This window comes from Uloborus diversus, chromosome 7 (genome assembly GCF_026930045.1).
Source record: "Uloborus diversus isolate 005 chromosome 7, Udiv.v.3.1, whole genome shotgun sequence".
Lineage (NCBI taxonomy): Eukaryota > Metazoa > Arthropoda > Arachnida > Araneae > Uloboridae > Uloborus > Uloborus diversus.
In genome coordinates, this window is record NC_072737.1 from 30129277 (window position 1) to 30201365 (window position 72089).

The window sequence follows — 72089 nt, forward strand, 5'->3', positions numbered from 1 at the left end:
AAACGCCATTTGTCATTAACTGCTGGCAGTAAGGTCATCACATTTTATTTTCCATGATACAAGGGATCCCCCTTGTTTATTTTCTGCCATAAAAAAGTTGTGAGATTTTTGTTGAAAAACAAGAAGATTGATTTTGTTTTAAAAACAAAGTGTGGATATTGTGAATTCTCACTTCGGTGAACTTGTATTTCAGGGATGGAAATTAATGTAAAAAAGGAAGTGAACATGTCTTCATATGCTTAACATGTGCAGATTGTAGTAACGAAGAAAAAATATTTCCCTGAAAAATGTATCCATTAGGCCTATATTAATGCAAAATTCATCACCTACGTGAATCTCACCTCCGTGACAGACCTTATCAATGTCATTAATTCTGAGGTGAAAATAAATGATGGAGAGGAAATACATTAATTTTAGGCATTCTACAAAAACTATAAATTGCCAGTATATTCTTTCATTTACCAATTATGAAATATATTAATGTTATATGATTTTTAACGCACATTTGAACTAAAGAGATAACTAAAAATTAAGCCGTACTTTAAGAGAGCTTAATATTAGATTCACACTGATCATTAAAATAGTTCATTAATTGCTTAATTAACAAAATTAATATTTTGATATTAAATGGGCCTCAATTTTCAAACAAAAAAAGTTTTTATTTATTTATTTTTTATTTTCGTGAACAAGGCATATTCAAATTTTTTTCCTTTATGAGTAAAATAGTTGGAATTTAGTTGAGCCCTTATTTATGATTACTTCTAGTAAATAACACTTTCATGCAAGATTGAAAAAAAAAAAAAAAAGTTTCGAAATTGAAAAAAAAAAAAAAAAATCTTTCGAAAGTTACACTTTCTGGAGAATGGCTTAAATAAGCTACTGACTAACCTTCACTAACAGTACAAGCACTAATGATTTCTTCCAGAAACAAGTATGTTGAGTAGGTTGAGAAAATCTTTCATACTAAAATTGGCGAGCTCGTGCCAATTTTAACACTATCTTACAAGCACTATCTTACTCTATCACTCTCTTACAAGCAAGGGAACGGTATGAACTCGTTTTTCCAAATAAGTAAGTACTTAAATAAATAAAAATAAATGAATAAAATAAAAAAAGAATCATTCTTAGTTCTCGTAATTTTTGTTGAAGGAAATAGAGAAAATTTTTAGAGTTAAGAACAGAAAACTACTAGCCTGAAAATTATTATTTATTAAACCAGCGTTTTTATTACATTACTAGCGGTACCTGCACGGCTTTGCCCGTATTAGAAAATTAAAAGGTTATTTTGTTTGCCCGTATATTTACAAATAATGGATGATGAATTTCTCGCCAATTTGCTACGTTAATTTGCTCGCCCATGTTACAGTTACACGTTATGACAATTTGGTAATTTACTCGTCCACGTTACGATAATTTTCTCGGTAAAATGTTCTTAAAATTGGAATAGAAAAAGAATAAAATCAAATTTTTGAAAAATCGCTTCGTGGTGCACACTCTCATGCTACAAATAAACTATGTGCCAGATTTCGTGAAAATCGGCCGAACTGTTTAGGTGCTATGCGCGTCACAGAGATCCAGACAGAGAGAGATCCAGACTTCCCAGACACAGACAGATCCAGATATCCAGACAGACTTTCAGCTTTATTATTATTAAAGATAAACACCAAATAGCATTTGGTAGATTTATGTAATTCAGTCAGAACTTAACGACATGATATCACTTAAAGTTATTTATTAAAACAGCGTTATTATTAGATAAAGAGGTTTATTATAAACACCAAATAACATTGGGTAGATTTATGTAATTCAGTCAGAAATTAACGACATGATATCACCTAAAGTTATTTACTAAACCAGCGTTTTTATTAGATAAAGAAGTTTATTATAAACACCAAATAACATTGGGTAGATTTATGTAATTCAGTCAGAACGTAATGACATGATACTACCAGAACTATACAATTTGTGATTTCATAAATTTGTAATTTATTTCAAAGTAAAAGTGATAAAAAAATTGATAACCAGCTGAAAAAGAAAAGATTAGGATTTGCACTTTGCTTCCTTTCTTTTGGACACACTTGGGTGACTATTACGTTGTTTATTTTTTTCTTTTACGATAAATCTACTTATAACGCAGCATTCAAGAATGGCCGCGCGTTTGCACTTTGAACCTTATAATGCTTAAAATTATAGAACACTAATTGTTTTCTGATTGGTCGAAACTTCATGTCCGTTTCATTTAAAGTTAAGTCATCGCTCCATTTACTTTTTAGACGAATAAAGTAGGTTAATTACTGGATTTTTATTAGTGCACCATCATTCGTTGTTCCGTTTATTCGGCAAAATTAATACCTTGCATTTTTCTTTAACAGCAATTCTTTGGGCACTTATTTTCGCGTGGCTTTAATTTTCGTGATTTTTGCAAGTCCGCGAAAATTAAAGCCTCGTGGATTTTTTCTCAACTTTCTGTTCTTTTCATATAAAATTTGTGAAATTTTCGGAGTGTGAAATCGCACCGATATCTTCTTTTGAGCGAAAATTAAGGCTCGCGAAAATAAGGGCTGTTATAGTAAGCAACTCTTATCGTCTCCTCAGAGCAATGGTAGGATATCTTAGTCTTATTTCTGAGATTAGATGTCTACGTGTTACTCTGAGGCGACGATATGCACTAATAGTTCTGAAAAATCGTTATTAACTGTTTCGATTGATCTTCAGCCAGTGTAATGATGAAGAAATTGCAATAAAATATTAAGTACAGCAAAAACATAATAAATAAAAGGTTGTGATGGTCGACTTGATTTTTTTTAAACAATTATTATCAGAAGAATTCTATCATCAGCTGGAATGAAGATCTTTTTTAAGTTGTAGTTTAATGCAATGTGCTAAATACAATTTCTTGGTAATTTAGCTTACTTTTTGGAATAAATTGAAAAGAAGAAAATAAGCGTTTAAGCTTGATTTAAAAAATTAAATTAAATAAAACATGGGGAAAAAGTTTATGCAAATACTCCTAAAAACAAAAGTAGTTTAAACGGGTTGTGGGGGGGGGGAGGTAGAGTAGTTCAATAAATGTCCAATACAATTTTTTGTAAATGAATCTATTTGGATCGGAGTCGATTAAAAGCCCGGATAAAGAGAGCAATACATTGTAGTTTTTAAATAGTTGAACCAGTGGTGTAAAAGATCTTTTCAAGATTCCAGTATAAAATTTTACAACCCAAGAAAGTTTACTTTAAACATTCAACAGTTCGAAACCTAATGCTTCTCTTTACTAAAAGCATTGAATATTTTAGAGCTCGTAATCAACTAGTGTATTTGTATTAGACAAACGTTTAAAGAATACGTCTAGTTTGGGAACACAGATTCGTGTAATCATTTTAAACAGCGATTTTGTATGAACACTTTTTAGCAGTTTACAATTATCCAATATAAGCCACAATGAGAAGCATTTTACACTTCTTACGCCGAAAACTTGCAACTCAAGGAGCGCATTTTTTTTTACAATGATAGACAGAAATTTGATATTCTAAATGTTTTACTTTTTATTCCGCGAAATTTTAGGAAGAAGCGAACACAAGAAATACGCAATCGATTAAAATTATTTTAGTTTATTTTTGTTCTCCTGGATTCAATTTTATGTATTCTTCAGTGATACTATTTGTTTTAGTTTCGTTTATCTTCGTATAAAGGAAAACATCTGTAATTGCAATGTATTTTACCCAATGCAAAAATAAAAAAGTGAATTTTCTCCACTTTTATTTTGAAGGTAAAGATTTGCTGCCAAAAATAAAAAATAATACAACAATGCAAGTTGTATGAAAAACTGGTAGACCCCGCCCCCTGGTCGCTACGCTCGCTAACCCCCGTTTGCCACTTAGGGTGGCTCAGTGCCGCCTGCGTCAGTTGACAATATAATTTTCATGCTTTTCAATATATCAGGACCAGGGTTAAAGGCACATGCCTGGATGTCTTTAAGGCATCCACAGAACTTAAAGGTATTGACCTGGTAGATATTGCCAGTCCAAAGGAGATTGGGTTACAGACACACAGCACACAGGTTTTACTAGTATAGATACTTTGTTGTTTGTTTATGCGCTTTAATTTTCAAAATAGATTTCCAATTTGGTCAACTTGAAAAAAGTAAACTATCCTAACTACACTTTGTCCCTCTTTCTCCCACAAACAAAAATTTCAAAGTTAAACTTAAATAGTTACTACTACATTTTATAAATTAAAACAGTATTTACTTGGGAGTTTTCAACTTGTCGACTTTATTTTTATTTGGCAGAATAAAGCTTATCACCTGTGTATATACAAAAAATATTATTACACATTTATAACTGTCTTCAAAAGAATTTTCAACTTTTAAATGCATCGTGTTGCCATCATTTGTTAACATACCAAATTTAGTCTTCTAAAATAATATAACAACAAATTGAAACTCTGTAATGGAAAAACACCAAAAAAATAACCACTGAAGATGCTATTAAATCAATGGAGCCGTTTCGAAAATTTTAAAAGTATTTTTTTTTTTGGAAGAGCATGTTTAAAAACATAAAATCTGAGCATTTTAAAAATAATTTGTTTAAGTTTAATATTAAAAAATAATTACTTTAATCGATGCGCTTTCATTGTCACGCTTCTGCCGATGACATCACAAATGATGAAATGCCATTCAGTGTTGCCATTCACAGAGCAAAATATTTAATTCGCATCTTTACTCTCGTGTATTGACAACGATACGGTTGATAGCAAGCGTAGAGTACAATTATTTAATTCGCTACTTACTTATCATAACGTGGAAACGTGGTAGAAAGATGGGCCACAAAGAGCATCAGTTATAACGTCATAAAGACCTCGCCTTGTTTGAAAATTCAACGATTAAAAAATAATTAAAAAATAACTGTTGGGAAAATGGAAAGTATTTCCTGGGTCCATTTTATTATTTTTGCTTATTCTGTCAATTTCAGTGACTAAAAGTAGTACTTTTAACTGAAGGAAACAACCCTATTGAAAACTTGCAAATGCACCAATCTGATGGAAAAGCGAAAATAGATCTCTTTTTCGGAATTCGCAAATGTAGAACTTTTTTTTTCAGTTTAGTGTACTTGAAAATGCTTACTTCTTTTAATTCTGCGACGAATTAAGTTTTACTACTATTTAAATAGTAAGGCATTTAAAAAAATTTTATCAATATTTTGGGACATCATTCTCTGTTTTTTCGGTAAAGCCCCAATGTTACAAAGTGGTTGTTTAGCAATAAACCAGCCCTAAATTTAACTATGCTTTTTTAAGCTATTTTTTCACGATTTAGAAGTTTCAATCTAAGGAAAATATTTTAAAGTATTTTTAAAAATCATGCATTTAAGGGCACTTGTGCTGTAAGGTTCGAAATCTTAAAACAAATTTTTATTATTATTATTTTCTACATTTTAGAGAACATTCTCAATATTGGTTAAAATATTTGAACTAAATTTAAATGTTTGGAATTAAGTAACAGCATTCGCATGCAAATGTTGTGGCCATCAGTTGTTGACTAGAAGTGTTCGAGGTCAATAAGATTAGATTGACAGTTAAGTGAGAAATATGTATTCAGCTCGAGCTTGTAATTTTTCATGCTAGTTAGCGCTGCTGTGTAATCGTGCAACACAAGTAAAACGGTACTTTTCTTATATATGCACGCAACGGCGCATTTTTAATCATGGCGATTGTTTTTATTTTATTTTTTTGTCAGCATGTTTGGTCAAAGCCACATAACACTACTCATTTGGCTACACTACACAATATTTTGGTTCTGGAAAGTATAGAACTACAAAAAGAGGAAGAAACACCGGGAGGGACATAGAAAATATAATTTTTGAATTTTCTGCAAGGTGTAAAGTAAGAAGTCTCTAAGTCAAGTGACATACCCAACGGAAAAGTACCTTAAACTGTATGAAGTAAGTATATCCAAGTTAAGGTCAAAAACAGACTTGTTTAGTACGTAGTACTTTATTTTCAGCTTAAAGCTGGCTTTCTTTACAAAGAGACACGGGTGCCCCTTATGTGAACCTAAGGGGGCTCTTATGTTTTTCTTTTTTTGTAAAGCAAAATAATAATAATAATAATAATAATTATCATAATAATAAAAAATAATATATATAAATTAAAAATATGTTGCAGATCTTGTTAATTGAGCTATGACCTTGATAATGTTAATTTCTTTTAAGGAAGTTCGGTAAAAGGGGAAAAAAGTCTTATGGGAGCGAACTTGAGTTAGAATAAGTAAGCGATACTACGATTAATGCAAAATTTCAAACTTAACTTTGCATTAATTACCCCTTCTTATTACCCTTCCTTATATTATTGGATAAACATTGTCAAGGTAAACCAGAGCCGTGACATTCTTCGGAAAATGGCCATTTTTTCCCGCATGAAACACCTCATATGTTTTATTAAAAATAATACGTTAAAATGTTAATGAACATTTTTTTTTGGGCTAACAATTTGAAAACTTATGCGTGATTTCTTAAGCAAATCATTTCTTCAGTACCCTTTAAAAGTTTGAAATTTTAACGGTAGAACTAAATATATGAACCGTCATTGGCTACTTGTAGAACGGCCCTATACATAATTTTTTATGTGGTTTAAATTAATACTTTTTAACAAATGAAATATGTTTCCTCTACTTTGGAAACTTTGCTTTCAAAACTTATAATTTGCCTCATCATTACTATCTAAATAGAGCAAAAATAATAACTATCTTTTATAGCATATTACGAGAGATTGACTTCAGATTTTCCGCACGTGACGCATGCAAATAAGTTAAAATTTAGCTAACAAAATTATTTGATTAAAATAAAACTGTGTCAGGAGTATTTTAGCATCAAACGTAAAGATTAAAAAATATGCTTACTCTTATTGAATTAAAAGTAAAATTTATAACAAAATGTTATTGAAATCAAAGAGTCTGATTGCCCCACACGTGACGGTGGAATGGCCTAGCCATACAACATGAAAAGTGCATTTAAACATTCTGCACTCATACTTCGCTGAAGATAACTCTGTTAACTAGAAAATCGCCCGTCAAGATATCACGGGTGCAAATTGCTTATGCATTGAACGAAGCTATTGTCTGTTTGGTGATATTTTGATAGTTTAAATTGTAACCCTAACTCCAGTGGATTAACCTTGAACTCCAGTTGATTGTTCATTTTTGATCACTTTTTCGCTTCTTCATTCTCTTAAAATGACAGTCTTACCAGTAAAACTGTTAAGATTCCGGATCCAGTTCAGCCTTATCAAAATAAAGCATTTCCCTACATGTCAAACAGTACCAAAAAATATTATCAAATTATCGTGCCGTATCACGAGTTTCATTGTTGCTGACGTCAGGAGCGTGATTTGATCAGTGAATTTGCTAATACAGTGGACCTCTCTTAATATGATCACGTTTAATACGAAATCACGGCTAAAACGAGTATTTTTTTCTGTTAAATATTGGTTTACTATCTAATTACCACTGAAAATTTCACGTATAATACGTACAGTAAATTGAAAGTCTCGGCTAAGACACTGAGCTCTTTACTTAAAATGTTCGTGGTCTAATACTGTAATTTCCTGTTTTTAGAAATTATTTATCATTTTATAGGGCATTAGAAGTCCCATTGTGTATCAAGAAGAAAATATTAAATATTTTGCTTAGAAAATAAAACCCGCACATTTGTTTAAATGTGGACATTTCAATTTGCCCAAAGATAAAACTGTTCACTTTCCATTGAAGATTACAACCTCTTCCGCGATTATCGATTATCATCTTCCTTTTTCAATATTTTCCAAAAAAATTTACTTATAAGACATAAGTGATTTTTTTTTTTTTTTTTGAATGTACTAATAGATTACAATGTGTGTATTAATCGTAATATTTTAACATATAGAGATAAGCATTTCTTCGTTTTTTTACAATACTCATTCATGGTTGTTACGAATAACGACTTATACGAATAAATTCGTGGAATTTTGACATTTCGTATTAACCGAGTTCAACTATATGTATATGAGGACTTGAACTTGCTGAAAAGAGCACTTGTCATAGTATCTGGTTAATTTCCACTAACCGGATTACCATCGCCAAGTGGCTCTAAATGTTTCAAGCAACACTAATCTACACACAGATCTACACTAACGGTAGCAAAAATGAGATCTCATGTAGTAGTGGGGTGTACAGTACAGTACACATCCGCCTCTGGCCAAATTAAAGGTAAGAATACCTCTCTACAGTTCCGGTTAAAAAACTTATTCCAATTGAGGAAGGCTTAAAAACTATTGACTTAAATTTATCATTCAATGATGTATGCTTCTTGACTAACAGCCAGCATTTTTGCAAGTTGTATGACACGGGCGACAGGATTATAGGGCACTTAAAGCACCATAAAATTGCTCTGAATTTTTCTATTGGAAATTTAGTTTTCCTTTAATATCAAACATAAGTCCGCTGAAGTGGTTAAAGGCGTGCTGGTTTTGGTAATTTAGTATTTAAGGAATGGCTTAAGTTCTTTTTTCTTCTTTTTGTTTAGAGAAATGCGGGTTAAAATAATTTAAATAAAGCAATTTAAGTCTTCCCTCATTTGTATAACCTAACATAAATTATTTCTTTTCTTATTAATCAGGACATTTTTAAAATGATTAGAAAGCCTGATGCTGTTTGTTACATTTCATAGTGTTACAAATCCTGTAAATAGTAATTATTGTAGTAACATAACCTGTAAATAGTTTAACGTAATGAATATACAACCCCTTTTCATATGGCTAAAGTAGACGACCCCCCTATTTCCTTTTTGTTCATTGATGAAATTTGATAACGGTCTACTTTTTTCCAGAAGCGTGTGGAATATTTGAGAGATTTCTTTTCGGTATGTATATAAGCCGTTAGCGATGGATAAAAGGAGTTTCGATTGAGAATTTGTACGGAGAGTGTGTATTAGCTCTGTTTATAGCGAGGCATTTCACTGTGTTGTTTTCGTATTTGGAAGTAAATACGAGTGTAACCGTTGAGTTTACGGTGTTGAGTGATATTTGCTTAATTGCTGGTGATTATTTTAGCAGTTGTTAACGATTTCTCCTGTACATAGTGTAAATAAAGCTCCTGTGTTATTATCAAGAACTGTGTCTTCATTTCAAGAAAGTGGAAGTCGCACCGAATCCGTTACAATTTGGCGCCCAACGTGGGGCTTCTTCTGGACTTTCTTGGAGTAAGTGTGACTTTGGACATTTTTTCATAAAGACTGTTTGAATTTATAGACTTTGTTTTTATGGTGATTACTCGCGCAACGGATGACCAATTAAAACAACTTCTGGAAGCAATTAATGCTGTGAAAAGCGACTTGACTGAAAGTTTGGCGGCTAATCAAGAACAATTAAAAAATGATATGGCGGCTAATCAAGAACAATTAAAAAACGATATGGCGGCTAATCAAGAACAATTAAAAAATAATATGGCGGCTAATCAAGAACAATTGAAAAATGAATTGGCGGCTAATCAAGAACAATGGAAAAGTGATTTAATGGTGCTGAAAAATGATTTTGCTTCTAACCAAGAGGAAATTAAAAACGACCTTACTTCGGTAAAGACTGTGATGGAAAATAAATTTAATGAGATAGAGCATCGAGTTGATGCTTTTGATGAAAAACTTGAAACAGTAGAAAACCGTATCGCAACAGTTGAAAATCATGTGGATGAGAAAATTAAAAACATGGAAAGGAGATTGGCGACCGCGGAAAGCAGTTCTGTACAGTTTGGCCCTCCCACATCGGTTGCTCGACCGCCCATTAAACTTGCCACATTTGATGGGAAAACTTCGTGGCAGGTTTACGAAACTCAATTCATGATAGTGGCGGAAGCGAACGGATGGGACTCTGCTACCAAGGCCTGTCATCTTGCAGCATCCCTGAGAGGTGACGCAGCGGACATTCTCCAGACCCTTTCGGACAGCCAGCGCCTGGATTTCGCCGCCCTCACATCTGCGTTGGAGCTTCGCTTCGGTGAGAAGTGCCCGAAAGATTTCAGCCGACTCCAGTTGAAGTCCCGTTTCCAGAAAACCGGGGAAACCCTGCAAGAGCTAGCGGCGGACGTCGAGAGACTGTCTCATCTTGCTTTTTGCGACTGTCCTGCGGATGTTCGAGACAACCTGGCACTCAACTACTACATCGACGGGGTTCGAGATCTGGAAATCCAGAAAGCTCTACGGATGGCGGATGTCAAAGACCTGAATTCTGCTGTTGTGTATGCGATGAGATACGAGGCCGCCCAGGAAGCAACCCGTGTGGATCGCCATCTAATCCGGAATCAGGAAGCTGATGAGTCTGATTCCAGGTCGTCCCACCTCTCTGAACTTGAGAGACAACTCGGTGACTTGGCAAGACATCTGAGCACCATAACAGCCCAAAAGAAACAAGAGCAGAAGTGCTGGAAATGCGGTAGTGAGGGACACCTGCGAAGGAGTTGTCCGGCTCGCCAAGCTACCCGAGGGAAGGAAATCACCAATACCAGAGCTCTGCAGATTTCCTCTTCTAGTAGTGGCAGTGATGGACTTTTCATTTACGCACATGTAAATGGGAACCCCTGCAGACTGATTGTCGACACTGGAGCCAATGTGACAATCATTAGGACAGATGTGGCTCGTGAATTTGGATTGAAACTGTTGTGGACATCGCCACGCGTAAGTCTCCAGACTGTGACAGGTGACAAAATTGAGATTGAGGGTAAAGTGGACTTGGAAATAGTGTTTGGGAATGCCACCTACCATCATACGGCATTCGTTGCTGATATCACGGACCCCTTCATTCTCGGATTGGACTTTTTAAAGAAATACGACTTCACCCTTGACTTCAAGACTAATGAACTGCACTCGATGAGAGAAGACATAGCCATCTTCAACGTTGAAAATGATGTAAAATCCGCTCATCAAATAATAGCCCAAACAGATTTATCGATTCCCTCAAGGTCAGAATCATTGATACCTGGCTCCATTGAAGAAAACAACAGCTTTAGATTCGGCCTCATTGAATACCCTAACCTAAACAATAACCTAAAAGGAGTGCTGGTAGCATCTACGCTTGTGGACCTTTCGAAGGATGTAATTCCTGTGAGAGTCGCCAACGTGAGTGAAAGGCCAAGGAATATCCGGAAAGGTGAAGTGTTGGCAACTTGTACTCCAGTAAACTGCATCATTAGAAGAATCAATTTCCCCCCGAGACTGTGTCTTCTGCGTCCTTGACATCGAAGTTAATTGGGAGTGCGCCATTATCGAAAGATCAAAGAACTGCTGCGGAACAATTGGTGGAGGACTTCAAGCATCTGTTTTCCTCTACATCGGAGGATGTGGGCAGGACAGATTTAACGCAGCATAGGATCTGCACTGGAGAACACCTCCCTATTAAACAGCATCCAAGACGACTACCGTTCGCCAAGAAGGAAGAGGTTGAAACCCTCCTGAAAGAGATGAAGGAGAACGATGTAATCGAACCTTCATCCAGTCCTTGGGCGTCTCCCATCGTCTTGGTCCGAAAGAAAGATGGCTCCACCAGATTTTGTGTCGATTACCGACGGCTGAATGAAATCACCAAGAAAGACAGTTACCCTCTTCCACGGATAGACGACACCTTGGACACTCTTTCCGGACACAAGTGGTTTTCGACCCTGGACTTGAAGAGCGGCTACTGGCAGGTTGAGATACACCCTGATGACCGAGAGAAGACAGCGTTTACAACTGGACAAGGCTTATGGCAGTTCAAAGTGATGCCCTTCGGCCTCTGCAATGCACCAGCTACGTTCGAGCGTCTTATGGAGACAGTGTTAAGAGGACTTTCCTACGAATCCTGTCTGGTCTACTTAGACGATATCATCATCTTAGACGCAGTTTCGAAGAACATCTGGCAAATCTTAGGAAGGTGCTGCAGAAGCTTAAGGAAGCGAATCTGAAGTTAAGCCCGTCCAAATGTAATTTGTTCCGCCGGGAAGTGAACTACCTTGGTCACATCATCTCTTCTGAAGGTGTACAAACCGATCCAGAAAAGGTATCTGCAGTCAAGAGTTGGAGTCGTTCCGAAAACATCCATCAGCTGCGAAGTTTCCTGTTGCTCTGCACGTACTACAGGAAGTTTGTAAAGGGTTTTTCCAACATTGCACGACCTTTGCATAAGCTGACGGAGAGCAAGCAAAAGTTTGAATGGTCCAAATAATGCGAAGATGCATTTCTACGACTGAAGGAGGCTTTAACATCAACGCCTATCCTCGCCTATCCTCAGCCTGAAAGATCCTTTATCCTGGACACTGATGCGAGCAACGAGGGCATCGGAGCTGTTTTATCCCATGAAATTGACGGAAATGAACATGTCATCGCTTACTGGAGCAAATACTTATCAAAGTCGGAGCGAAATTACTGCGTCACCAGAAAGGAGTTACTGGCCATAGTGAAAGCTGTGGAACACTTCCATCATTACCTCTACGGCTGAAAATTTCTGCTTCGGACAGATCATGCCTCATTAACTTGGCTTTTGAACTTCAAAAATACGGAAGGCCAGATAGCCAGATGGATACAGCGGCTCCAGGAATATGACATGGAGATCAAGCATCGAAAAGGGTTATCTCACGGTAATGCTGACGCTTTATCAAGAAGACCCTGTCCTGAGAACTGTCACTATTGTTCCCGAATCGAGAAACAGTATGGAACGACTAGCCCTACCGCCTATCAGGTGACAGTGACTCCAATATCATCAGAACCTGATCCATGGAGTGACGACCAAGTTCGAAAAGATCAACTTGAAGACCCCGACATAAAACCAATTTTGGAGTTCATGGAAAGTGACAGTCGGCGACCTAGCTGGCAGGACGTTTCCAGCTTCAGTCCTGCAACAAAAAGATACTGGGCTTTATGGAACTCGCTCCATTTACGGAACGGCGTGCTACACCGAAAATGGGAATCTGACGACGGCAAAACATCTAGGTGGCAGTTACTACTTCCCCGTTCAAGGATTTCAGATGTTCTGAAAGAAATACATAGTAGTGCGACTGGAGGACATTTTGGTGTCTTGAAAACCCTCAATAAAGTTCGGGAGCGCTTCTTCTGGAGCAAGGCGAAGGATGACGTGGAGAAGTGGTGCCATTCTTGTGACGCCTGTGCTGCTCGTAAAGGACCGAAGAAGAGAAGCAGAGGGAAGCTACATCTGTACAGCGTTGGAGCTCCTTTCGAACGAATTGGGATCGACATCCTGGGTCCTCTACCAAGAACTGCTGATGGGAACAAATACATTCTTGTTTCCATCGACTACTTCACAAAATGGCCGGAAGCATATCCCATTCCAGATCAAGAAGCTACCACCGTAGCAGAGACTCTAGTCCAACATTGGATCTCGAGATACGGAACACCTTTGCAGATTCATTCCGATCAAGGGAGGAATTTCATTTCTGCTGTGTTTAAGGGCCTATGTCAAATTCTCGGAATTGAGAAAACTAGGACAACACCACTACACCCACAATCGGACGGCATGGTGGAGAGATTTAACCGCACAATCCTGAATAATCTCTCGCTTATGGTATCCAGAAATCAACAGGATTGGGACAAGAAGCTACCTTTGTTCCTGCTGGCCTACCGCAGTGCTGTCCACGAGACTACCGGATATGCCCCATCTCAGATGCTCTTCGGACGAGAGCTTCGTCTACCTTGTGATCTCGTCTTCGGTCGTCCTCCGGATGCGCCTGCATCGCCTGAGGAGTACATCCAGGATCTCCAGGCCCGGTTGGAAGACGTTCATAACTTCGCACGAGAGCGAATCAACATCGCGGCGGAGAAGACGAAGACCCGATACGACACAAGGTCTACTAGACATGAATTCAAGGAAGGCGACAAGGTTTGGTTATGGAATCCCATCCGACGGAAAGGTCTGTCACCCAAATTGCAGTCGCATTGGGATGAACCCTACAAAGTCCTTCACCGACTAAATGACGTCGTAGTGAGGATCCAAAAATCACCTAATGCAAAACCTAGGGTTGTACATTATGATCGGTTAGCCCCATACTATGGCCATAGTTCATGAGTATTACGTAAACAGCAATGGTTGATAATATAAAAGTTGTAGATAATTTTTGCTTTTAATGTTTAGTAATATTTCTTGTTATTATTGTGTTTCCTTTGCACTATTGGTTATTATGTAATGTGTGTAATTGTGAACTTGTGATAGAAGTTTGGCACCCTTTCTGAGGATTGTTCTGCCCGGGACGTGCAGTCCTTAGGAAGGGGGCAATGTTACAAATCCTGTAAATAGTAATTATTGTAGTAACGTAACCTGTAAATAGTTTCCCGTAATGAATATACAACCCCTTTTCATATGGCTAAAGTATACGACCCCCCTATTTCCTTTTTGTTCATTGATGAAATATGATAACGGTCTACTTTTTTCCAGAAGCGTGTGGAATATTTGAGAGATTTCTTTTCGGTATGTATATAAGCCGCTAGCTATGGATAAAAGGAGTTTCGATTGAGAATTTGTACGGAGAGTGTGTATTAGCTCTGTTTATAGCGAGGCATTTCGCTGTGTTGTTTTCGTATTTGGAAGTAAATACGAGTGTAACCGTTGAGTTTACGGTGTTGAGTGATATTTGTTTAATTGCTGGTGATTATTTTAGCAGTTGTTAACGATTTCTCCTGTACATAGTGTAAATAAAGCTCCTGTGTTTTTATCAAGAACTGTGTCTTCATTTCAAGAAAGTGGAAGTCGCACCGAATCCGTTACAATAGAAACAAAAATTGCAGTGCGGTTTTAACTAAGGATCACTCTATAAATTATGATCTCACGCTTTGAGAGGGGTTCGTGAAGTGAAAATACCTATCTTCTGTTTTTCGGCAAGAGATAGTATTTGTAGTCCTCGTAGGTGCTACCATGCAGTATGATTTCGAAAAAAAAAATCAATGAAAGCCTACCCAGATCCTCATTTTCAGCGCATTTTACTCAAAACTTGAAAATGTTCACTTACATCCCTTTGCTTCGCACTGCCTCAATTGTGGCAGTTTGACAGGGGAAAGAGTGGGTGAAAAGAAATCTGACATCACGCATTTTTCACAAGAATAAGTTTATGAAAAGTAGAGGGACATGTGACAAACGGGGGATGGGGTGGGGTTAAAAGAAAACAGTGACAATTTAAGAACCACCAAAGAAAAGAAGTGTTATAGGGTATTTTAGTTGCATGTCATTAAAGCAGATGGCAGCACCACACTTTTTCGGATAGGAAAAGCATTTTCAAATGAGTTAAAATGTGAAGCTACAAGCTATCCACGAAACGTTTCTACTGATAGCAGTTCGGGATCTTTGCCCAAAAATTTTTTTTTTTAAATCTAGAAACCTGCATGAAAATTCAAATAAAGGAATTAAATTAATGGGTTCAATCAGTTAGAAATAAGGAAACAAATCGATCAAATTAATCCGTATGATTATTTATAACTTCAGAAACGTCGCATAGATGGCAGCATCATATACTTTGAAAAAATTACGAAGTTAACTTCTGCAAGGATGGGGTGGAGGAGAATTAATTAATTTGAATTTTGAAATTTTGAATTCAAATTATATTTTTCGCAATCACGAACTGCGACAGGACCCTACTCATTGTAGTTATTGTTTCTAGAAACGGCTCATGTCCCCCCAAGCCTGCCCCTCCTCCAAGGAGGTTACATGTGCATAGTTGTGTGTGTGTACGTAGACATGTGTGTATGCACGTCGGCGTTTGTAAGTGTATGAGTGTGTGTGTTTAGGATATGGACGCCTCCGACCAGGAGAAGCGTATGCTTCTGCAGAGGACGGTGAGCGGTGGTGCTGCTGGTCCAAGCTGAAAATGAACCGAACATCAAAGACGGTCAAGTGAGGACAATAAACAATCGTGATTGCTCAAAAAAAAAAAAAAAAAAAAAAAAAAAAAAAAAAAAAAAAACCTGTGACCCTCTTCCTCCAATCAACTCTAATTTGAATTTTGAAACTTTGAATTCAAACTATGTTTTTCGCAATCACGAGTTGCGAGAAGACCCTACTCATTAGAGTTATTGTTTCTAGAAATGGCTCCCCCCCAAGCATGTCCCTCCTCCTGGGTGTTTATGTGTGTATAGTTGTGTGGGTGCAGGCTTAAATGTGTGCACGTAGGCCTGTGTATGTGTGTAAAGGCGAGCGCGTGTGTAGGCGAGGTTGTATGAGCATGCGTGTGTAGGACATGGACGCCACCACCCAGCAGAAGTGGATTCCGGGGGGCAGTGCTCAGGACCAGAGCAGCCGTGCCGCCGCCGGTGAGCGGTGGTGCTGCTGGTCCAAGCTGAAAAAGGAACCACAACGTCAAGGACTGTCAAATGAGAACAATAAGCAATCGTGATTGCTCAAAAAAACGTGAGAAATTTGTAGGTTTTCTTCCTTTATCTTCATGTATGTCCAACAACACTTCTCAACCTTTTTTGACCCACTAACAAGCAAGAGCTTACAAAAAAAAAAAAAAAGATTTGAATTCTGAAATTTTGATTTTAAATCATGTTTTTCGCAATCACGCGTTTCGGAGGACCCTACTCATTGAAGTTATTGTTTCTAGAAGCGACTCCTGTTCCCTCAAGCAAGCCCCTCCTCCTGAGCGGTTACGTGTGTATAGATGCGTGTGTGTGTAGACGTGTGTGCGTGCAGGTGTAGGCTAGGCTTGCTTGTGTGCGTAGACCTGCGTGTATGCACAAAGGCGTGAGTGTACGCGTGTAAAGGCGGGTGTGTGTATCAGTGTGTATGTGTGTAAAGGCGCGCGCGCGTGTGTGTGTGAGTGCGTATGAGCGCGCGTGTGTGTTGGACATGCACGCCACCGGATTCCGGGGGACAGTGGTCAGGACCAGAGAAGGCGCACCTGCAGAGGCCGATGGCCGGTGGTGCTGCAGAGGCCGCTGGTCCAAGCTGAAAAAGGAACCACAACATCAAGGACGGTCAAATGAAAACAATTAGCAATCGTGATTGCTCAAACAAATTAATAAAATTTATAAGGATAAAAATTACATTAAAAATAAAAAAATAATTTGAATTCTGAAATTTTGAATTCAAATTATGTTTTTCGCAATCACGAGTTGCAACAGGACCCTACACATTGGTTACTACCCCACTCACTTGTTTCTAGAAATGGTTCCTGTCTCTCCTTTTGGGCGGTTACGTGGTGCATAGTTGTGTATGTGTAGGCTTGTGTGTGTGGGTAGACTTGTGTGTATGCACGTTGGCATGTGTGTGAGTGTGTATGAGCGTGCGTGTATGTAGGATATGGACACAGCCGACTAGGAGCAGCGGCTATCAGGAGGAGTCGCGCCTGCGGAGGAAGGTGGGGTTGAAAAAGGAACCAAACATCAAGGACGGTCAAATGAAAACAATTAGCAATCGTGATTGCTCAAAAAAAAAAAAAAAAAAAAAGGAAAAAAGGTGGGTGCTATGAAACTTTTCTAGCCAGGAAAAAACATGCTTTAAACCGCGTTCCGGTTATTTCCTGCGTAAATGTGGATCTTTCTTCCTCCTGCTTTGGACTGGAGAAAATGCAGAGTTTTTACCTGAATGCACTACGCGAAACGAGATTGTTTACTTGCTGGGTATAGCCGGTAAGGAAGCAGGGTAAAACCGCTTTTTCGGGTACAACCGTACAACCGCTTTTCACTTGCGAATGATACATTTTCCAACCGGTTTTTTTGGAACCGGAGCGGGCAATTGCGAGGTTTAAAGTCTCATGTAAACGCCTGCATTTGCCTGCGCATTTTGCCTGCATGCTTACATATCTTGAGCTGTGACTGCTTTGCCGCAATTGTAGATACCTCAGAAGTTCATAATTTTAGGCAAATATTTCAAATAGAGCAAGGATAGTCCGAAAAATTTAAGCGAAGATTTGTTGATATTTTTGACGAAGCAAAGGTTCTCTTCTAATTATAAAGCTGAAAGTCTATATCTCTGTGACGCGCCTAGCGCCTAGACCGAATGGCCGACATTCATGAAATTTGACACAAAATTAGTTTGTACTATAAAAGTGTGCACCCCGAAGCGATTTTTAGAAAATTCGATTTTGTTCTTTTCTTTTATTCTAAGCTCATTTTTCAACTAGATTTGATAATATGGAGTGAAATATTTCATTCGCACTTTAAAGTTTTAAATCATTCGAAAGCTTTGGAGTTTTTGCATAAGACGAAGCTTGTTCGAAGTTTCTGCAACAATTAGAAGAGCTTAAGAACACTAAGGCTTACCTTAAGCAAGCCAAACGATTCTAAAGGTTTATCCTCAATTTCGCCGATCCTTTCCTTTAATATATTAACGGTATGATTGAAACTGAAAAACAGGGGGGAGGGGGAATTTCGTCTCGACGAAACTGGGGAGACAACATTCTAAATGAGCCACCTTATAAAAATGCATTAAAATGAAAAATTCTGACTGTTCGCCTGCTTTTATTTTCTTAGTTTTTACGGAATTATTCCGAGTAAGTTTTAAAATATCGTATAATAAGTGATGTTGCAACGTTATTTCTAAAATGATCGTTTTCAAATGTTTAATCATTGCGTAATCGGTTTATTACAACTGATTCTGATTTTCAATGTGTTAACATTTGTTTTCAGATAATAAAACCACTTTTATTTTAAGCCGATACCAAGAAGAAATGTTTCTTCTGCTCTTGTTTAGAGATTATACAGTTTCGGTTGGATGTTTGATTTTTTATTAATTGAAGTCGAAAATGATGCGCCAAATTCAGTGACTAGCGATTAACGTACATCAACACATGCAACTGTGTTTTCGATTTTTTGGACATTAAAAAAAATGAAATGCAGTTTTTGCTGAAAAAGTGACAAATAAACTGGTAGTCGAATTACTGAGTTTTCAAACCTTACAAAAATATGATGGAATTTAAAAAAAAAAAAAAAAAAAAAAAAATTCTTAATGTAAGTAGACGTTAACTGTAGATGTGTGCAGGCGGACTAAATGACCTTTTAATTTTCTGCTACGGACAAAGTCGTGGCGGTATTGTTAGTTGGAGCGTAAATTAAGAAAGATGATGGAATTATCCCACTGTAATTATTCCAATTAATTCTCTCAATCGGGAACTTTTAAACGAGTGCAGTTAGATCAAACTAAGTGCCAATTTAAATTAAAGCCCCACAAAAACTAGTATCTTCTTAATTTGAGTATGAAAATTATGCAAAAATAAATTTCGGTTTATTTTAAAAGTGTTTATTCCAACTATCTTAAATTTAAAACTCCGAATCCATTAAAGGGCCAGGACAATGAGTATCAAATCGACAGTTTAAAAGGACACTCTACATGGTTAACTAGTTTCAAAATGTGCTAATATATATATATATATATATATATATATATATATATATATATATATATATATATATATATATATATATATATATATATATATATATATATATATATATATATATATATATATATAGGGCTCTATTTCTTACTCCATGGTATAGGTAATGAAATTCCCATTATCTAATAGTAGGAATTTGATCGGAGGTTCGAATCCCGCATGTTTCTATTTTAGCCTTCGTTTTGATAACTGACAGGTATTAGCTATATTATAAACTGTGTTTATAATGTGAACCTTCTTCTTTTCAAAATTAATGTGAAAATATTTATTTCTGTTTGTTGGTAAAACCGGAAAACTGGTTAAAAAAAAAAGATCTGCTTTATTAGTGAAAAATCAGAATAATTGAAGTGAAATTGAAGATCACAAATTCACAACGCGATGTATCAGTTTTGAGGTTGAAACAGGAAAGCATTATAGTGTAAATGATATTTATATGATAACCAAATGAATAATATGGAAAAACCTTTTAAGCATAGTTACCAATCTTGTAGAAAGTATTTGGAGGTGCATCTATGGTAATGTTGAGGAGCATTTTAAAATTTTTCGGAGCAGATCGATATTTTTTTGTAAGAATCAATATAAAAAATTAAACCTCTTATCTAAAAATGTTTTTTAGCTTTGATAATTATTTTAAGCACTGACATAAAAATGATTACTTTTAAATTGATGAAACAGCTTTAAACACTATGTCACGCTTTGAGTATTCGCATCTTTAATTTCCCACATTTGCTAGCATGTCATAATAAACTAGTAAAATAAATTTTATTTTATTAAAATATTTGGTGAGCTCGGACAGAATTAAGAACAAACGGGAAATTCGGAGCAAAATAACTTTTTTGCGGAGCTGCGGAGTTTCGCTATTTTAGCGGAGCATTTCCGCAAAATGCGGAGCAATCTGCTTAAGTGATCTCAAAACTCAAACAAAAACGAAAGTATGATAAATAGTTTATAACCAATTTCAAATGCTGAAGGGACTGCAATGCATATTTTAATCCTTTTTAAAATGCTAAGGCAAAAATTCTATTAATGGGTAACATTTGCATGCACTTCGACTTTATGATGAATTTAAGCATAACGTGCTCCATCATGGTTGAATTATTATGAAAAGCTCGAATAACATTGCGTGATTGTTTCTTTTGATGGAGTCACTGACTTTGAAGAGAACCTAGAATTAGAGCGTTGTGCTTCTCAATTCATAACTCCACTAAGCTAATAAGCTCAATGTCACATAAATTCTTTAAATAGCACTCAGATGGATAAGTTTGTGGCAACAGTCGTTAAGGAAACTTCTCTTATGTATGCTAGGGAAGCTTTGTGAACTACAAGAATCTATCTTCTATCTCTATTAATAATAAAGCAGAAAGTTTGTCTGTCTGGGTGTCTGTGACGTGTATAGCACCTAGACCTTTCGGTCGATTTTCATGAAATTCGACGCAAAATTTATTATAGCATAGGGGTGTGCATCTCGAAGCTTTTTTTAAAATGTGATTGGTTTATTTTTACATTTCAATTTTTAACTCGTTCTTAACAAAAATTTGATAATATAGGGGATAAATAGCTCATGCACATTTTCAACCTTTAGATCATTTGAAAGCTTGGAATTTTCGCATAAGACAAAGTTGATTCGGACTTTCTGCGAGCATTAGGCGAGCTGTAAGAATCGTTTTGAGAAAACCGTATTCCAAGGCTAAAATCAAAGAAAATATACTTATTTTTCTTTTTTTTATGTTTTCTTACCTTGGTTATGCAGTTTAGTCACTTTATTTGTTTCGTTACATTTTTTTTTTAGTTTTTATCATTTTAAAAAACGTACTTTATTTTTTGACATCTAAGCGTTTTTGTTTTATCGAAAAGGAATTAAATTTAAACATTCTAACTGTTAAGTCGTGTGCAGTTATGTTCTTAGTTTTTATGGAATTAGGTTGCTCAAATTAATAAAATATCACATAATAATCGCCATTGCAACGTTCTTTCTAGAAAAATTTTGGAAAAATGTAGTATTTTGTATTTTAATCCAGGAAATATAATGCGTTTTAATCTGGTTTCTGCAAGCGACAAAATTTTGTTTCCTACTTTTATCTTACTTGTATATTGTACTTTAAATGAATTAAGTTAATGATGAAGTTATAAATAAAACTGAAAATTCTTTACTTGTGCAATATCGATTTATTACTACTGATTCTGATTTAAAATGCCAGCATTTAATTTCAAATAATAAAAGCATTTAATTTATGCTAATTCCAGGGAGAAATATTAACTTTTTTTCCTGTAAATTTTATAGAGCTTGCTGCTCGTGTTTGATTTATTATAAACTGAATGTAATTATATCAATATCCCATTTACTTATAACCAGACTGTTATAACGAGTCTTAATTCATTAAAAAAAATGTTTTAGAAATTCACAAATCTTAAAGTTATAAAACTTTTGACCTGATGAAAGAAAAAAAAGTTCAACTAACATTTTTAGCAAAGTCACGAAATGAAGCTTCTTATGAGTGCATAACAAGGATGAAACTGCAGTCTCTGGATGAGATAACCGCGCTGTCAGCACATTGAATAATGGACCTCTTTTTGGATGATTTCAAATCTCAGATTCCACAGAAGTTGTACATTTTTAGACCGTGGGTCTAATTTACACCATTATCCACCACGATAAGCTTTAAAACGAGGGGTAAATCAAGGAATTTGACAAAGGAATAAGGGAGATCTAGCGGGCTGACAAAAAAAAAAAAAAAAAAAAAAAAAAAACAGGCTTTTGAAATAATATACTATAAGATGCCAGTCTCGAAAAATGTGCTCAGATTTTTATGGGTATATGCATAATGGCTGATGCATAACGGCTGAAATGTTTATAATATACAAACATAGATGCATTATGTGGGGCAAGATTAAGCAGTCATAAATTGCTTAAAACTAAGGTGGGTGAGCTTAATAAGGCCGTGTAAACTAACGAAGCCAATCGTCATTTTTTAACCCCTAACACACAAGGGATGGGGGTTATAAGTTTGACATGTCTGTGTATTTGTCTGTGGCACTCTAGCACTTAAACGGGTGGAATGATTTTGAAAAAAAAAAAATGTATATATTCGAAAGGAGAGTTGATCAGGAGTGTTCTTAGCTAGGTTGCTTCTTCGGATGATATTAATTAACGAAGAAATTAATTAAAAAGCTCTGAATCGTTATTCGGGTGTTTTGCAGTGAAAACATATTTAAAACTAAAAAAAAAAAACTATGCTAAAACAAAGAGTAATTTTTTCTACGTGTGATAGAATATGTTCGGATATATGTTCGGAATGTTATATAGAATTCGAATTGTAGCGTTTTTTTTTTTAAAGCCGATTTTAAATACGGGTAAGCCTTGATTCACGCGAGTGGCAGCCAAATTCATTGTTGGCTGACAATGAAAAAAAACGCAATGATTTAAAATGTTTATCTGTTGCCAGTTTGTATTTTTTAACAAATAAAATACTTGTAATTGATTTTTAATAGTATTAGGCTTTTAAAAGGTTTTTCAATTTTCCCTCTTGATTCTACATTTGCTACTCAGTCGGGTATTTTTTTTTTCTATTTCAGTTACTTGTCTATATAGGATAGCATAAGTTCGCTTAATATGGATTTTATGATCATCAAAAAGCATAATTGAACATAGCGTGTTATCAATAAGCAGCTTTTTTATGAACAAGCAAAAGGGTAGTAACAGTTATTACAAAAGAATCTTGTCAAAATTTTCTAATAATATTCAACAGTTAATTTTGTTTCTTTATGGTTTTCGAGCGTAAAAAAGTTGCTAACACAACTAGAAAGCGTAACTTATGTAGTTCGTGAGTTTGAAAAGAAAAATGTTGCTGTGTGAAGCCATTTTTTCCTGTGGTTTGATAACCCTAAAACCTGTAACCCAATATGGCCATGATTGACAGTATTATACTACTGTGCTGCATATGCTGCACGTGCACATCTATGCACAGAAGTCTGTGCACGAACTGTGCACAGGCGTGATAAAACCCCCCAGAAAATAACGACTTATCAATGCCCCGAATTTGACGATTGATTTGTATTCTTTTCATTGAAGTAGATATGGAATTATTCATAAAGTTTTTAAGTTTATAAAAAGCGGTTAAATATGTTTTCACATTGACAGCAACGAATTTTTCTATTTTTTAAAAAGAAATATAATACTTTTTGACGTTTTTCTTGAGTTGGATTGCTTGGAGAGTGCAACAAAAAATGGCGAATAATGCCGATTTGCCATTTTGTGTTAAACTGCTGACAAACTTAAACTTTCACACGAAATGTTTTCTTTTCTAATTTCTTTATAGTTCATTTGATGAATTTAAAAAACAAAACTAGAGTCAATTGAATCATAAAGGAGCGAAATATCAGGTCTTAAACCTTCTATTGGTCTTTGTTTGGCGCACTTACCTTCTAAGTAAATGACAAAATTAGCAAAATAATTTTATGTTTAACTTTGTGTTGTTGTCGTGTGCCAGCTAGGCTGGCAATTTTTTGGTGCGCTGCTTCACTTTTCCAACTGTACCGTAATTTCGTGTGAAGTCCGACTTCTGCACAGTACACACATGCCATTAGGACGCGTTTATAGGGTAGGCAACCATTCACAGCATAACAACACATTCATACAAAGAAAGGACAAGGACAGGAGAGCGAAGGTACGTTCATGCCCGAGCCGGGACTCGAACCCGGACCTTCCTGTCGCAGTAAGACTTCTCTGACAAGGCAGGCGGCGTGTTTAATTGTATTTTGTTAATATAACGTTAATTTTTCAGTTTTCTGTGTTGCTTATATGATTATCTGTATTAATTTAGTTAATTAAATTAATGCAAATCATTTTTGAGTACCACATCACAAATTAAATGTATTTTAATTTTTTACCAGGTCTATCAACGTAATATGCTTCATTGTGACATATCAAGTGGGCATAAATCTGATGGGGGAGTGAGGAGAGAGATATTTTGCTGAAATGAAATGTCAGGGTAAGACCAGTAGAAATTTTATTATTTAATCATAAGTAGTTTTATCTGTATTTTTCAGCTCAGACCAACTTTACACAGCATCTGCGCGTACATTAAGCACTGTAAAAAAATTGTGTAACCTTGCTCCATAAAATCGGTGTCAGCTAAGCTGTCTCCACTGCTCTGGAGTAACTTAATTGATATAACTGGTGTAAAGTTACACATCGCTTATGGAAGGTTACACCATGGTAATGCAACTATAGCGTAACGTCTCACACATTTATACGCAAGGTTACACCAGAACTTTATGTATGCTTACAAAAATTAAACTTCCATCCGACTTTCTTAAACGATTTATCAAATTAATGATTTTAATCAACCAATGTACACCCATTATTGATTTATTTTAATATACAAACAAGACATTTTTATTGCACTAAGAGAGGAAATGACCCGAGTGGAATCCGAACCCAGAATGCGAATCTCAAACATGTCGTTCAGTAAGAGCTTATAACCTCTCAGTCACCAAGAACGGTTTTACCTGCTGATCTTAAACATATTCTGATACGATTCTTACCTTTACGCATGCGCTTTCAATTCTACTGAAACCACTGTGAAGGTTCTTCCAACAATTTGAGTTTTTAAAACAATGATGCTACACACTCCAGAATTCGTGTAACGTTACTCTCATCAATATTGGTAACTTTACACATTTTTCTTTTTTTTACAGTGAGGTAAGGTGCATTATCTTTTATGTTTTGCCAACATATCATTTTTAAAAAGTATTACTATGTATCGCATTCTTTTCTCCTCCTTCCTTTTTTTTCCCTTTTTGTTTATTTGAAAGCCTGAAATGTTTTTTAAAGCTATCAATATGGCTTGTTCATATTACTTTGTCAGGTAAGGCCTCGGTGATCCGAATGGTATTGCTTAGCAACTGCTTGCAAGCAGAGAGGCGTGGGTTCGCTTCCCGCCTACTGCCCTGGGTGTTCTTCTGATTTCCTTGTATTGTAATAAATCTGAGTTGTGCTATCTGTCTTATGTGTCTGAGCAAAAGTCGGACTTCCACCTAAATGGGGCTCAGTCAAACGGAAGCCGCTTATATTAGCTTCAAAAAAAAAAAAAAAAAACAAAAAAAAAAAACGGATTAACACCTTTGTTATCCATCTTCTTGGATGCTCTAAGGGGCATCAGAAACAACACAACAATAGCTTTGTCAGGTAAACATCGTTTATTTTATGTCTTTGTGATTAAAAGAAGCAGATCAGGGTATTAAAACAAACGTAAATTAGCAAATGTATACCTGTTTGCATGCCATTCTCTCAAGGACGTTAGGGAATTACTGGTCATGTCAGGCATAAAAAAATTCAGAGTTTTCCAGATACTTATTTATTCCAGTTTCATCTTTATGCAACTATAACCAGCAAAGATATGAATTACAAAGAAAATTAGCATTTCTTTCGTATGGTGATGAAAGTATACTAGTGCATTTAAAATTTTGCTACCAATCGAATCAGTGGATTTTCTGCGTAAAACCAAATTTGCTCGAAGCTTCTAGCTTGTTTAAGTTATAGGTGTTTTATCGGCAGGCTTTCCTCGAGCAAAATAGTTAACTAGATCTTTTTCGAAACTAAATTTCGTCATCTGCATAGGATAATCAGCATGAACGAAAAATATGTTTATTTTAAATATTTTCCCAGTTTTTTTGATCTATTTTTCTTATTTCTATACTTTGAATGAGTACCATCCAAATTATGAGAGAAATTAAAAATGCTCTAAACTGCTTTTTCTTTGGTTTGTTCTACTGATTCTGCTTCATGATGCTATTACTTTCGATGGAATAATTAAAACATTTACATTTATGCTAATTTCAAGATGAAAAGTTGCTTTTTTTTCGCTTAGAGCTCGTGGGATCATTGTTTAGTTTTTTAAATATTTAAACAAAATTTGAAATACTGTAATTGATTATAATCGTATTGTTTTTACGCATTTTTGTCAATCAAATCGGGAAAATTATTTAAATTTTTCTCTGAATCATACTTTTCTTTGCTCGATAAAAGCAAAACTTCAGGTTAAAACAAAATTAAAAGCGCGGAAGTAATGGAATGCAAATGACGTCAAAGATGGAAGAAAGTAAGATCCGAAAAATCAAAATTTCTTAAAAAGAATCTAAGATCTTAACACACGGTTTACAACATTCAAGGCTGTTTATTGGAACTAGTTAGAGAGTCAATGTTTTCTAAGATTTCACGAATACTTCTGTCGATTTAAAACATATCACGCATCGCATTGCTGTCAAATGTGAAGCGCTTCAAACTCGACCTGCATTTTAACTAAAAATTGTTTATGAAAAAGATTTAAGGAAAAAAAGGTTAATAATCGATACATTTTAAATTTGCTCCTACTCAACATTTGGACAGAATGTTGCAACTTACTAACATAAGGTAAAGCAAGAAGAGATTGCTCGAAGGTGGTTCCAGGGGTAAGAATTGAGTAGAGCTGTACAAAGTACATGCTAGTTAACGAATAAATATCTTTGTTCTTGAAAATTAAATGAATCAATTTTCCAACGTTTTGATGCACAAAAATTGCAAATTACTGCAGACACGTGTTTCGGTGTTACAGGTGTGAGCTTTTGGACAACCAAGCTTTATTCAGTAAATTACCGCCCATTAGCCAGGGCTGAAGCAGAAATACGTGAAATACACCGCCAGCTTTATTTCATTTTTTTTTCGTAATTTTATAGGATGGCAACAAAAGATTTTTTTTTTTAAACCTAACTCAACAACGTGAACAACGGTTTCTCACGAAGCTACTTCTTTTGATACACATTGCTAGCATTAGCAGTTCTTGCTAGGAACGGACTTGATTTAGCGAAAGACCGTGAAATCTCTCTTACCTCGGACGACTTTTCATCCAAAAGCTCACACTTCCTTGCATTGAAAAAGGTCTTCCTTGCCGCACCGATACACGTGTTTGCAGTTATTTGCAATTTTTGTGCATTAAAACGTTGATTAATTGATTCGTTTAATATATTCTAGTTGTTTAGGGAGTTTGTGAAGAAACATCACTACTTTGCATTGTTTGACCAAGCTAAATTTTCACACCTTTTTTATTTTAATTTTACAGAATGGCAACAAAACAAAAGAATTTTAACTTAAACGGTTTCTCACGAAGCTAGTTCTTTTGATGAACATTGCTAGCAATAGCAGTTCCTCTTAGCAGCGTCCTTGATTAAGTTAAAGACCGTGAAATCTCTCTTACCGAAGTAGGACAGTTCGCACATCTCCTACATAGGCACTACATAGGCATGATGGCGCACTGCTCTCATTCGTGTCCATGGTAGGAGAGACTACGGAGCTTATTGGCTATTTTGTATTACGAAAATGGAAAAGTTTTAAATTCCTTATGTTACAAAGTAATGTAGTTTTGTAAATTTTCTGACGTTCCTTATTTTGTTTCTGGAATTTTTAAATTCCATGTCATTTCTAAAAATGTGCATTCTCTGGTTCATTAATGATTAGATTAAAATATTTACTTTCACTATAGTAATGTTAGTATATAAAATCCTTACTTTAATGTTCTTTTAAGTGCGGTTATTGTTTTCACAATTTTATTTTTCATAGTTATTGATAAGAGTATACTTACTCTTATTACGTATACTTACTCTCGTACGCATGTGCGCAGTCGCTTGAACGCATGTGCGCAGTCGCTCGTACGCATGTGCGCAATCGGTTGTACACTATAAGAAAAGGTTGCGCAAAAGCGTCTCTTGATTTGGTAACAACTGTTTCATTGCCATTTCGCTGTTACACTTTACTGCAATGCAAATGCATTACCAACAAACAATTCTACAGGAATAGTTTATAATTATACTCGTATAGTTTAGCAGAACATTAAGAACTAGAGTTTTTTTTACTATTCTGTGGAATTTTGCGTAAACTCTCCTAATTTAACCTTAAGTTTAAAGCAATGTTTAAAACGGGCATGGGAAAGAAAAGTATAAGAAATAAATCATTATTCGTCCAAACCTCTGGTCTTGAATAAAAAAACAATAAGAATCAAAAGCTATTCAGAATAAATAAATGCTTTATTTACAAACATCCGCGAAATACCAAAGTGCTTTCATTAATGATTATAAATTCAAAAATTTTCCATTTAACAAAAACACAGCAAATTGAAATGATAATAAAACTCTATAAAGACATTCATTTTTAAAAACCATTGCTTAAAAATAAAGTTCCAACAATTGGCAACAAGTTTTTATCTAAATGATAACTATTCAGTTGGATCTTTATTTTTAAGTTACACGTTTTCTTTGGCATAATACTTTTTTTTTTTCTAAAAATCAACTTTTCCTTAGTAAAAAATCTGCTTGCTTCATATTTGTGATGTTAGGCTAGAGCCCCTTTTTGTATTTAATTTATTTTGGGTTGGTAATAAATAGCAAAAAATATTTTTTCTTCAGTTCTGTTATTGATTTCAAATTTCAAAAATAGAACTGCGCTTTCATTTTTTTCATATAAAAATAAATTTAATAAGCTTCATATTTTACTCTTCGATTGATAAAAACCATTGCTAATCTCAATTAAAATATATCATATTTCTTTGAAACACAATCTTGGAGATCACAGTAAAAGAAAGACACTGGAGGATGTCTGCATTCTTATGTACAATTTACGTCGCGTTCAACGTTTCACAGTATGAGTTCTTTTCATGGAAAAGAGCTGATGTAGGTTCTTGGTATGAGTTTCATGACAGGTGCTACGCATGAGATCCTGATACGGCACTCATGGACGGTATACTCATACACTCCAAAGTGAATGTTCATCTCGGATGAGGTGATGAAAATGTCCAGTTCCTAACCTGGAGCAAATAAGGGATATTTAATTGAGTTAACAAAAGTATCATGTCAGGAATCAAACATAAAGAATGAAGTTAAAACCAACATAAAACGAAAAGAAATAGCTTTATACGTTTAAGGTTTACGGTTAGAAAGCACATAATCTAACTTTTCCCCTAAACCTGAAGGTTCTTTTGACTTATTAGTAAACCATTGATTCGTTTATCAAGGATCCATGAATCAAAACTCAACACGGACTCAGCCCGCATCAATCGCTAACTTCCCGTACGCCACAATTGGTGACCCGGACGTTAACGTCCGTGGTGAGCTTTGATTCGCAGATCTTTGTTATACAAATTCAGTATTTTACTGATAAGCTAAAAATGACCTCAAGGTTCGTAGGAAAGCTGAATCGCTGAAGAAAAGCTGAATCTCTTTTACCGTACGGCACGAGAACGTACGTAAGAAGATTATTACTATACGTTCTTGCTATCATAACTTAAAATTGTCTATGTGAAAGTATTTTTTTAATTGCAAATTTGATACTGATAATCCGGAGATCCGGATAAACGAGGTTCTACTGTACTACGCAATCTGGAGTTATCCACAACATTTTTTTTTTTTTGGTTTTAACTGTTCGGTGTTTTGATTAAAAATATATTTGTCTTAAAGCAGTGAAATAAATCTTAGTAAATCTTACATAGTTCATATTATCAGTAAAAATACAAAAGAAGTCAGCATTGCAATATAAAGAAGTTTTATGTCAGTAATATTTTGATATCATTTCTGGTGTTACCTACGGAATATTGGAAGATTTAAATTTTGTTTACAATCAAACAAAATAGTAAACGATGGACTAGAATACATTTCCAACTCATTGCTCTGTTTTCTTAATATATATACGATTGTTGGTAAATAAAAGCATTAAAGCGTAAAAGAAAACCAAATCTTTCAAAACTATGTTGCTAATTCAGAAAAACAATGTTCATAATAAATTGGTGTATCATTACTGTAAGGTAAGTTAAAACTTTAATTTAATTAGAAAATGGATAGTTTTAAAATATGCAAGATAATTCCAATTCCATTTTCATCATTCTTCTCTTATTTACGGAAGCAATAGTGTAAAGAAGTTTTGAATACGAAATCATTTTTCTGTTTCCGACACTTTAATTTTATCCAATTTCAAAATGAGGAAAAAGTTGTATTTATTATTGCACTTTTTTAAATCTTAGTTTGCTACCAACATTGCTTGCTTTTTAGTTTAATATGTTACTCAATTTTACTTGTTATACATAGCTATGCAAAATAATTCAATCATCCTCGAAAAAAGATTTGCATTACTAGCTTTTAGAGTTGATGGTTGTTTTCTTTCGTTAGAGATACTACTTACAGATGGTAAATAGCTGAAAGACAAATTGCCAGTTTCGCTTCCGGAAAGTTTTATGCTCATTGAGGTGTTTAATGGATTACACTGCCGTGGACAGGTAAACGGCGGTATTTGCTGGAATGAGGTTCAGAGACATTTGAAAAAAAAAACCCCTTTTGGATTCAATACTAACAATAGGGAAATAATGGAATTTAGCGTTTTTTTCTCGCTTTTTTATCAGCTAAAACCGTGTAAGCAAGCTTGTACAATAAAAATAACACACAGGGTGATTATAAAATAACGTGAGCTGTTCAAAGCTCTCTAGCAAGTGAAGTATTGGACGAAACATTGCCAAATTTCATGGGCATGCATAACAGACCATGGGATTTCGTTTCTACAATAAAAAATATTACCAAAAATCACCACCAAGGGGAATTTTGGCGCTGCATAAGTGTATTACTTGCGAATACTGAAGAACTAAATGCATAAAATAAATAAATAAATAAATAAATAAATAAATAAAATGCAGCACACATCAAGTTTTTTGATACAAATATTTGTTGCTTACAAATGAGGTTCAATAAAACCAACAAGAAATTTCAATTTGTAACAAGAGAAGAATTTTACCAAAAGTCGTCAGGAAGAAATTTCGGCGCGACAGCAAGGATTTCTTTCTGTATAATATTCGTGTAAGATGATGCACCAACCCCTGTTGGGCTTTAGGTACTGAATGCATGGCGGCAACATTTCTTTAATAGCAGTTATATTAGTCATGCATTTCCTGCGGTATGGAGACCATGGTCGCCCAATCTTTCATCTTGTGATTTTTAACCATGGGGATTTCGTAACGGTGTTGTGTATCTGAGACATGTTCCCGATATCTCAACTTTCAAAACTAGAAAAATGTTACAGGTAGGCGAAATTACCCCCCCCCCCAAAAGTGTGGAAAATATTGTGCATTGTATGCAGTACCTGGAAAATCTCGATGTTGGTCATATTTAACATCATTTATTGGTAAAAATCGTATTTTGTGAATAAAATGGATGCATATTTTATCAGTTAGCATTTAATCCTTCAATAGTCACAGTAATACACCTTTTCAACGCCACAATTTCCCCTGGTGGCGATTTTTGGTACTATTTTTTTTTTTAATTTCAGAAATCGAAATCCCATGGTCTGCTGTTTATGCGCATAAAATTTGGCAATGTTTCGTCCAATATTTCACTCGCTTGAGGGCTGTGAACACCTTACGTTATTTTATAACCACCCTGTACAGTAGATGACAAAAATACAAATATATATATATATATATATATATATATATATATATATATATATATATATATATATATATATATATATATATATATATATATATATATATATATATATATATATATATATATATATATGAATGGAAGTGAAAAAATTGCAGGGACTGTCTTTTACCTGCCCACGAAAGTACAGATATCTTGTCTAAAATAATTGTTTAGGGACTATACTGCCATAGGAAGGTAAAGGGTAGTAACTACAAAATTTGAATTAAAAAACAACTTTTTTTAAACATTTTGCACGTTAGCTTTGTTGTACAAGCTTGCTTATTTGATTTCCGCTGAAAAAAAGCGTGAACAAAACGTCTAATTCCAACGTTTCCATATTGCTAGTATTGAATCTAAAAGGCGTTTTATCAAATATCTCGAAAACTCATTTCTGCAGACACTGCTGTTTTTCTGCCCATGGCAGTATAGTCGTAATAAATTACTATGATTACCAATGAATGCATTAATACTATTTTCAGGATCCGTATTTGTTTTCCCGTAACAAAACGTTTAAAGTTTTTAATAGATCTAATTTTTCACTGCGTAGCCTCTCAGTTACCGTAAATGCTTTTGTGAATTCGTAGCATTTTGTAGCAAGAATAATTTTGAATGAAGCATTTTTAAACAGATATCCGACGCCAAGTGTTCTTATTCTTATCTGTTAAATATACATAACCTAACATGTGACTTATGTTGATCTCCCCTCATCATGGGTTCTTCTAAGTTATATATACAAGTGTAGATAAAAATCTTACAAAAACAATGGTATACTGCAATGGAAAAGTAACGCACGGTATCTGCAGAAACGAATTTTTGAGTCATTCGATGAATATCGTTTTGAATTCCATACTAACAATAGGGAAAAGTTAAAATTTGACGTTTTTCCGAGTTTTATTTTCAACGGAAACCAAATAAGCAAGTTTACACAATGAAGTTAAAATACAATCGACTAAATAATATTAAAAAAAAAAAATGAAAAATTTACAGATACTACGCTTTACCTTCCCACGGCAGTATGGGAGGGGGGGGCAGTATATCTATGAGAAAATGTGCAAATCATAGGGTTTTTACGATTTGAAGTTTCAATAATTCAGTAAATCTTCATATTTTCTGCAGTTATCTTCAGATTAAAGAAGAAAGTTTTCAAAATCTGCAAAATCTCTGCAGATTTTCCAGTAATTTTGTAAAAGCTTCAAATAGTTTTCTTCCTGCGAAAATGTCGATTTTTGAGCTGAATAAGCGTTATTTTCAGGAAATTTACATCTTCTTAGATTTTAATAAATCTGCAGAAAATTTGCCGATTCCTGCAAAAATTAAAGATACCGACAGAAATTCGGCAAAATTATTCAATTACTAAAACTTCAAACCACGAAAAACCTATGATTTGCACACTTTTGCTTAGACCGCACTATACCAATGGGTTTGTAAAATTTTTTGTCACGTTTTTATAAAACTTATGAGAAAAGTGTATGAAGATATTCAAACATAAGTTGATAGACTAATGATGCAATACTAGTGCTAAAATATAAGGAGCATGTTATTGACAAAAGTCATATCATAATCAAAAAAAATATTGTTATTATATTGAAGCTGTTGGTGCTTTTTGAACATATTAAAGTATCTAAGTACTAATTTTTACTTCCTTTTTCCAAAAAAGGAAGTATTGTATTCGCGAAAAAATTTTCACTCAAAAATCGACCTTAGTTTCCATTTTGCTCACCCCCGAATGAATGTTGAGTTTATTTTTCAGCCCGACCACACGTGAATATATGTCAGACCCCCGAAATATCCATTTTGACGATCCCCGAGTTAATTACAACGAGTTTTCACGTGACGTCTGTATGTACGTATGTATGTGCGTATGTGTGTATGTATGTCGCATAACTCAAGAACGGAATGTCCTAGAAAGTTGAAATTTGGTACTTAGATTCCTAGTGGGATCTAGTTGTGCACCTATTTTTCTGGTTGCATTCGGGTGCTCCAAAGGGGGTCTTTTGCCCCTTTTTGTGGGTAAATCATTGTTAATTTCGATGTAAACTGAAGTGGTGTTATATTTTGACGGACACTTGGCAACATATCACCAGTCTTTTGGACGCCAAGTTTTGTCACCAACTTGGCGACAAATTTGGCGATTTTTTTTTAAAATCTGGTTTTAGTTTGGCCGCTGTTGGTGATATTTAGAGAGTAAACTATAGAATCACATTACAATTGCCAATAATGAGAAAATGACATTAAATTGGAGTAAAAGGAAGTCATGTGATGCACACATTAGCTCGTTAAGTTCAGTGTTTATCAGGAACCCCTTTTTTATTTCAGATGTCTTCCAGTAAATTTACAGACTAATATCAGATTCAGGCAGTTTAAAATTATTTAAATCCTAGGATATTACTTATGCTGACTTCTAACGTGTACTTGACTGATATCAGCTTAAGACAGTTTGTATTTGGGCAAATCAAGTGCTTTTTTTAAAATCAAATTCCAACAAGTATGCATTCCGAATCGCATCGGACTTTTAATTTGACTAAACTCTAGCGCATTACTTTTCTGGAAGTCTAAGTAGTACGGTTAGACTTTTATGAAGTTAAGTCAGTCTAAGCTTGGATAAACCAAACTTTTGAGCAATAACTTTGTCGACTTATAACTAGTGCATTTAGCTTCTCGCATTTAAGTAGGAAAATTTCATCTTGACTAAATCCAGTTCATTACTTTTGTTTACATAACGACTTGAAATTATATTGCTGTTGTAACACTCATGAAAAGAATGGTATCTATAACTATCCATAATTTAAAGTATCCTAACTAATCACTGCAATTTCTTTTCAAAAAGCAGAAACTTTGGAAAAAGACAGTAAAATATACTCACTTTTGATATATCATTGCCTAAATGAAGGGTCATTGTTCTTAGAAATGTCCTCCTTGATGGTAATGAGGCACATCATCGTGGAAATGGAGGTAATCATGGGAATTTGAATGAAAACCTACGCTGGCAGGTTGTTGGTTGGCAGTTCCGGGCTCGTTGGTTTTGATTTCAGCCCTGAAACCTTTGTCGTCAGCAACGTAATGTACTTCCCTGTGGATTCCTTTTTCGTCGACGAAACCATAACTTCCTTTGACATTACCATGTCCATCGCTGGCTTCCTCACGGTGCTGCTCTCCGTGGTGGTCTTTTACGTGGTAACCAAAGTGGTATGGTTGAGGTTCGTGATGCTGGAAAAGGATTACAAAACATTGCATTTGTCTAAAATTGCACTTCAGGTTGCATATAGTACCCTTTAGGACTAAACGCATGTAGCACCAACGGCAGGGTGCCATTTTGACAACCTATGACCGCCTATGGCACCTCATGACGAAAAATGGGAACATTAAGGGTGCCATATCGTTGTTATTGGAAGCCATGGAGAAGACAAAATGTGCCACTGGTGCAACAAGCGTTTCACCCTAAAAGATGTAAATGCAACCAGCAGTTTTAACAGTGTGTCACAAGGGAAAATGGTTGGGTAAAAATAAAACTAGGAATTAAACAATAATAACAACTACCAAATATCATTGAAACTTAAAAATAGTAATCAATTCATCATATAGTGTGGTAAATATCGCTTAAGTTTATCTACATACTGTATTGCTAATGAACGTAAATATCCTTAGTTTAAAGCAGATCAAGCTTTTTTACGCAGAAAATGTACTGAACGGTTTTCTCAACTATATTTTGATAAACTGATAAACTTTGTGAAATTGCTAATGATTTTCCCTGATTTTCTTTCTAGTTCTTACCAAATGTTAGCAGGCACGTAATATTTTGCCTATGGAATTTTTGGGTTGCAATTCCACACTTGACGTACTCATGGTATAACGACTGCCTTTCAAAAGTCTGAATACACGAAAGTGCGCCTTCCATGTTAAGTTAGTTTTGCCGATTCATGTGTAGATGCTGTACGGTGGGTGATGGCAAAAAGAATATAAAAGAGGAAATGTTCGTTCTTAAAATATTTCCTGTCCGCCTGTGTGAAACGGCAAGACTTCATATTTCTTCTTGTCAAGTTTTATAACTTAGTTTAGTTTCATATAGCGACTTCGTTTTCTTAGATTAAGTTTACTATGCGTAAAACGAGAAAGTACACTAATCCTCATATATATATAATAGCAAATGATCGAGTAACCAGTGATGTTCCCATGAATTTTTCTGTGGGTATACTCCCAGTAATCCACTGCGCACAATTTGTGCAGGTGATCATATACATAGTATGTCATAATATGAAAATTTATGAAGCTTGAAGGTATGCGCTATATGTCTAAACTGTTTTTGAGAGTATACGGCGTATATGGAGTCATACCCTATGGGAACACCACTGTAAGTAACGCTCCTGACGTCACCAACAATGAAACTCGCTCCACGGAACGATAATTTGATAATATGTGTTGGTAATGTTTTAAAATGCAGGGAATGGTTGTTTTGTGACAAGGCTGAACTGGATCCGGTAACTTAACTGTTCTACTGGTGAGACTGTGTCATTTCAATGGAATGAAGGAACAAAAAAATGGTAAGCAATGAACGCTGTCTGCTGGAGTTAAGGGTTAATCCACTGGACTTAGGGTTAAAACTTCAACCATCAAAATATCACCAAACAGACAATTGCTTTGTTCAAATGTAGAAGCAATTTTCACCCGTCATTCCTTGATGGGAGATTTTCTAGTTAAATAATAATAATTTAGATTGTTATTTTTCGTATTGTTACTATTATTTACATTATCCCCAGTCATTGTTATTTTCATTATTCTTCGCTTCTTTTCCTTTCTCATCTTTTTTTAAATAACAGTTTGCAAGTTTTGCTTAAAGCAGTTGCTATTGTTTTGGATGAACAACTTGAGTTTAGCAGTCAATTGACTAAAGAGTTGAAAAAAAAAATGTTTAACTGTATTAAAACATTGCAGATTAATGTAGTAACTAAAGTGGGTTATTTACAGCAAACTGGAAGTGAAATTTCACTTATTTACGGTGGAACCTGTTTTAATGATGGAATAAAAGGTTTCCTATAAGAAATATTAATATTTTTAAATAATTTAAAAATGAATTGTTTGTTTCTTTTTATTATACCCCAGCTCACTTCGAAAATGTATTTTAATTCCTCAGAGGCTTAAATGCATTTTTCAGCAACTTTAGCAAAAATGTTCTCATCATATTTATTTAATCATTTTTCACACGGAAACGTGTTGCAACGCACTAAAAGCATTTCATTTAATAAGATCTTGTTAAGAGGAACGAAATGTGCACAAAATTAAATAAAAAAATGGTTTTGAAAAAAAGAAAGAAAAAGAAAAAAGAAACAACAACAATTGGAAAAAGAAAAAGGAACTGATTTTACTGAGGAAATCTATAAATTTTAGGCACATTAAAAGAATACGGTTAGGATAGTACATCCTCAAGCATTTTTATTGATAAATATATATTCATAATTAATTTTGTTTCAAACATAACTTCCTGACAAGTTAATTCAAAGTATTTGTTTCTGAATCCGCTTGTAAAAAATTGATTCCAATTTTCAGAGACATTTTAGAGACCTAATAGAAACTCCCATATAATCTGATGCTTTACAGCTGGATAACCACAGGAATAATAAATAATCGGATTGCTTTTTCATTGCTTCCATAGATTAAAATAAGAACGGATAAAGGAAACTGACAGTTTAAGAGGATTAAACTTTCGACGAGGAATTTTCCTTGGGTAAAAAAGAGGCAGCTTTCCATTTTATTCAATAAAAAACATTGATATCCTCGGTGTTTTGCTCCTTTTTAAGATTATTTACAGCTCCAAATATGACAATTAAGGAATTAAATTCAAAAAAGTAAGCTTTGGTTTTCGTTTACTAGCAGTTTAATAGTTTAAATTTCAGTAATTGGTAATCGCTCAAAAATGAAATTTTAGAAATGTCTTCAAGAAGAATGTTTTCCTGAAAGTCTCAATAAGTGATTGTTATTGCAATGGAGTGTTGTTCGTTGATTAGCCCAATCATATTTATCACTATTTTTTTTTCCTGTGATTGATTGGATCACTGTAAATACCTGTCATGAAATACAAAGAAACAGGGCTTTTGCTCTGTAGTCTCCAAAAAGCAGTTTGCAGTCCTGGAACCCATGGTATACGAACATTATATGAAATTTAAGTATGTCTTAGTTGGAATTGATATGTTGATTGATAACATAGAGACAAGAAAAGTAATTGTGATAATGTATGCAGATGTTCTTGAAAGAAAAATTGACAAAATGAAAATTGTGTGTGGTTCTTGTGCGATCATTATGAAGTTTTAGAATATACATAATGTTAAACAGTATAGTTATGAAAAAATGTTTTTAAAAATCAGTTCTTACACTATTTGGATAAATTTTTTCATTTACAATTAATTTTAGCATTACATAGTTATTTTGACTTTTTGGCGATTAGATATTGTTAAAAGAGCTCTGCAGGAGCAAAAAGGTTGTGAAACTCAGACTTATCTAATTGAACTGATGAGCATCATTTACACCATTAAAGACGAGCTTAAATATTGGTAAAAAGGTTCTTCAAGAGAGAAGAGCTGCGAAACCCCTGACTTATGCAACTGGACTGATAAGCATCATTTACACCGTTAAAGTCGAGCTTAGATATCGTTAAAACTGCTCTGCAAGAGATAAAAGGTTGAGAAACCCTGGATTAAGTAATTGGACAGATGAGAATCATTTACCATTTACACTATGAAAGACGGCTGTTTGTAACCATCATTTTTGTGCACAGTCATCTCTAAGTAGGGCTCAGTTGGGTAAAGGGAAACAGAATTTATATGTTTGAACTTCAGATCCATCCCTTTCTTTTGGATGAATCGAAACATAACATTTTATGCATTGTGTCCACCAAGAGTACACTCTCTGAAACTGGGTAGGAATTTTTTTTCTTTATGACTGTTTGTGAGAGGATGTTATGTCATTTCTTATTTTATTACATTTTTACCAAATTTCACTTTTAAATGAAAAAAAAAAAAAGACCGTATTTGACCATAAAAACAGCTGTTTAGAAAAAAGTGTGAATCCCAAAGCAAAAATTTTACTTCATTATAATTTTGAACATATAAATAAAATGTGGCAAAAATTTAAAATAATATGAAAAGTAGTTTTCTAGAAAAAGAAGCATGAGTTTTTAAAATTGATGTTTTGAGAAAATTGCTTTTGAAAGTAAAGTTTCACGTACATTTAAATAAATGCCCATTTAACATTTAAATGGAGTTTCTTATAAGCTACATAGAAGCATGAATTCAGTTTCATTTGAAAGCTCCTAAGTTGAATTTTTTAAATACAGTAGGCGCAGCTTAATGTGATCACGGTTAATGTTATCATTCGCTTAATATTGTCAAAATTACGAAGTCCCGGAACACTTCTATATTACCATGTGTTAAATGAATCGGACATTGTAATCAGTGCCTGAATTTATTGTTATGAAGTTTCCATAAAATTTCAATTTTTCCCCTTTTTTTCTCCTCAGTCAACAGAAGTACAAAGGCAAATCCTGACACGTAGTTTCCAGGAAAACAAGTTCCCTTTTTACCAGTAAAGTAGAAGATTTTTCTCTCTGCTTACACTGAAAACTTCACTCTAAAGGATCAACTATTTCAAAGATTTAGAAAAGGCGCAATGTTTTAACTGTCAAGGAAAAAAAATGACATTTTAAAACGCTTTAACAATTTCATCGTGATGAGTCACGGAAATGCTACAGAAGAGCTAATGAGTGACGAGATTGAAAACGAAGTGAAGCCAAATGAAAATTTAAACAACAACCGAAACCGTGCTGGAAAATATGGTGAAGTTGAATCTGCTTTGAAACTGCTGTGCGAATGTCGGGGAAAAGGATGCGCAAGTAAACGGTCCGTTAATGCGACAATAAGCAGAAGATCCTGCTTTTAAAATGGACAAAAAAGACGGATTCTGTAGCATCGGACGGATGGTTTAATGGATGGAAAAAGAAGCTATTCCATTCAGCTAATTTAGTAATTTATAATTTAAAACTGCGTTTAGTTGAGTCATTGTAATTTTAATTTGCAGCTGTAAAAATCAATGCTTCTTAATTTAAAAAAAAATCATTATTTTGTGCGTCCTGGACTATATTAGGATATTGTTATTAATCGGTTATTGTTATCAAACTACATTTGTACCAAAGTGATCACATTAATCGGCGCCTACTGTACATTCAAATTGAAAAAACAGAAGATTTTGTGTAGCTTCAGATTTACAAATCCCGTTAAACAGAGAAATTACTAAATAAATAAAAATATTGTCTGAAGTTATGTAAATGCATTTAAAAGTTTAATTTACATCAAAATTTAATTTCTCCCCCCTTCAGTATCCAAAAGGAAGAATGGAAAACTTAGCTGTTTCAATTTACCCCAGAGTACAGTATTTATGGGGTAAATTGAAACACCAAAATTGTACATCAAAAATAGCTGGGAGGGCGCGATTCATAAACAAAGGAGAAAAAACCCGTTCTTCGTGATAAGTAAAGCTGTTTGAAAGCAGTTACTTCGCATTTTTTTAACAACATCTTTTTTCACAGTGCCATCTTCAAACAGTAATGACGTATATACTTAATTATTTGAAAATGCGCGAAACTCTAAGAATCTCTTTGATGTACTCCCTAGTTTTCAATTACCAACAGTTTAGTTTTAAAAACTACAGCAAATTTGGTACTCGAGTCTGTTTCACTTTATTAAATGTTTTCTTTTCACCAACTGACTCTATAGATAAATTCTGCAGTGGGAAGGTAAAGCACAGTATCTGCACAAATGAGTTTTTCAGATATTTGAAGAAACGCGTTTTGGATTCAATACTAACAGTAGGGAAATGTTGGAATCTGACGTTTTTCTAGCGCTTTATAAGCAAGCTTGTATAGCTAAGTATAGTAAATGACAAATATGTTTATTATATATATATATATATATATTTATAATAAATAAAATTTTTTCAGATGGTGTCTTTCTGTGGCGGAATTTTCCTCTAGGATTATTCAAACTACTCAGTGGCTAATTTAAACCATACTGTCCCTAGAAACGTTTTATTTATCAGTGAAATAAAGTAAATACTTACAGCTTCATCTTCGTCATAGCCGTAATGCTCTCCTGCTAGTGCTACAGCAAGCAAAGCAGCGAACACAAAAACCTACAGGAAAGAAAAATGATCATTTATATCATGAGGCTAAATTGAAAATGTGTTTAATAAAGCAATAGTCAAGCCCCCTTTAACGGGACAAGCTAGAAAATTCGATTTCTGATAATGTCAAATGAACTGAACTGTTTAATACCACATAAACTTGGATACAAAATCTAAGATTGTTCATTAAAATTACCAACTGCTGTAAGCAAAAAACCCTTTATCAATGTTACTTAGATAATTTTAATGGAGAGAAATTGATGTAAACTGAAAAAAAAATAATTACGATTAATAACGCGAGGAGTATGAAAATATTGTGCATTGTAAATGACCCAAAGTAAATTTTTGCCTAAAAGGGTAAAAAATCGTTCAACGTGCATTTAAAATTTTAAAATGTTTTTCTATACAACTAACTGTAGCTTTTAACTAATCTATAAGAAATCCCATTGTCTTACATTTAGGAACTGTCTATTACACATTTATATCAAAGAACAAATTTAGCAATTTGTACTCTAATATTATAGAATTACAACTATTACCTTCACAAGACAACATACAATGACAGGTCTGAAGCTGTATTTCGGATTTTGCGATGAATCTTGCTCACACTTTTTTACTAGGAACTCCTTTTTCAGTAAAATAAAGGATGATAAAAATACTAAATAGCGTTGTCAGTTTGATCTTTTCATCAATTATTGCATAAGGAATGGTCTATCCTTCCAATGAGATATTTATGCATGGCGATGAGAACTTTATGCATGAGCTCTCCTAAGGGGAGGGGAGGAGGGTTTAAGTGGGCTTTAAGACTAGCATCAATAGACTAGCATTTTAAATAACATGTTAATACATATCTTCTGACGAATATAGAATTATGGATCCAACTTATCTTGGGGTTGGAAGCACTATGTCCCTAATTGCTTTTAATTGTTGTAACAAAGGGTGCCAAACATTATAATAAAGACAATTTTTTAAAATCCCCATTAGAATGAAGAAAATTGACCCCCAAGTACCAATTATAAAAATGGGAAACACATCGGTAAAATTCCTCAACGGAATCAGGTATGAGGGAAGTTAGTAGGAAAGAGCTGTAAAGTAAAAAAAAAAAAAACCCTTGAAATCTCTATTTTGAAGAAAATTCTAAACCCCCCCTCTAAAATTACCCAAATGGGCGCCTAGGAAGTTTAAATCAAGAGTAGAAAATTTCAAATTCATGGTACACGAAAGTAATTGACCGGAATAAAAATAAATGAACCGAATTTAAGTGCCACATTCTACATTTTATGCAATTTAGAGATATTATAGCAATTTTTCAACAATTTGTTTTAATAACTGTGTATTGCATATAAGCATTCATTGAAAATATGCTAATTTCTAGTTAATATTTCATGCTTTCAGTTTCTATTTTTAATTGCAAATAGTTTTGGATATATTTGGCATTTTATGTTTGGATATAATGGAAAGTGGTATAAAATGAAATAAAGGGACTTAGTGAAATGGTAAAATGTTTTCACCATTTGCAGCACCACATACCTAGCAATATTTTAACTATGTCCTTAAACATAAAGGTGATCTCAGTCAACAAATAAATATCTCTAAAGATCAAGGGAAAAAAAATCCATTTTCAAAATTTTATTCGCATATTGGAATACTTTGTGGTTTATCAAACATATTTTTTCTTATTATAAAATGTAATTAACATTGTAAGTATTGAGTGAGGTTTACAGATGCCCAGTGCAGATCCGACGAGAGGCCATGTCAGCCTAGTTGGAAACTACGAGCCCGGGCCATGGGGAGGGGAGGTCCAGTGACACTGACGCATAAAAAAAGAAAGGAAAAAAAGAAAGAAAGAAAGAAAGAAAAAGAAAGAAAAAAAAAGAAATGAAGAGAAAAAAGGGGAGGAAAAACTCCGAATATATATAAGCGAAAACGTAAACACAAGAAAAAATTACTCTTTTGGTATATCCTGTTGTGGCACAAAAAAAAGTGTTAATTGTTTTGTAATATGCTGTATTTTTTTTTTCTTTTTCACCTTTTTCTTCTTTTCTTCTTCTTTCTTTTTTTTGGCGGGGGGGGGGGGCAGAAAACTGACCAGTGGGTCCGCCTTTACTCTCGGCGGCCTGGTCTAATGTAGTGCTTTGTATTAGGCATGGATTGATTTTAAATGTTTAATATAATTCATCAAATGCACGCTAGGCAAAGCAAATGAGGAAAGATGAAAAGGTTAATTTCGTTTAAACCTTCACACATTTATTCAATAACTTACATGTTCATTTATTAATTCATTTGCATTCCTTCATTTGCTTATTTGTTCATTATTTTCATGAAAAATATGTATGTTTCATAATAAAATACAAACTTTTTCATTAGAAAAGTACGTACTTTTTTTTTTCATTTTTCCCAGTACCAAAAAAAAAAGTGTTTTCGAAGATACAAGTTTATTGCCAGAAATAAAAAAATGATGTTTCACTGCAATATTATTATAAAATATATTGTTCTTCCCTTATGAACTGTTCTTTTTTCAACAAAGTTAAAATTACTTCATTTTAAAAGTTATGTTAGCTGTTTCATTTTGACTCACATTCCCGACTGCGTAAATATGTTTTGCGAACAACCCTAAAAACACGCTCATTTTTAATTTTATTTCGTTGTTTCATTTTCCTACCCACAATAATAAAGTATCACGACAACAGTAGGTACATGTAACTATACTATAATTTCAATATCAAAATCAATCACACAAAATCAACATTCTTTGAAAAGTAGTGAACAATTTAAATAATTTTATTGTGGAAACAGTTTAGTCACAGTCGAATGATTAAGGGAATTTTTTTTCGAATTCACAGCCTTTTCTTCTTCCTTCTACGAACAATGGGGAATAAAGCATCGTGTTATCCAAAGAGCTTAACGTTATTGTTTATGCTTGAGCAATTTAACTAGAGTTTGAACTTGGATGAATGCATTGCGTTTCTTGATCCTACATTCAACATCGGTCGAAAAGAGTTTCAACTCCTTCTAACTTAATCTTTAACGAAACATTCAAGTATAGTAAGGGAATGTGGGGTAAAATAGTTTAGATAACTTAATTTTTCAAAATGAGCAAATTGGAAATTTATTCTGAAAATTTCGACACATAAAAAAGGAACAAAAGCTTTATAATGAAACTTGCAGTGAAATATTATTTTTTATTTTTGTAAATAAATTTGTACCTCCAAAAAAAGGTGAAAGTGTTTTAATTCTCTTTTTTCATGGCGCTAAGTGTATTTTTAATTCGATTAATTCCGATATTTTTGATCAAATATATGAGTAAATCAAAAATGAATGAATAAATGAAAAGCAAATGAAACAATTAAGGAATAAGTAAGTCAATAAAGAGAAAAAATAAATCAGTTGATAAAATAGTAAAATAATGAGAAAATAAGTGAACGAATAAATAAGTAAGGGAATTATTAAATGAAAGAATTCAAATTAAGTCACCAATATATGAATACGAAAGGGATTTGATGAAAGGTTGATCAATGAAATGAAAGGAACTATGTATTTTACTTTATCCCGCATGCACTTGTCTAATCCTACAAAGCATTTAAAACATAAGTTTAATATTAAACAAATGAATAATGCACTGAATATAATTAGGGCTCAATAATTGTTTAAGATATTAATAACAAGAACTTTATCATTTAATAACAACAAAAATAACTTTGGCCTTCTAGGAAAATATTACATTATGATTATTAATTTTTGAAAATTGCTTGTATTATCATATTCTTTGATTTTCAGAGGTAATTTTTTCTTGACTGGAATAGATTACATGTGTTACTGCATAGTTAAAGTATTACTAGACAGGTAATGCTAAAATCAGTTTTTGCTCCACATTCCCCTACATCCCCCCATTAAGTCTAGAGACACATTTATATCTTTAACGTTTCGACTGACAGTTGAAACTTAAACAACTCATATTTACTTAAGTAATTTCTTTTTAAGGTAATATATCAATTCTTCTGTTATAGCTTAAAGGATCTTTAAAATTCTGAAAAAAGTCAATAAAAGTAGACTTGCATTCTTATATTAACTTTTGTATGAAATTTTGCTCCTGTTTTCTTTCAGATAATATTCTTTTGAGAGTGAAAAAAAAAAGTAAAAAAAGAAAAAACTTTTAGTCTTGATCTAAGTATACTTTAAAAAGACACAAATTTCACAGATTTTCTGCATCATTTACACCTACTGAATATTTCGATGGTGTGAATACTTTTCAATCTTTCATTTTAAAACTCAAACTGACAATTTTACACGAAAAAAGTTCATCAAAATCAATCTCCTAAATTATATAAAGTATTTTTGAAATAAATATACATTCTTTCAAAGCATCGTAGAATTTCCTGGAATAATATCTCACGTTTTTCATAGAAAGAAAAAAAAAAGATTTTTTTTTTTTTTGGCGATTTCACCAAATTAGGATCAATTTATTTTATTTTCATTTCAGGAAAAAATATTTTTCATATTTAAATACAAACTATTTCATTAGAAAAGTACGAGAGATATAATATTCTTTTTGGAATTAAAAGATACCAAGAACATTTGGCTTTTTAATTGGATTCATTAATCTTAATGAATTAAATATTCACAAGATTAGGCTATGTACTGATGTAAACAACAGGTATTTAAACATGTCTTTGAATTTGATTTCAGAAATACTTCAAATTTCTATGGAAAATGTAGAAGAGTATTGGCAAGAGCACTTAATTGCTTCTTTATACATATAATTTGGGATGGCTGGTACACCTGAAATCAATTTTGCTTTAAATTGATTTATTCTTTCCCGAAAGTTTCGATTTAAAAATATTTTCTATATAAATATTAATTCTATATAAATTATTTACTAAATCACTAAATATAAATGAAGAAAAAACTGCTTTCCTGCCTATTATTAAGAAATAAAAAAAACCTGTGTATGATGAAATTTGCTTAAACTCCTTAAATTTAATAACAACTAGAGTAGTGCTGCTGTTCTGACGAAAAAAAAAAGGCTGCAGCTTTAAAGATTTTCCGTCAAAATGTTTGTTAAGGAGGAAGTAAATAAATCTTGTAGGATATTTTCTTCCGAACTATATCTGAAAAAATTTCATTCAGATGCAATCAGCACGATTTGAAGCTGGAGAAGCGAGTTCTAGCGCCAAATTATTTTCCAATGAATTTCTTTTCAACTCGAAAAGAAGAAAGTCACCGAATTCAAGGTTAACTAAGATTTTAACAACGAGACAAAAACGTCTTAAGAGCATAAAATAAAAGATCATTAACCAAACACACCAGACCTGTAACTTTGCCCTGGGTGGATGTAATAGAAAACTGTTGCAGTACGAAATATAAGCAACTTTTTGTTGAATATATGAGCCAGTTAGAATCAAGGGGATGTAAGTGGACTTATTAAAGCTTTATGTAAAACGCGTTTAAAGCTCAGATCCCAGGTAGACTTTCATTGAAAAAACTTTCCAAAAACTGCTATATAGCAGCACCTGCCAAAACTACTAACACCACCTCTTCCTCCAAACAGAAGAAAGGTTATCCTACCATTCGTGTACTGGTAACCTTCAAGTTTTTATTTAGGCACTTGCATCCCTTTACATATCACTGCTGCGTATGAGGCAGTGAGAAGCAAAGGGATGTCAATGCCAAAATTGAAAATTTGGAGATAACCAGTGCAAATGGTAGCAAGATATAGTTCTAGTAGGCCTGATAGTTGCTGCTACACAGCCTGGTTTAGAAAACTTTTCAATAAAAGCCTGCATATGACCGGGACTTTAAATGCGTTTTACTCAAAATTTGACGAAAACGTCCACTTACATCCCTTTGCTTCTCACTGCTTCATTTGTCTGCACGTCATTTAACTTCCACAATAAATTTCAAGCCACCATCAACTTTCTCCATTCTGCCATTTGAATGTCATTTCTGGCACTAGTTCCACTCTGTCCAACAGTATGAATAATTTCCCACGCGAAGAAGTACGTTTTGGTAAAAATCCACAGTGGTGTATCCATAGCAGGAATATAAATGAATCCAGTACGTTACCTTTGCGAGCATGATGTTAGGATTGCTTCAGATGCGAAACTGAAGGGAGCTCGGATGCGATATTTTGTGCGAAGAGGCTTGACAAGATCTTATATACCACCCGTACTTCACCGAGTGACATCGACACAGGAAAAAAGAAGGTTAATTTTTCTCTTCCTTTTTCGGTCGACACCGCGTCCATGCTTCAGTGACCATGGCAAATGGTGCGAGACCTGTTGATTTTGTTTATTTATTTATCATTCTCGGTTATTACGGATCCCCTCGGTTGTTGCGAGCCATGAGGGCCCAGAGAAGGAAAGACACCTTCGCCACTTTGTTACCTCCGTTAAGGTGACATGCATGGGTGACTTTCTCTCACTTTCACTTTAATGTCGCCTCGGACCACAGTGGTGGGAAACAGTCATTTTCTCTTCACATAGCGTCGGCGGTGACAAAAATAGTTTTGTCGTTTTATGTCAGGAATAGTGTCATTCCTCAGCAATTATACTGATACCGTTGCGACACAATGCGTCGTCAGAAAGCGCTTCTGAGGCTTCATAATAGCAGGGCCCAATTCTCAAGAAGATGGCCAGGTGATGGTAAAACTTGGGACCCATCTTACAAGAAATCTGAATGTTTTCGAAGTATTCGACTCCAAAAAAAGGAGAGAAATAAATAAATATACCCTATTTTGGTGCCCCTAAAATTGTGGTGCCCAGGTACATTTTAATCAGGCCCTGGACCGGAGAGTAGGTTAAGAAATTTATAAAATGATGTGACATCACCTGGGCGATAAGAATAACTTCAGTCAATGATTCCTAGTTAGGAACTTTGTACTCTTTATTGTATTTTACAACTCCTAACTCATTGGGTCAAAATGTTAACTCTGTGGAAAACAGTTACACACATATAATTCAATACATTCCGCTGTTAAATCAAACCTAAAATGTTTCGTATGAAGTAGAAAAACAACAAACTTAAAATATTTTAAATTCAATTAGCGAAAATTGGGAGATTACTGCATTTCTATCAAAATAAAATGTGAAAAAATATTTTTAGTTGATCCAGTAGATATAGTAGTAGCAGTCTAATGCAGCTACTGGACAATCTAGAAATACTGTTTTCCTTTAATTCTGGCTTAAATGAAAAGCTGTTCCATTCCACTCTCTCTCTCTCTCTCTCTCTCTTTCGCTCCTTTCTCTCTCTCTTTCGCTCTTCTCTCTCTCTCTCTTTCGCTCTTCTCTCTCTCTCTCTCTTCTCTCTCTCTCTCCCTCTCTTTTGCTCCTCTCTCTCTCTCTCCTAGTCCTCTCTACTCTCCCCTGAGTGCGTTTTAAAAATTTCAATGTCTCAAGAAATGTTCCATCTTGTGTATCAATAGACTAGCCTTTATTGAAAGTTGTTACTCCTACAATTTACAAGATTTATAAGCATAAAATTTCTTAAGGGTTTTTATTTCGTGCATTTTATAACATTCGGGATGAAACCAGTTCTCAAAGACTCCGTTTTAACGAAGAGTTTTAATGGTATCTTTCTTAAATAAAAATTGTGCTTCCAAGTAATGGTTCAAAATCTAAGACACTCGTTGACCTAGAAGCTCAGCTGTTTAACATTCTATTGCTTAATCCTAAGTGCTGTACAGTAACAAATTTGCCCTTTGTGGTAAGAGAGGTGTTATTGTCAAAGTATTATGCAGTTAACTAGAGATTACAAGATTTGGATTCCTGATATTACAGGAAGAAATTCATTGCAACGAAAATGGGAAAAATCTAGGCTATTGTCTTTGTTTTGAACATAGCGTGTTGTAACCACGATAAGTTTTATTCAAAATAATAATAATAATAATAATAATAATAATGGGAAGTATAAATGCGTCGTAACATTTTTCCGTGTGCCTGGTCGACCGAATTCCTTAAAACGTACCCTGGTGGTTTGTTTTTAGAAAACAAGACTTTTTCAATAGTTAAGTTGAACTGAATTTTCCAATAAACTCCGAATATCATCTGTTTGGCGTCTAAAACTTTTTCCTGGGTTCTAAGATTTTACAGTTGTTTTCAGTCTATATTAATGTATTACATATAACACGTGTTTATGGTTTTATATTTTAAAGAATCCATTTAAACAATGCTTTTTTTTAAAAATATATTTTGAAAAAAAAAGTAGTATCACGATGAAATGATCAAGCTCCCATCTAAGAAGATATAATATCTTTATTTACATAGATAAGTATCGCATACTTTCTCCCTCACACACAAAAAAGACGCTCTTTGAAGCTTAAAATTGTGTGATTCATCATTGTCATTACATTTCGAACTGAAGAAATTTGTATTCAGTTTTAGTTTACTAACTGATGATTGGGAGTTTTCAAATGGATTAACAGATGGGAAAAGATAACAGAAATTCACATTTACTCGATTAAACACATTAAAACATACACATAAAATGTAAATTTTAAAAGTCTGTGATTTCTTGAGATATTATTGATATTATCTTGATTTTTTTACGAAGTGCGCAATCATTAATTCCGAGGAAGAAATAAGCTGCAGAGTTAAAAGAACGGTTTAGATGAATAATCAGGACTGCTTACATATTTTGTGTCATCTCTTGTTCCTTTTTATTTAACCTACATATTTTATAACTTGCACCTTGTAAAATCGTCTTTTCTGATCAAATTTTTGTTCTCATTTTTTAATAAAAAACTAGTTTATGTGAAATCTGTTTAATTGCAGAGGAAAAGGAGGTATAACCTTTTTCGAGCCATGAGGATAGCTTATTATCCTCACTTTGCCCTAAGTCTGTCGCTTACTTGCAATCGCTCAAACTTGGACACAGTTGGAAAAATTGCTAAGAGTTTCAGTAACTTAAATCTTCCGCCAAGTTTGTTGAAGTTCAGGGTAATATGTAGGAGCCAAAAAGTAAAACGTATTGATGTACAGGGTAGTTATAAAATAGCTTGAGGAGTTGAGAGCCCACTAGGGAATAAAGTATTGGACTAAACATTGCCAAATTTCATAACCACAAACCAAACCAAAAAAAAAGGTCAAAATAAATGAAATAATTAAATAATTATAGAAAAATTAAAATTTAGAAAATAGTGTTTTAAGATGGAGAAAATGTGTCTGTCGGTCTGTCTGCCCGCCCCCCGTCCCCAAATAACCTATGAGAGAACAATCCGATTTTAATAAACTTTTTTTTCGTCGAAAGATTTCGGCGAGGACAGATCATTCCCACATTTTACTTTTTGATTTGAGTAATTTTTTGTTCAATTTTGAACAGTCCGGAAAACCTTAACATTAGCGTCGACGGAGAAATTTAAGGCAAACACAGATCCCGGACGTTGGAAAAAGCTCTTGATGCAGAAGATGTGTAGAAAAGATTTTTTTTTTATTTAGCTCTATTTTAAAAGTATTTTTTGAACAATTCGAATATTTTTAACATTGACGTGTACTTGAGAAAGTATCAAGATATTTAAAAAAATGTGCAAATTCCGACTACGCTCTTAACCTTTAGTTTTAAGAAATGGAAAAAGAGTTATAGCTACAAATCCAAACAGCGTTTTTTTTTTTTTTTGTAGATTTAACATTGACGCAAGTCAGAGATAAATATGACTGAATCACATCTGTACCTCAGAGCCAGACTGACGTAAATTCGCAAATTTGGATTTTTCTTTTCTTAGTGCATTGTATAGAATCCTATTCCGCACCGAGCCTTATGAACGTAATCCTAAAGAAAAAAAAAAAGAAAAAAAAAGAAATCCTTTGTGATTGTTTACTGGTGTTAAAGGAGTGCAAGTACAATCCTTTGTATGCACCAAGCGACCGTTTTTTAGCTCTCCGGCAAAGTAGCGATCATGTGACTTACGTTAGTGTGGCGCTGAGGTACAGATATATCTAATTGCAAATCTTTTATCAGGCTTTGAAGTTGGATTCCAATTCCTAGAGTTTTAAGGCCCTCGACACCGATTCCGACTCTTGTACCCAAAAAGCAGGCTCCACAAATGATGATCTGACACCACATCCTCAACAGAAACAGACTCGGAGGGAAATGACCGTCTCCGACTGTTGGAATTTTAAAACTTCGTCTTCTAACTCCGACTTGAACTCCTTTACAAAGAAAACTGTCCGAATCCGACTCCACGACTCTAACTGCAACTCCGCAGCATTGGTTTTTACTGAGAGTAAGAAAAAATGATTTTTGAGATAATTTGGTTTTATTTTCAGTCTAAAAATTTAAATTAATAATTTTAGTACTGGCAGCAGGAAATAAACGGAGATTCGAAGTGCTTTATATTTTAACAGAAAAAAGATCTGAGCAGACGATTTTTAAAATTAAAATAATTTATTTAATAGAACATTTCATTATTTATTTTTCTAAAGTATACTTTTTATTTTAATTTTTGGTAACGGAGGAAAAATAAAAACAAAGGCGCTTCATTTTTACCCAATAGAAAGAGCAACGAGCGGTTTTTGTTGCTAAAATGTATTTATTTTGATATTATTTTTGTTTTAACTTCTTTTTTATTTGAAAACGATAAGATATTTTTTTTATTGAAAAAAAAAAATATATATATACTAGCTCTATTGTTTAAAAAGTGCTAGTACTTTATTTATTACTTTTTTATACTTGTATATTTTTTCATGCAAGAGAGGTGTATTTTGTTTTTAGAAATCAGCTTAAAATATTATAAAGGTTCGTTTGACATAATTTGCTGTCTTTAGCTTCGTAGTTTCTATTTTCAGTGTTGAAGATGATGATGTAGTTGGACGATTGGACATGTCGTTTAGTTGAAAATATATTATGTTTCAGATTTTATTCGCAACAAAAGTAATTATGTGCGATAAACCTTATCGTAACTGGTTATGCCGGCACGTTTTTATCATCATTCCTATTTTCACTCTGAAGGTAGAATTCACACTATTTCTGTTGGAAATCGAGTAAAAGTTCTAGGTTTATAAAATGGAATATATCAATCATTTTTAGTGAATAGTTGAAAAAATATAGAATCAAAATCCGCTAAAAAAACATTTTATCAATTTATGAGTTCTGGTAAATACACAGCTCAAAGCAATTAAAGGATATTAAGATTGCGAACACATAAGAAAAAATACAACCAACGATAAAATTGAAAATTTTAAAAACCCCCAACTGAGTCGCAACTGTAGAATCAAGAGAGAAAATTGAAAATCCTTTCAAAAGCCTTATATTAGTAAAAATCAATGTCAAGTATTTTATTTGCTATTAAATAGAAAATGGCAACAGATAAAATTTTTTAAATCATTGCGCTTTATTTCCTTGTCAGCCAACAATGAATTCGGTTGTCAATCGCGTGAATAAAGGCTTAGCAGTTATTAAAATATGCTTTAAAAAACGTTATGATTCGAATTCCATGAAACATGGAATTTCCAAACACATTCTATCAGACGCGGAAAAAAATCTCTTTATTTTGGTATTAAGTTTTAAAATTTGTAACTATGTTTTCACTACGAAAATTGCGAAAAACCTTTTAGAGGTTTTTAATTAATATCTTCGTTAATTAATATCATCTAAAGATGAAACCAAGTTAAGAATAATCTCGATCAACTCTCCTTTCGAACAAAAATTTTGTTTTTGAAAATCGGTCAATCCGTATATTAGAGTGCCACAGACAGACACACACATACAAAGATACACAGATACACAGACACACCGAACTTATAATCCCTTTCCTTTGTGTGTCGGGGGTTAAAAACGAGTGAAGAAGAGGTTTTTATTTGAAAGCAAGTCTTTTTGTGGTTTCTCTAAAGTTTGAAGCAATTTTGAGTACCTTTGAGAAATGGAGTCAATGACTCGATTAATAAGAATTATTCTCTCCCACAGATTCAAAGTTCTTTCTAGTTATTGGACAGCTTTTGGAGGCGAGGTGATAGGTGGCAAGAAAATCGTCTATTTAGAATGTCCCCAGCATGCCCTATGAACTTCCTGCTCGGAGAGGACGCTTGCCATTCTATTCAGAGGATCTCTTTATCGAAGAGGTCATTCACAAAGTTAGCACAATGTGAGCAGCAACAGTCGTCCATTAACAGGCTATTAAGGTTGGCGAATACCCAAGTATTTTTTCCTTCAATATTCGCTGCACCTTTCTAAAAACTTATGAGTATTGAATATGGCATAAATATCATATTTTGACAATTAATCTGTTAAATGTTTTTCCCTACTGTTTTTTTTAATAACAAACCCATGTTTTTATCCAAAAACTAGCATGTCCTTAACACTTCCAGTGCCTTCATTTTTTCATAATTTTTATATTTTTTGATGTTTATCTCTTAGTTAGGTACCAGAGAGTGATATGACCATCCAATTTGGAAATAATTAACTGAAAATAAGTTTTATGGGTAAGTGTTTAAAACATTACCCCGAAAAACGTTCTTTTTGACCCCTAAGTTTAATTGGTCATTATTTCAAAACCACATATTGTATTAACATTAACTTTTCGAGGTTTATATAACAGTAATATGCTCAATTACCATTTTTGCAAAGTGTCAAATTTTTAAAGTTAATACACTTTTCGCTAGAGCTGTTGGCACAAATAAAACTGTTGTTAGAAAGAAGAACTGTGGGGCTCTAAATTTCTCCAAATCACAAAATCAATTTTTTTCAAAAATTGGGGCTTAATGAGAAGATGGGGTATTATTGCTCACTGATCCAAAAGAACTCTTTCCAGTTATTGGAGAGCTTGCGGGTCGGTAGCTGGCTAGAAACTCGTTTGCTTAGAATATTTCAAACATACTCTATGAAGTTCCTGTCCGGTGAGGACGCTTTCAATTCCAGTGACATGATTTCTTCTTTGAAGAGAAAATCATTCAGAAAGTAAGCATCATGTGACCTGCCATTGTCGTTCATTTTTATGCTATTAATAAGCAGCTAGGGTTATTCTCTCCCCCTTAATTCAGATGACTTTTTCCAGTTTTTAGAGAGGGGGGAGGGAGGGCTCGGTAATTAAATCATTATACCAAATCATCTGTCGAGCGTTGGCGATACATACTTTTTGTGATCTTTTATCACTTTATAGTGAGCAATTAAAAAAGTATTAAAATCACTAAAAGTTTCGGCTCTTAAATTTTAACGAAAGAAATTTTTAGTTACTAAAATGCTAACATTGTTCATGTAAGTGCAAGAATATAAGCACTGTAAAAAAAAATTGTGTAACCTTACACCATAAAATCGGTGACAGCTTAGCTGCCTCCACTACTCTGGAGTAATTTAACTGATATACCTGGTGTAAAGTTACACATCTCTTGTGGAAGGTTACACCATAGTAATGTAACTATAGTGTAACGTCTCACTCATTTTTGCGTAAGGTTAGAATATGATTTTCTGTATGTTTGCAGAGAAATTGCTTGGAAGGTTATACTCATTACCAAAAATTAAGCTTTCATCTGACTTTTTTGAACGATTTATCAAGTTCATGCCTTTTAACAACCAATATACACCAATTATTTTAATGCACAATATTTGCCCACTTTAGTATACAAACGACATTTTATTGCACTGCAAGAGGAAATGAACAGAGTCAGGTCCGAACCCAGAACGCGAATCTCACAGTCTCGCAAAGCAAGAGCTTTTACCACTCGGTGGCCGAGGTTTGTTTACATTTCGCTAATAAGAGTTTATCTGCTCTGCGCCATTCTGATCTTTACGCATGCGCTTTGAACTCTACTGAAACCATAGTGCAAGGTTCCTCCAAAAATTTAGAGTTTTCAAAACTATGATGCTCCGCACTTCAGAATTCGTGTAACATTACACCCATTAATACTGGTAACCTTACGTATTTTTTACTTCCTTTTACAAAAAGCGAAGTATTGTATTCGCGAAAAAATATTCACTCAAAAATGAACCTTAATTTCCATTTTACTCATCCTCGAATGAGTATTGAGTTTTTTTTTCTACTCGACCACATGTGGATAGGTACCTAAGAACGTATAGACACGCGAAATATCCATAATGAAGATTCCCGAGTTAATTACAACGAATTTTCTTGTGACGTTTGTATGTACGTATGTATGTATGTGTGGATATGCGTATGTGCGTCACATAACTCAAGAACGGTAAGTACTAGAAAGTTGAAACTTGGTACGTAGACTCCTAGTGGGGTCTAGTTTTGGTTGCATTCGGGTGTTTCTAAAGGGTCTTTTGCCCTTTTTGGGGGGAAATCATTGTTAATTTCGATGCAAACTCAAGTGGTGCTATAATTTGGCGGACACTTGGCGATACATCGCCAGTCTTTTGGTCGCCAAGTTTTGTCGCCAACTTGGCGAGAAATTTCGCAATTTTTTTTAAAAAATCTGTTTCAATTTGGCCACTGTTGGTGATATTTAGAGAGTAAACTATTGATTCACATTAAAATTGCCAGTAATTGGGAAATGACATTAAAGTGGAGTAAAAAGAAAGTCATGTGATGCACACTTCAGCTCGTTTTTTTTGCAGTATTTAGTGACTATATCAAGTCTTCTTAATAGAACAGACAGTTTATTGCTTTATTTACTGTGGAGTCTTTCCAATCTTGATTTTCTTTTGCTTTTAGGCTCGCAAACTTAATTTTAGAAAGTGTTCTGTAATAATAACTTTATAAGCAAAAACAACATCTTACTATATCGATTAATCATTTCGAGTCATTTCTCATCGATAAGTATTTCGTAGTGAAGCCATGCGTAGAAAGCCGCGTTTTTACTAGCTAAATTAATGAATACTTCTGATATAATTTTGACGAGACGTGAGTAAAAGCATTTTTATATGCGTAAAATTAAAAAAAGAAAACCTTTTACCTTGTAAGAACCGCATAATCTGTAAGGCTTCAGTAGTTTTCAAATAAACAATGATTATCATAAGATAAAATACCTGTAATCTGCGTAAGTGGATAAAAGCGGGATGTTCTTTTCTTTTGAAAAATGTTCCATAAACATATATCTGAAATGATGATTTTAATTAAACTTTAGAATGGGTTAGGACAATCCTAGCATAGTTCGCAGGTAGGCATGATCCTACCAGTAAATGAAGGCAACCCGGTGAATGAACAGTACGTTTTCATTTATTTACTTAGTTTTGTTTTCAAAAAGGATTAAAATTTTTTTCTTTCTTTAATTGATAAAGGTAACTTTCCTTCAATGGGTACAGTTCCAAAAAGGAAATATCAAGAAGAGGAATTTGCCTACTGGCTAAATGGTTTGTTGAAATGATTTATCCCCAGTTTAACCGACATGTCAAATTTATTCCCCCCTTTAATGTATCAAAATATATGATTGAAACTGAAAAACAGGGGAGGGGGGGGGGATTCGTGTCGGCGAAAATGGTGGGACAACGATTAAATTATTTGATGCACCATTTTTTTCTTGAAGCTCAGAACAACATAAACTAGATCCATGAAACGTCCTGATCTTTTTATTTATTTATCAATAAAAAGGTTTTTAAAGTCATATTTCAAATCCGATAGCTTTTAATAGTAATACCGATTTCTGAGTTCGAAACTGCAATTAAGTGTTTATTTACTGACTAGACTGCTTTAATAATTAATAGCGATATCTGAGAGATTAGCTTTCGATAATATTTCAGCTGTCAAGGAAAATATAAAGTTTTTGTAAGCCTTAGCATGGATGACACTCAAGGGCGGATACAGAAATTCTTCAAGACTCGGGTGATGGATTTTTATTACTTACCAATTACTACGTATTATGACTTATACACACGGGAACATACACACCCAGTGCATATGTGTGTGTGAAAAACCTAAAGAGTGAAATGAACTAATTTTTGAAAAGAAAAACGTGGAGGAAGGTTTCGCACACACTCCTTTTTGAAATAAATAAAATGAGATATACCTGTAGCAAACGATGGAGAGGTTCGCAAATCTAATCCCTTTTTTACGATTAAATTGGCAAGCGCATTCTAAAACTACGCTTTTAACCTCCAATTTTGGAGAAAATCTTGAGAAGAGTTTCCGAATCCATTCCCCAAAATCTTCGAACATCATCTAAAAGTGTTTCTTCGAACTTCAATTTCTAAACTTTTTTGAAGAAGAAAGCAACCCCATCACCTCCTCCAACATCATCAAAGGTGGCCTACAATTGCGTTTTATGGGTTCAATTTGGGAATGTTTCCAGGAAAGAGCCTTTGAAGCCTATTTCATCCAATTTCATCAAGCATCGCATAAAATTCTCAAACACCTTATACGTATTTTAAAACATTGCGTGAATTACTGCATGATACTCGTTTCTGAGACGCAGCAGTGACATATTCATTTTTCAGCAAGATTTTGCTTCGTGTATCTAAATTGACTCGTAGATGGAAATCAGAAAGAGTGATTTTGGTATTAAAATAGACAAGCAATTCTACCGATCTCGATGCGGTCAAGAATTTGTGGCATCTTCAGATCTAAAGAAAAATATTAGACCTAGTTTTCGACAGCAAAACTGAACTCCTTGCCGGATTGAGGAGGGTATGGAAGCAGTTTTAGTAGCGATGATAATAAACAGCTGGTGGAATTCATATCAAAAAGGCTTAAAATTTTGTTTATTGCGAAAATGACTCGACAAAATATTGATACTATTTCGTTTGGAAATCTTTCCCCCCCTTTAATTTAAGTATTCTAATTTCTTGACTCAATGCAAACTATCAACACTATAAACTTTTGGATTATTTTATCTAAGATTATTTTAAATAATGTAGAGTAGACCGAGGCACGTTTACTCATGGGCACGTTTATGCAGTGCCCTTTTTTCAAATTAAGTTATAACTGGAGAGCCAAAAGTCGTAACAGATTGATGCAACTCTCTAGCAAATATTCTCAAAAGTGTTTGAGCATTAGTCGAGCTTCGGTCCAGTATGCAGAAAAAATAATCTATTTTCTACCAAGTTGAGTAAATTTTGTTTTGAACGTTTTGAAGCTTAATGTGAATAAATAATATTTAGTTAAGAAAAAACAAACATATAAAATTAGCAAAATTTTATCCGTTTTTGAGAATTGTTTATGTATGAACTGAAATGTTATTAAATTTTTTTGCACGTTAAAAATAAATCCAAACTTGGCGAAGGGGCAAGTTTACGCGTTGAACGTCGGAGCACCTTTACAATCATTCTTACTGTATCTTACTTAAACGTGCCCCTGACACTTTATTCGCTCCAAACTGTCTCAAACGTTTTTAGTATTTTCCGGCTATTTAGTTTTGAAAATTACCATTTAATTTTTAATTAATTTACGCATTCGTATCTTATAGCTTACAATCATATAGTGCTGCCTTCATGCCCTTTCAGCTTCAACTTTATACACTATTCAGTCTGTAATAAATTTGCTTTATTTTAGCACTGGAAGACATTATATTCAAAACACCAACAGAACCACGTTAGGTGTCAAAATAAATATGCGTAAACGTGCTCAGTGTCCATGGCAAGTTTACACAACAGACTTGGACTCGAAAATAATTTTTTTAACGGTTAAAAACACAAGCTGAGCAACAACTGAATATACCAATTTTGACTCCATTAACTGCTTCATAAAACCGCACTGTCGAAAATTTCCTGAGTTAAAACATAAAAATTAGAAAAATCATTGAAAAAAATCCGCGTAAACGTGCCCCGGTCCACCCTGTATATGTAATGTCATGCAAACTTAAAATTCTACGAAAGGCGGCACGTTCATTTAAAACACTACATTGCTTATACATATTTTGTAAAATAAAACTTTTCCCCAAAGAGTGAAAAATATTCTATTGCTTTGAATTTGGGTTGTAAATAAATAACGTGATACTTGAACAAAAATGAAGGTTGCTCAGAGTATCTGTTCCGGGGAGCTGGGGGGGGGGGGGTCAACTTGTAAAAAATATAAGTGATGTTAAAAGACATAGGAAAAAAATGAGAAATAAAATGTGAGAGAGAACTACAAAAGAACCGTCACTATTTCAAAAGAACAGTGGTTCATTTTTACTTCCTTTTACAAAAAAGGAAGTTAATGTATTCGCGAAAAAATTTTCACTCAAAAATCGGCCTTAATTTCCCTTTTGCTCACTCCCAAATGAATGTTGAGTTTTTTTTTCGACCCGACCACACGTACATATGTACCTAAGAACGTATAGACGCCCGAAATATCCATTTTGACGTTTCCCGAGTTAATTACAACGAGTTTTCTCGTGACGTCTGTATGTACGTATGTATGTGCTTATGTGTGTATGTGTGTATATATGTCGCATAACTCAAGAACGGTATGCCTTAGAAAAATGAAATTTAGTACGTAGACTCCTAGTGGGGTCTAGTTGGGCACCTACTCTTTTGGTTGCATTCGGGTGTTTCTAAAGGGCTCTCTTGACCCTTTTTGGGTGGTAATCATTGCTAATTTGGATGCAAACTCAAGTGGTGTTTTAATTTGGCGGGTATTTGGCAATATATCGCCAGTCTTTTGGTCGCCAAGTTTTGTTGCCAATGTGGCGACAAATTTGGCGATTTTTTTAAAATCTGGTTTCAATGTGACCATTCTTGGTGATATTTAGAGAATAAACTCTTGAATCACATAAAAATTGCAATAATGGGGAAATAACATTAAATTGGTCTAAAAGGAAGTCATGTGATGCACACATCAGCTCGTTTAGGAAATAGTATTGTGCCGTTAATTTTAAGGAGTAAAACATTTAGGCCCGTTTGTTCATGAACCACACATTCCTACTAACGGATAATATTTGAACTATGTTATTAAACATCTTAGTGATTCCCAATGAAATACGTTACCTCTAAAAATCAAAGTAAATTATCGTACTGTCCGTTATCCACGAGAAAGCACTTGGCTCCGCGATCGTCACGTGGTATCCGAAGATTCTATTTCGCTGTTTTCGACAGAAGGCATATTCGAATCATAGCATTTTGTCGTATAGCCAGCAGTTTTAAAAATGTAAGAATAACGAAAGTAGCAACAGAAAAGTGAAGCAAGGGATGAAATTAATACTAAGATTTTTTTTGCACATTAAAATGCACGCCAAAGATAAGGTTGCCTAGTTGTCTCATTTACAAGCACGGGGTTGTGTTTACCGATCACCTCCGAGTAAAATTGAAGTCAGCTTTCGAGAAGGTGGGGCGAAGTGTCTTCTCATAGAAAACGAATTATAGAAGTCATTTCCAAAATTTGAGACTGATATTGTAATACTGCTTGGTGTATCAAAAATCATTTTGGTTTTCATAAAATAAGATAGTTTTTGTTATTACCATTCCAAACATTAATTCAGACCTCTTAATCTTCTCAGCCGTATTTTTTTTTTATCGAATATTAATTGTTTTGTTTTAAATGTGCAGTGAAATTTAAGAAGTGTAGATGGGACAAGGTAAATGGTATGAAGTGGAATAGTTTGCATCATCTATATATTTGCTCATTCATTTAAAAACTTTTTTACATAGTAATTGATTTATTCATTTATTTATAAATTATAAAACCTTACGTTTTTCATTCATTCACTTATTGTTCATTATTCATTAATTTATCTGTATTTACTCATTTGTTATTTATTTCATTTTTTAATTCGTTTATTCATGTGTTCATTAATTTTTAATTAAATACGTTGATAATAATTAATTTAAAAAATTCTATCACTTTGCCTCAGATCATGGAGGAAAACAATAATTTTAAGATACAAATTTATTGCCGAAGTTTGAAAATTACATTTCAATACAAATTCTCATATAAATATATTGTTATCTTTATTTATTGCAATTTTCAAATTTATTTTCATATACTTATATAACTACTTCTTAAAGGCAACAATTAATATATAATTTAATACTGATATTGTAATACTGTTTATTACACAAAAAATAATTTCGGTTTTCTTAAAATGAAAGGTTCTTGTAAATACCATTTCAAATATTAATGAAGATCTGCTGATATTCTGTGCAGTACTTATTTGTAGAATATATTAAGCATGTTTTGATTTTGAATGTGCAGTGAAATTTTACACATGCAAATGGGACAAAGTGAAGGGAGTGAAGTGGAATAGTTTGCCCCATCTATTTATTTATTCATTTATAAAATCATTAACATACTCTTTGACTTATTAATTTTTTAATAAATTATTAACATTCCCTTTTTTATTCCTTCACTTATTATTCTTTAGTCATTAGTTCATTTATTTCCTACTCATTTATTATTTATATCGTTTATTAACCCATTTAGTCATGTATTCTCTCTTTTTTAAGAAAATATTTTAATTTTATACATAGAAAAAAATTTATTAGAAAATATTCTAACTTTATCTTTGCTCCATATCATGGAGCAAATTGACAATTTTTCACATTAATTTGAAGATACAAATTTACTGCCTAAAACTAATAAAACTTCAATAAAAATTCTCTTATAAAAAATATTGTTATCATATTGTACTCTAATTTTCAAATTAAACTTCATATTAGTTCATTTTGAAAAAAAAATTAATTTATTTTACACTGCCTCATATTCTCCTTCTTCCAATTATTATATAGTTCAAATTCGTAAAAGCAAAGTGTCTTGCTTTATTATAAAACTCCGCGAAAGTCTGTAGAAAACGTAAATTTTTTCCAACATCTGTAATTTTCGTCCAGCTTCAGAACAAAGTTAGAAGTTTCAGTAAAACTGCTCTATAGCTTATGTTTTAAAAAGTTTAGCTAAACAGACAAAGTATAATTAACGCATTTGTCTTGTAAATACATTTTAATCAGATATTTTTTTTCAGACAACAATTTGATAAAATAATTCTTCTTAGTCGGTCAATAAGTCATCATACTTTGCTCTCAAACCGTGCGTAAAGTTTACTTTTACTTATGGTGATACAATCGGTTATGGCATTGTTTATGAATATGATAAATGCTTTTGGTATACTTTAGCATAATATTTACAGAAGGACAACTGAATATTTTCAGAATGACAAAGTATGTTTTCCTCATCTTGTTACAAACGCATAATATGTTATGCTTCAACTGTTTTCAAATAAACAAACTTCCTTCAGTGATTAGGTAATTTTTATGTATAAAGCACAGAGAAAGCATTTAAAAACGAAATTAAAAGTGTCAAACCCTGGGAAGTATATCTCCAACAGTAACATAAGTAATTACAGTAACGATAGTAAAAGTAAAGTTAGAAATGTAAGGTCAAATTAAAAAAAAAACCTTGTGCTTTGAAGAACGATTCAATGATTTCAAATTTTTATTTTTCGCGACTGACAGAGGAAGAGTTTGAAAAAAGAAAGCAATAAAGAAAAGATACGAACAAATGAAATAAATAAGTAGTTTTAAAAGGTTATAAAAAAATACTGAATCAAAAAATAAAAAAAATAAATAAAAAATAAATAAATAAATAAATAAAAAAAAATATATAAAACGTTTACACCACGAAAGTTATAATACCAATGATTACATTAATACAAATTTATTTGTTTTTCTAGAAGTTATAAAGGTTTTTTTTTTACTCTTTTCTGATTATGTTACCGTGGAAACGCATAAATGAATTTTAATGCGATAGTTGAATTGGTTGTGAGTGGTCGTAGTTTGGATAATTTTGAGATTTTTAAAAAAAAAAAAAAGGCGATCTGCGTCAATTACAAAGCGCAGTAAATATTCTATGTTTTTACTAATTAACCATCTTAATTACCGCTTTAAACCTTTAAACTTTATTAGATTTTATTCGTTTTAGTCTCATAAACGAAAAAATAATCTAAACCAAGCATAAAAATGCATAATTAAATGAAATAAATTTTTCTTATGTAATTTTAAAAAATTTAATTTCGGAAAGCAAAGGTCCCGATTACATTTTAGAAACTAGTTTTATGTTTCCACATCATATATGTTTGAGTAATTGCACCAGGATTTATTTAAATTATGCTAATTAGATTCTCAATTTATCTACTTAACGTTAAATATCATGAGAGAGTTTTTATTTACCAATATCAATACAACGAACTATCCGTTTCAGCGCAAAACATTATTGGTCCAAAACTAATTGCATTTACATTGCTTGAATTGAATTGCAACAAAATTCCCGTTTACAACGAATAAAATATGTGGTCTCTTGAAGTTCGTTGTAAAGGAATTTGACTGCAAATCATAAACAAAGAATATTTGGCAAATATTTTTTCTTTTGCTTTCATTTGAAGATTTTTGCAAGTGACGTTTTGTCAAATTGTCCTTCTCCTTCAATTTTCTTTCAAGGTTTTTACTGTAGATATTTTATTAGATAAATTCCTCATGTAAATGAAATGCCACATCGTGATAACTTCGATAACGTGATCGATGAAGACAAGTTTTGTAGTGACAGGATATGATTGAAAGTCTTCATGGAACGCGAACACTGCATAAAATTGACATGATATTGCTGCACCTTAAAGTGAGGACAATTATATGCACAACATTGCCTTATATCATTAAGTGTCATGTTCAATTCAAATCTTAATTCCGACGAAAGAAGTATTTCATGAATATTAATTTCATCGTGATAATTTCTCAATTTAAATACTCAACACTAGATTAAACTTACTAGATAGCAGAAGAGGGATATGCAGTGAAAAAAAAGTTAAGATAATCGGCAATTATAATATTAACTCTCTCTCTCGCTTTCTCTGACGACGTTAATTTATGCATACTTTTTATAAATTAAAAGTAAATTAAACTGAAGTCAATTTACTTTTAACTATTAAGGTGAAATCTGTTTACTAATAGTGGATGTAGCTAAAAATTTCTTTGTGATTGAACTCACTTTCTGAGATGGTGAAATTTTTATCGCAACCTTTGATTTAGGACGAATTTTCCTTATTAATACATTATATCCCCCATTTATTGATTTCGTATTTTTGAAACCTAATGAAAATTTCCTTAAGAGGAAATGAAAGTTTTTTAAGATCAGGGATTCTCAACCTTTTTTGACTTGTGACCCCCTAATGAGCACTGAACTGTTTTGTAACCATTTAATATGCGTAGTCTACTATCACAAATTCTCATTGAATAGGACCAATCAATTGGTGTAATTCAGAATTCAATGGATTTTAAGTTTTTTTCAGAGTTTATTACACATTTTGTATTGTTACCGCATAAAAGTTTTAATGATAGACATTTTTAAATCAAAATGATGATCGACTTTTATAAAATTGAAAATTAAAGCATCAACTATAAAATAAAAATCAATTTCTTGTTTTTAAATTTAACATTCATTAATCCTCTTCTATTCATTATTTTGATTTTAAATTCCGACTCAACACACTGCTGCGAATTTCATTTCTTACATCAAATATTTTGCGGATTTTAGACAATTGCGGATTTTAGGTCAATAGATTTAAAAGAGATGTTTACATACATTTATGAAAATGTGCATTTGCTAATTCAAAAGAATTTTGAGGGCTATTAAATTGTCGAACATAAAACCCACATTGATAGTTGGGTATTGATATCTTGCAAATATCAAAGCTGATGAACCGTGATACCTCGAATCGTTACGTAGGTTTGCTTATAGGAAAGAAATTACCTTGAAATTAAACTGTTTCAGAATTTTAGTGACTTGTAGACTGGCATTAAGAAATAACTATTTGGAGTAACATATGTATATATACTGTGTGTATGTGCATACACATTAGGGCCATTCCACGGAAAACGGTTCCTTTGACCCGCACATTGGGCCTCATATATTTCATTAAAAATAATACTTTAAAATATTAACGAACAATGTTTTTCTTCTTAACAAATTACAAACTTATGTGTGATATCTTAAGCAAAAAATTTCGTCGTTACTCTTTAAACTTATTACTTTTTAATGAAATATATGAACCGTCATGGCGGGAAAAAGGGTTTACTTTTTTGCGGAATGGCCCATTATAATTATTCTATTACTGAATGAAAAATTGAACGCGAAGTTTTAGGAATTTAAATATACTACATATGCGCTTTGTTAAGCATTCAATAACTAAATTTTTATAAAATCTATAAATTAAAATAAAGAACTCTTTTAAAAAAGAAATTCCACAAGAAATGAATGAGCCTATTTTGCCTATGCTAACATTTTGTTTTTAGCATTAATTTTCTCCTTCTCATTCGATCTCGCTTAGTCAATCGGTTTAGATTACAACTTGTTCAAATACAGCTTTTTAACTACTAAAAGAATTGTCTCATGTATAGGTAAACCTTTTTAAATAAAGGAGAAATTATAGATAGTGTGAAAATGTCGAATTCTTTCTATCAAAAAAATTAAGTGTTACAGCTCAGCAATTTCAAAGTAGTTGAATGAAAAGGAAAAAGTAAAACACACCCATAATTGCGAAATTCAAAATTTGCAATGCAAAATACGATGCTCTTACATAATAGCATAGAGGAAGCCAAAATGTAACAGTTTTTTTTCTGTTTTGTTTTTGGAATAAAAATTACTAATTAAAGCACTTATGATATTTTTCCTCACTAAGTAAACATATTACACAAGGAGGCTTACAACAACAATAACGGAAAATTCATCCGTCAAGAATTATTTACAAGTACTTTTCTTTGCAAATAATGCGTTATCGTAAAACGCATCTTTGTTATTTAAAAAATGTGTTAAAAATGTGGATCTTCGAGAAAAAAAACAATAATGCAAGTTTTGTATTTTAATTGACCTTTTAAAAATGTTTTTTAAATATATATATACATTTTTTTGTCATTAAAACAAGTGCTAAATTAATAAAATATTTTATGTTTATGTGATTTTTTTTTACAAGCATGAAATAATTAAATCGTGCCCCCTTCACGATGATCATGAGGCCCCTATTTTCCTATTTTTTTCCTATGGCCCCCTAGAGTTTCTCTCTCTTGTCCCCAAAAGGCCATATGGTCCCCGTTGAAAAACCATGGATTAAATGATGCATCTCGAATTTGTTGCACTGTTATTAGACATTGACTGTGTACTTAGATTAAAAATTTCAAATAAAAATTACCCTGGTTGCATTTCTTATTGCATTTATGTCTACTCATAGTTGATTTGTATCTAAATCCTTATAAAAAGAGATAAAATGAGGAGAATTTACTACTTTAACCCAATAAGATGATGGAGTTTTAAATTTCCTCGATTTGAAATTGCTCCACATTTTTTTAAACAGGGAAAAAATGCGTGAAAAATTTAAAAAATACATAAAATAAAACTTTTTTCGTGAGAAATTAATATTTTATTACAAATGAACAGAGTAAATATTTTATTGAAATAAGCATGCATTATTCGATTATATGTTTAGCAATGCTTAGTTCTAATCGAAGATTCGGCGAATTTCGTAGGTAGAGAAGGGCGTGGGAAATTTTTCTTTTTGTGATAAAAGATGCTTAGAAAGTTCACTTCGTCCCCCTTTTGGAGGTGTCATTGTAAAATATAAAAACAAATTTTGTCACACCTCCTTTTTCAATGGAAACTTAAGGGCTCCGTTCCCTGTTTGCTGACGGTCACCAACTCCGAAGATTGCTTCACTAGGAGTAAAATCGTTTAATTTTATAGCTTCAAAGTTCCCTAATATGCAGAATTAGCTCAAAGTTCACAGGCTGAACAGAACTTATTTGCAATTTTTTATAACATAAAAGATTGATCGCCATCCGCCTTGTCTAGTGGTCAGAGGAGTCTGACAGCGATTGGGAGGTCCCAGGTTCGAATCCCAACTCGAGTATGGAAGTGCTTTCTCTCTCCTCTCCTTGTCCTTCCTTTAGCCGCGTTTATGACGCACTTTTCGACCCGGTAAATCTCTGCTCTGGCTCCACAAAAAATCGATTGAAAAATTCCCCGTTTCCATGTAAAAATAGGTTCTCCCATTATACCAGAGAAAGCGGTTTTTACCCAGCATCCTTAGCGGCTAGTAGACGAACTTGTTTCGAGTAATACATTCTGGGTAAAAACACCGCTTTCACTCCAGAAGCTAGCAGGAGTAGAAAGATTCCACATAAACCCCGCAAATAACCGGAATGCGGTGAAAAGCAGGTTTTTTCCGGGGTCGAAAGTGTCCATGGAAACGGCCCTTTTGTGTGAATGTGTTGTTATGCTGTGAATAGTTGCCTACCCTATAAATGGTTCCTTATGGCATGTGTGCACTCTGGTATTCGGACTTCCCACCAAATTACGGTACAGTTGGAAAAGTGAAGCAGCGCACCCGAAATTGCCAGCTGAATTACTCTTCAAATAATATCTTCCTACGCGATATACCGAACAAAACATCGTACTTGTGGCGTGAAATACGACAGAGGAAAAACTATTTGTCGAAATCCACTCAATCAGAGAGCAGTAAAGAAAAGGAATATTTTCACTTTGTCAAAAGTTCCCGGAATCAATCGTAGAACAATGAAGGAACATTAAAAAATCATCATTGACTTTTCGCTGACTCCGAAAAGAACAAAAAACGAAAGAAAAAAAAAACATGATTGAAGAAAATAAAAGAACTAAACGTTCCCCACGATTTCGCTTTCCTTTCTTTCAATACCAAACAGCTCATAAAGAAAAGAGGGTGAAAAAAAGGAGATAGTTGTAAAGCTAACAGAATGGTGTGTTTGATCAACTAATAGAATTAAAAAAGGAAGTTGGTAATTTCCGCATGGAAATGTTCGGGACGTATCGGGAGACGTCACCAATCGGTGTGTTCGCTACATCTCATGACATAGTTTCGCGCCATATCACCAGCGTTTATCAGGAGATAATTCTATATGATGGATATGTGCAAACCCTGACAAATGCTTCTCAGTCAGTGGTTATGTTCGAGCGTTGTAGTCTAATTGGATGCAAATTAAGATGATTATTTATTATGCGTTACAGCTTACTCTCTTTTTCTCAAGAAAGATATATGAAGCGGAAAATGGTAATAGTTTTTGACCATGGATCCATTTCGCGCAAATTATGAGTTTAATTTTCTGTGAAAAACACCTGATAGGGTACACATTTTGTATATTTCATTTAGGAGCGGTTTATTCAGAGTAACTTGGAGTAACATTTCAGTTTCTCAAACGGCTTCACTCATATTTTTGTAGTTTTACTTTATTTGTCGGTATAAAAAGGAAGAAACATTCCAAAACTATTGCATTATGGCTATCGAGAATTAATAAGTAGAAATTAATAAATCCATTTAAAATAAATTATTTGCCTGGTTTAGAGTTATATTGCAATTTAGGTGACTTTGAGTCACGTCAGAAGCACCGAAGGGCTGCCAAAAGGTTGCTAAAGCTCGTGAGAAATTGCAACTTTGTTCTTAAACTTGGCAAAATATCATCAATACACAGACGTTAGAGGCGGTCAGATGAGAGCAAAGCTTGCAAAGTGCATGGCTAAAGGTGGTTTAAGGCAACAAACTGGTATTGACGAACGAAGCAAGCATGGGGTGTTTCTCTCCAGTTGTTTTAAGAAAAGTAGTGTAAATGTAATGTAACAAAATAATATTTCTAAATGCTTAAAAACTCCCACTTTGTACTTTACATCAGCACCGGATTTCTTCCTTTTATGACATTGCTGACACGATTATAATAATGGAAGTGTATATTCAACAACTTCAAAAATAACTTTCTAACAGTATTTATATGCTTATTTAATGATACTATAAGCTATGAACAATATTTCTAACTTTTTTTGTAACATAAAAAATGGAAATTTGTTTCATAACCTTTTCGGAAGAGTTCAGCGACGGCTTTCTATTTTTAAAAGTCGAATATAGTAAAAAAATTAATGAATTGTAAAGTTAACTGGCACGCCTCAAAGTTACCATGAATGACTATAGTTTTGAACCACGCAGGTTACTTTTAAGCCATTTTTTAAAATTTAGATTATTTGACTTCAAAAATATTAACTGTAGAGTGTCCAATGCTTTATTATATTCGCAAGGTTAATACGCCAGTTTTCTTATCTTTATTCTGCAAATACAGTTAGCAGCATTCAACTGCAAAATATTTGAGAAGTTGCTCTTGAATGTTGATTTGAAGCGGTAGAGATCTCTAGTTCTTCAATGTAGTAATTTTCCATGCAATGAATATACTAAATGCGATTTCTTGTGATGGTATGTTATAAAAATGGTGTGTTCTTAAAATTTCGTCATTTTTTTTTTTCTGGTGTTTATAATTGCACTACTTTTATTGAATTAATTTGTTTTAAATCTCCAGTTCTCACATGGTATAAACTTACATAAAATAGCAAAATAACTTTAAACCAGTTTAATGTTGAGGGGTTTTTATAACTCTTATTTCTCAACTTTGTACATTACTTTAGAAGTTTATCTTCATTTTATAACGAAACTAAACTAATTGTGGGGAAAATTAAAATAGAGAATTTTTTATACAAAGTTACTCTAAATGACTGCACACAAGTTGATTTCAATCTTAGAGATTTTCAAAGACTATTGTGAATACACGCGCTCTTTTTTCTTTTTTTTTTCATAAGCTAAATCTAACTTTAAAAAAGGATACATTTTTAGTTTTTAGGTTATTGCTTTTCAATTTAAGCTTTGCGTGTGCCCAATTTTAATTAACAGTTTTTTTTATTTTAATTTTTTGGTACTTCAGGATAAGTTTAATTTTGATGTCAAACTCTTCATCAAATTAACTCCTTTAAACAGAACCGACGAAGCAATATTGAGATTAATTTTTCGCTATATTGTGCATTATTAATTAGCTATGCGATTTGTTCATTTTTTGGATTAATTCATTACATGATTTAATTCTTATATGTATGAATGAAATCCTTATGAACTTACAAAAATAAACAATGCAAAGTAATACTTGAGGCGAAAAAGGAAATTATAAAGTGAAAACTATTCGAAAAAAAAAAAAGAAACATTAAACATATACGATGAGAAAGAAATTTTACAATTAAAAATAGTATATTGGATCAAATTAGTGCTAAATAATAATAATAATAATAATGATACAGTAGGCGCCGCTTAATGTGATCACGGTTAATGTTATCATTCGCTTAATGTTATCAGAATCACGAAGCCCGGAACACTTGCATGTTAACACGCCCTAAAAAAGTCTTATATTGTAATCAGTGTCTTCGTTTATTGTTATCACTTTTTCATAAACTTTCAATTTTTTCACCGTTTTTGTTTCTCAATTAACAGAAATACATAAGCAAACCCTGACGAAACTAACTTTCTTTGTAGCATTTTGTGGTTTTCAATAGCAGTTCAAAATTTTTCTAGGAATGAAGCTACAGAAAGTTCGCCCCCCAGTGACCACAGACTCCCCCCTAAGATAACTTTCTTTCGCATCTAAAAAATTCAGTCGTTGGACATGTTGCAGCCATTACTTTGTAATCTGTAAAAGAATTGTGTCTAGATTGAAAACAAAGCGAAGTTAAATTAAAATTTAAACAACAAGCAAAACCATGCTGGAAAACATAGAAAAGCTGAATGTGCTTTAAAACTGGTTTACGAATGTCAGGGAAAACGGTCATATTTTACTTCACCTATTACTATGTGATTAAAAATTGCATAATTCAGCTTTAACTTTTAATAATTCAGATATTTCCATTCTGTTAATTTAATAATTTTTAATTTAAAACTGCGTTCAGTTGAGTCATTGTAATTTTAATTTGAGGTTGTCAAAATAAATGCACCTTAAATGGAAAACAATCATTATTTTGTGTCTCCTGGATTCTTTTCGGTTATTGTTATCAGTCGGTTATTGTTATCAAATTATATTTGTCCCAAAGTGATCACATTAAGCGACGCCTACTGTAATAATAAAATTAAGAATCGATCTTGCACCGGGCTCGAACTGGGACTTAAAATATGAATCTGGTAAAAAAAAGTTTGCCCTTGGATGCGCTCTTTTTCATTTGGGTTGAAGATAGTGAAATCCTCAGATAAATAATGGCCGATGATCGATTAACCCGCGTGTTTCAACAATGAAACTCGCGCCATGGTATGATAATGATAATTTGATAATATGTTTTGGTAATGTTTAACATGCATGGAAAGACTTGATTGTGACAAGGTTGAACTCGATCCAGTAACTTAACTGTTTTACCGGTAAAGCTGTGTCATTTCAGGGGAATGAAGAAACAAAAAAAGCGGTCAATTATGAACGCTACCTACTGGAGTTAAGGGTTAATCCACTGGTGTTAGGGTAACAATTTCAACTATCAAAATATCACCAAACAGGCAATGGCTTCGTTCAAATGTAAAAGCAATTTTCACCCGTCATACCTTGACGAGCGACTTTCTAGTTCTTAAATAGACTTAACGCCAATAATCGTTTTCTACAACAAAAAATCCTAGTTTGAAAAAATCGTTTAAGCATCAGCCAAACGGAAGTCACCTTGTCAGGGCCAGATTATGCATTAGATGGTGCATTTGCAGTTTAGCGATATATTATTACCAATCATTCCAAATGGAATTTGGCAGTAAAAACTAGGGCTGTGGAGTCGGTAGAAAAGTGATCGAGAGTAGCTCCGACTCCAGGGATTTTAGAGCCTTCCACTCTGACTTTTTTTATTCCAAAATAAAACTGACTCTGGCTCCGACTCCGCAAACACACTTTTGGAGAAAATGACCGACACCGACTCCGAATCTTAAAATTTCAAACCTTTGACTCTCGACTCCGACTCCTTTACATCAAAATCGATCTGACTCTGAATCCACAGCTCTGGTTAAAACTAAGCCAGCAAAACCTTTTATCTTTATCTTTACTAATAATAAAGCTGAATGTCCCTCTGTCTGTCATTATCTCTGTGACGCGCATAGCGCCTAGACCGTTCGGCCGATTTTCATGAAATTTGGCACAAAGTTAGTTTGTACCATGGGGGTAAGCACCTCGAAGCGATTTTTCTAAAATTCGATGTGGTTCTTTTACCAATCCAATTTTAAGAACAAAAATATCATAAGATGGACGAGTAAATTACGAAATTATCATAAGTGGAACCGTAACATGGGCACAAGCCAATTGGCGAGAAAATTCAGCACACATTATTTGAAAATATACAGGCGAAGCAAAAGACCTTTTAATTTTCTATTACGGGCAAAGCTGTGCGGGTACCACTAGTATTTGAATAAAAGCA

The 72089-nt window shown here is 33.5% G+C and overlaps 1 protein-coding gene across 1 annotated transcript; it reads right to left on the bottom strand.

The window, feature by feature from the left end:
* Positions 1-28767: 28767 nt before the first annotated feature.
* On the bottom strand, positions 28768-51106 carry LOC129226363 (uncharacterized). The gene is made up of 4 exons (XM_054860965.1): positions 50951-51106; positions 40988-41059; positions 34749-35092; positions 28768-29223 (listed from the first exon to the last, which is right to left on the bottom strand). Exons 1-3 carry the CDS (start codon positions 51104-51106, stop codon positions 34787-34789), a joined length of 534 nt encoding a protein of 177 aa, XP_054716940.1. The 3' UTR covers positions 28768-29223; positions 34749-34786.
* Between the last annotated feature and the right edge of the window lie 20983 nt (positions 51107-72089).

What these genes read in the sequence shown, in the direction of transcription:
- LOC129226363 (XM_054860965.1), bottom strand. Translation starts at nt 51,106, where the DNA reads ATGTGGTGTCAGATCATCATTTGTGGAGCCTGCTTTTTGGGTACAAGA. An exon ending in TACCTCAGCGCCACACTAAC is followed by an intron (nt 41,060 to 50,950) that starts GTAAGTCACATG and finishes TCTTTCCTGTAG; the next exon opens with GTTTTTGTGTTCGCTGCTTT. An exon ending in GCTATGACGAAGATGAAGCT is followed by an intron (nt 35,093 to 40,987) that starts GTAAGTATTTAC and finishes ATCCTTTTCCAG; the next exon opens with CATCACGAACCTCAACCATA.